Source organism: Ochotona princeps, chromosome 4, assembly GCF_030435755.1.
Source record: "Ochotona princeps isolate mOchPri1 chromosome 4, mOchPri1.hap1, whole genome shotgun sequence".
NCBI classification, from domain to species: Eukaryota; Metazoa; Chordata; class Mammalia; order Lagomorpha; family Ochotonidae; genus Ochotona; species Ochotona princeps.
Window position 1 is genome coordinate 10,210,122 of NC_080835.1, and position 72,089 is coordinate 10,282,210.

Here is a 72,089-nt window from a genome sequence, read left to right on the forward strand (position 1 = left end):
GATAAAATGGCTAGATGACCTTCAGGTGACAGTGCCAACCAAGTGGAAGAGCTTTGCAGATCTGAGTTTACACCCTGCAGTAGCTGTGTATGCTCTGCATACATAGTATGTACTATATCTTGCGCTTTTTCAAATAACCAGGATTCATGGGTCCATAATTCAGAGTGGCACTACTCTCTATTACCTGTAAGAGCCCACCAACTTTTTTCAACTTTATGTTCTCATGGTCTGTGCTCTAAGTGACTATCTTAGTATGAAAATGAACAATTCTTCATTCGGGAGCCATAGTGATTCCATTAATTTAGAAGTTCAGAATACTGAGTGATACTTTGGAATTCTCATGCGTGACTACAGAAGGGATTTATAGTGACGGTTGGTTCATAACTGCTAAGAGGGAACTGGAATGACACCAAACAGTGGAAATGAGGGTATGTCTGTAATACAGGAGATCTTCCAGAGCACCTCTTAGTATTCATATGTTTAGACAACTACAATAACATAATACAGGTAGAACTACTAATTTTACTAATTTTTGGTAATGACAGGTTGGGCCACTCTACCAGGTAAAGAATCATGTAATGGGCAGTACGAGAGATCACAATTAGCAGAATCAAGATAGTGGAATAGGGTAAGGACACGTTTAAGCGGATGGAGAGACATTTAATTGGGATGAAGCAGAGAGGACACATCCCAGGAAATAGGAGAAGACAGAACAACAGGAGAGGGGGTATCTGGAGACTGACAGACACAGGAAAGCAGCAGACACAATGATGTGGTGTTGCGGCATTCAGAGAATGGCGATCTGAACTCCACCAGCAGAACTTCCCACCAGGTGGGAAGGGACTTTCACTGGGAGCTTGGGAGGTGAACCCAGACAAAGTACTGTCCATTCTGCTGGTCAGTTTGATTTAACCAGGAGCAGAGACAGAGCAGCAGATCACAGTTGGCCAGTGCAGGAACAGGGTGGATTTCACAGCCCAGCCAGCCCCCTAGAGCCAAATTGGGTGCCATTTTGCTTAAGGAGACAAAGGCAAGGGAAAGGACTGAGCATATGCTGAGCTGGGAGTGAACTCTCTTCTGACTCAATGAACTGCATCAACGTGGCATCTGACAGGTTCCACCAAAGACAGGTCTGGGTAGCCCTCAGACCTGACAGCCAGCGGATCAAGAACTCTAGTAGTGGTATGTCAGGCACCATTTTGTACACTGTGGCAAAAGCTTTAGAACTGCAGGGGACAACAGTGAACTGCGCATGTGCTGAGCTCACGAGAACTCACTAAGTTCCGTGGATTGCACTGGTCCCGCAGGAAAACAATACCGACTGTAGCATCATATGGGTCAAAATAGATCCATGTGGCCCTCAGACCTACCAACCAACAGGTTCTGGCAAGATCAGCACCACCAGCAAACTAGCTATATAGGACACCTGGTGTCTCCCTAATCCTGGGACCTGCTCCAAACAGAACTGGGAGAAAGGTTGCAGAGACCATGGTGCAGCCTCAGCATGGTATCACAAGAGGTGGAGACTGGTGAGCCAGGAGTTGTGGCTACTTGTTGGGAGCACTGCACGAGTGCCCTGCCCTAAAATAATGACTGGTTCAAGGCCAGGAGGCAGCAGGAAGACAGGAGGTCACAGGTGAGGCGGATCTGCCTCCTTTCCAGGGCCTGGCCAGTCAGGTAGCACCCAGTGGACCCACGGGAATGCAAGTGATGGGAGTGAGAGCTGAAATTGCTATGGCAATAAGTATAGTTATTGTTATTTTATAGGCTAGCCTGTTTTTGCAATTTTTTGGAGCACAGAAAATGTAGCTGTTTTAGCCGCTTTTATAATTTTTAGCTAGAGGAATTAAGGATGCTTCTATTAAACAAAAGTGCTTTTGATTATTGTTTTATTGTTTATGGGGTTATAGGGTCTATAGTTGTAGAGGGATTTAATATTTGTAATTTTTGTTTTTAGAATTATATTTTTTCCCTTGTAAACTATTTTCCCATCGAATAATGGGCAAGTTGTAAAAATAGAAATGTGGTAGGAATGTACTACTGATTAGCAGGTAATCGCATGTGCCTTGGCCTTGGAGTCCTGGCTGCTGCTCCATGGCTACTGTTAAAGAATGAATAATGGCTTGCTTTGAAGAATATGAATACAGTGTTTTAAAGAATTATCTCTGGGGACACCTGCTTAGCCCTGAAGTGCAGACGGAATGACCGAATGTCTGTACATGCCCCCTTAGTCTTGAAGTAAAAAAAAATAGAACAATTAGTTGCTTGTGCAGAAGCTTGTGAGGTGTCTGAGTAAATAAAAAGGACAGCTTTTTCTTGGGCTGTTGTGAGAACGCATCAAGTGTCAGTGTCTGTGTTTTTTTTTATCGCCGACTCCACGCACCCTTCCCGAGCTCCGAACTCTCGGCTGGAGCTGGACTCCGGCAGCTACTGAGTTCTTTGTGGAAATCTAACATAAGAACCCACCCAGACCTGGAACTTGCTGGAGGGAGTGTTACAATTGGCTGCAAGCAAAGACTTGTGTACCAATTGCAATAAGTAAAGTCAAACTGCAGAGCTTTGGGTGACAGAGCTTAGAAACCTACCCCAAGGGGCCTGGTGGCGTGGCCTAGTGGCTAAAGTCCTCGCCTTGAATGCCCCGGGATCCCATATGGGCACTGGTTCTCATCCCGGCAGCTCCACTTCCCATCCGGCTCCCTGCTTGTGGCCTGGGAAAGCAGTCAAGGACGGTCCAAAGCTTTGGAACCCTGCACCCACGTGGGAGACCCGGAAAGAGGTTCCTGGTTCCCGGCTTCGGATCGGCGCTGCACCAGCCCGTTGCAGCTCACTTGGGGAGTGAATCATCAGACGGAAGATCTTCCTCTCTGTTTCTCCTCTCTGTAAATCTGACTTTGTAATAAAATAAATAAATCTTTAAAAAAAAAAGATAAAAAGAAGAAACCTACCCCAAGGAGAAGAGTCTGCTAAACTGAAGTACAATGACCAAGAGCAAAAGAAGAGACAAAGGCACAATGAATATTACCGAAAACTCCCCTGCAAAGGAGCAAAACCCTATGCCAACCTCAGAGTTAACTGAGAAAATGGGGGACACAGAATTCAGAAAACTCATTTTCAAGCTTCTGATCAATAATGAGAAGCACATATAAGAGTTCAAAGAATTTAAGGAACATTTTACACCAGCAACAGCAGCAACAAGGCTGATATATCAGAAATTAAGAACACAGTAGAGCAAATTAAAAGTACAGTGGAGAGTCTCCAAAATAGAATGAAGCAAGCAGAATAAAGAATCTCAGAATTGGCAGACAAAACCCACCTATTTATTGTCTAGAAGAGACACACTTCACCAACAAAGATCAGCAGAAACTATATCGCATGGGTTTTGATGTTTTCTGTTAGTTTCATCTCTTCAAAACACTTTCTTCTGATTAAATTCTTCAATGACTCATAGATCATACAGTAGCATCATTTTCTGCAAGAAGGTTCTTGATTTTCATTTCTTCAGCTACACGTTAGTCATTTAGTAGCATGTTATTAACTTCATGGTGTTGTTAATTTCTTTTTTCTCCCTGATACTGATTTTGTTTTGTGGCTTTCCATATAAGGGGATATATAGTAGCTGTGTGATGGAGACTGTCGTATCTAGTAACATGTTATTTAAATTCATGGCATTGTAAATTTCTATTTTTCTTTCTATTGTTGATTTTGTATTATGACTTTTCATTTGAGGGGATGTACAGAAGCTGTGAAATGGAGACTAACATATTCAGATATGAGGATACAATGTAGTACGCATTTCTACTTGCAGACAAAGATGGACTTACAATGAAGCTGTTTACTATGTCTTGACAATAGAATGCTGGACTCTCTGCCTTTGTCCACGCCCACAATGATGGACATATGACTGTGTATGAGGAGCTATACTTTAGTAATGATAAAGAGGAACTAGGTGTGTGGGGGGGATTGGGGTTGGGATAAGGGAAATATCAAGAGCCTGTGGAACTGTATCATAAAATAATAATAATAATAATAATAATAATAATAATAATAATAATAGATGTAAAATGTGAAAAAAAAGAGATCCCAATTATAACCACAAGATCATTTGCTGAAATGCTGGTTAGAAGCACATAGTTAAACTATAAATTATATACAATCGATTTTCTTAATCTCATGTCATGCAACTTGTGTATATCTTATTATATGTTACATGTTACATATAATGTGTAACACATGTGTTATATATGTTATTACATCAGTATTATTATATCAGTATTCATGTATTATTTTATATCATATAACCCAAGTTATGAGATACTAAGAGTAAACACCATCTGTCATCTCGAAAATTGATTAGTAAATTTTTTCTGCATGCATGATAGTTGCATGATGTTAGACTTGGTCTATCTCTAGTTAGAGGTTAAATATGGTTGAAGGATGTGCATATAGGTGCCAGGCTGGCACTTACAGCACGGGATCTTCTGATTCTTAGGTCTTTGGATTAGAAATGCACTGTGAGCGTTCCTCAGTCTCCAGCTTGTAGAACTTGGGAACTCTCAACCCTGTAATGCTATGAGCCAATTCCATATAAGTCTCTCTCTCTCTCTCTCTCTCTCTCTCTCTCTAATCATCTATCTATCTATCTATCTGTCTGTCTATCTATCTATCCATCCATCCATCCATCCATACATACATCCATCCATACATCCATGGTTCTGTTTTTCTGGAGAACAATAATATCTAACTAGAAAGAAATAACTACTCCCCTTACTCTTCTTACAGCATGAAATAGTAAAATAATAAGTGCTAAGTGTTTGACCTAGGAATTTATAAAACAATAGATTTCATAAAAGAGTAGACAATTTAGTAGTAAAATGCTCAGGGTAAGACAGGAACTAGAGGTGTAGCTACATAGCCAAAACATGTTAGGGATGTTGAAAATAAACTTTCTTGTCTAGCTTGAGATATCAGGTGATTTTGACAACCACTAGTCCACCAACTGAAACTGCATAGAGAAAACATGGTATGTATGCATGATGGAATATTACTAAGCATACAAGGAGTGAAATCTTGTCTGTTGCAGCAAAATGGATACAACTGGAATTCACTTTGCTTAGCTAAACAAGCCAGACCCAAAAGACAAATTTCACATTTTTCTCTGACTTGTGGTAGTTAATATATAGAGTCCAAACATGTGTGTGCATGGGGGGAGATGTGAGTGCATGTATGTGTGTGTATTTGAAATTTTGGGATATGATTATTGTTTTTTAGCCCCAGTTTATGTTCCTGTTGAAAAGTGGCCTTTCTACTTTTACCTTGTTGAAATGCTTGTTTGGTGGAGCTCTACGCCTATAATTATAAATTGAAAATATTGCAAAAGTTAAAAAAATGGGAAAGGTGTAGAGGAAGGTAAGTATTATTCTGAAAATTTTACCTATAAATTATTTGATTTTTTTCTTTTGATAGAAAATTAAAAAGAGAAAAGTTTGCAAGATTTGAACAATGAAACCATGTGCTAAGATTTTGAAAATCATTGGAGAGTTTGGGATTGGAAAGTATCACATAGGAAAAAGAAAAAAAAACAAGACAGAATTAGATAGGTGAGAAAAGAGGGTGGGGTGAGTGAAAACGCGTTTGAAAACAGAGAAAGGAGGGATTCTTGTAAATTGGAAAAGTGACAGTGGGCTCTCAGAATACTTCTGACTTCCGCCCTAGTATTTTTCCAAAGGAATGGAAAGACCTTAGAAGGGAAGATTTTTCTCATTCTCACCTTGTAATTCTAGGTTATAAATGTGGCCAATTGTGGGCAGCTAAATCCCCATATTGTATGTGTAGTGTAGAAGCACCAAGACCACAACATAAAGAGAGTGTATTTGAATTGTGCCCATTCTTTTCTTGTGGTTACTGGCATGGAATAATCACTGATGCCAGAAACTTTTTCTGTTGGCACTATTTTCACTCCCAGGATCCTTGGACATCTATGTGCATATGTATATATGTGTTGAGTATCTGTGTAATTAAGGAATGACAATGAATGTATGAATTGAATTTCCAGCTTTCTAACAGAGAAGACCCTGCTGCCTCTCAGAACCATCAGGTGGTCATGTCCCTGCCACCACCCACATGGGTCATCTGGATTTTTTCAGCAACCAGTTTTGGTGAGACCCACTGTTGGACACTGCAAGCGTTTAGAGAGTGAACCAGCAGATGGGAGGTCTGTCTGTCTCCACCTCACAAAAGGAAACAAGTGTACACATGAGTTATCCACCTCTCCAATTCCACCAAAGTTCTAAAAAAATATAGCATCAACATTTGGTTTGATGTCATTTATTTCAATTAAGGACAACCTCTTTGAGTGTTCTGCTTGTCCTTGATTTTCTGGTGAAGCAATCAGAGTTGTGCACACTCATTAGAGAAGGCAATTTTGGTTTTTGTTCATTCAGTTTAATTGTTGATGTTACGTGATACTTGGTGGACTCTGCATTTTAGTCAGATTCTTCTGATTGCTGTTGCTCTTTTGAATGACAAGAGGATGAAAGGAAATTCAGGTCTTCTTTGAATGAATCTGAGCAAACTGAAGTGTTCTGTTGCACATCTTGTTCAGAACCTATATTGGAAGAGCAAGCTAGACATGTGTCTTGTTCTAAGCTTTGGGAGGAAGAAGGATAGCAATCTGGCTTCATGTCTTCTGATTGCAAGTCCACTGGTTGTTGGTCTCTGTATTTCGTGTCTGTTGGTTGGTTATCTGTTGTTTGCATCCTGTCTGTTTGTGTATCTTCTTTCATTGTAAATCTGAACAGAAAGTTTTGCTGGTTCTTATCTTGATTTTGACTGTCTTGACATAGAAAATGCTGTGATTGCCGACCAAAGTAATATCTTTTCATGGTGTGCTGAGTCTGGTCTTCTTGTTGTAGAGCTTTCTGCTTCAGGGTTTCTTCCTCTAATTGAGTTTGGGTTTGCCTGGCTTGGGGTTCCCAGTTTAGGGAATGCTGCATTTCAAATTGCCACTCTTGTGTTTTCCAGTCTTTATTTTGCCAGTTGTTCTTTCTCCAGTCTTGACTCTGCTGATTAGAAGACCGCCAGTTCTGAGTTGTCCATTCTGGAGGTTGCTCTTCAGGAAATTGAGAGCCTGAGGGTGATCCCCACTGGTCTTCTTGGGTTTGCTTCTTAGCAGCTAATTGATCTTCACTTTGCCTGTCACTGAATCGTTCTTTTGGGACTTGCTCCCCTTTCGTATCTGAGGAGTGCCCCACCTTGGCCTGCTGATCCTCAGTTTGCTGCTCTAACAATTGATCTGACGTCTGAGTATACTGGGTTTTCTTATCTACGGAATGTCTCCTTGGGAATAGCCAACCTTTGATTTGTTGGTCTATAGATTTTCGTTTTGCAGGTGGTGAGCCTTTAGATTGTAATTCTAAGGAATGCCTCCTTGGGGACTGCTCCTCTTTGCTCTGCCAGTCTGAAGAATGCCGTCTTGAGGATTTCCTGCCATGAAGTTCCTCTAGAGATTTCCATCCTTGGGTTAGTTCCAACACTTCTGATTGAATGTCTTGATACAAAACTTGTGAAGATCGCTGCTTTTGAGCTTGTACGTTCTGTGGTTGATGCTCTGGGGATTGCTCAGACAGCTGTTGTGTGCTAGAAATCTGCACATGTGTTGAAAGAGTTTGAAATGTCATGTCTTGAGAAGGTGTATTTTGTGACAATGTGTCTTGGGATGTGCTTTTAGTTACATCTTGAAATGGCATGCTTTGGGATGCTGTGTTTTGGGGCAACTTGTCATGGGATGGTATGCTTTGGGATTTTGAATTTTGGGACCGTGTATCTTGTGATGGCACAATTCCATATTGCATTTCTTCAGATATTATGTGCTGCGATGGTGTATCTTGGGATTTCTTAGTTGTAGGTTGCGTGTCTTGGTATTTTGTGTCCTGGGATAGTTTGTCTATGGATGGTATATCTTGGAAGGGTAAGTCTTCAGATGTCAAGTCGTAAGATTGCATTATATGAGATGGTGGAGAGTTATTGGACAAGCCTTTTCCTGGTGTATGTTGTACTATCGGAGCTTGGGATGGCAAATCATTCGGTGGAAAAGTATGATCTTCATCCTTCAGCAACTGTAATTGCATTTGTGGGTGTTGTACTAAAGCATATTCAATATCTTTATCTTTTTGTTGCCTGGTTGTAAAATCTGGCTGGGCATATATCATATTATCTGAGCTCTTTTTCTCATCTGAGCTCTTTTTCTCTAATATGGGAGGCAATTGTTTTAGTTTATTTTCTTCCCCTAAAAACTTAAATGATAGGGGTATATCTGGCACAGAAGCAGAATTTGTCTCATAATCATCTCTATCTGTTGGATGTGGTTGTGACGTGGGTGGGGAGCTAGAAGTAATCCTTGAAACTTTTAACTTAAAAAAAGCATAGCTTCCAAAGAAAACAACCTCTGTTTTTGTTGCATCATCACTGGTAGAGTCATTTTGAAGCTCAAATTTTAGTTGTACATTTTCTTCTGGAGCAGCAGATTGTTCACTACTTTGAGCAATATCTGTAGGCGAGAAAAACACAACCTACAAAGCCAAGGGGTGGGAGAAAAATTAATATGACAGAATCATCCCCAGTGTTATTTATGTAGCCCCCCAAACAGGTTTATCTATGACTAAATACAGTACAAACACACACACACACACACACACACACACACACACACACACACACACTATAGGAAATAACATTTAGTTAAGGAATCAAAACACAAGTGTAAATCTTGCCTTTATTATTATTATTCATTGGTGTTATTTAAGGCAAGTTTTTATCCCTTATCTCAAATTTTGAACAGGTAATATAATTACTATTTCTTCAAATTATTGCTCATATTATAAAGCTTCTAAAATATTCGAAGTTGCTCAGTCAAAATTCATGTATTCAGATTTAATCTATATTGATATATTGACAGTTAGATGAAGCAACTATTAAGAATCAAAGCCAGCCCTCAAGCTATAGGCAACTGCCAAAGTAGCCTTGTACCTAGGCAGGTGTTACACTGTTAAGAGAAAAGCCAATAGCTAGCAGGCATTTGGGGCATGGTTAATGTCAACTCTGTGTTAACTATACCAGTACACCAGCATAGTTGACTATTCTATCTTTTTTAAAGATCTTGGGAGAAAGGAGGCAGAGTGCCCAGCATGCCACTGTGGGCCTACACCAGCCAAAAACATGAGTGGTAGTGGAGAGGTGTGCACTGGCAGGGCCTGGGGGAATGTGGATGGATCTGTATGTGGACCACTGAAATCTTGTTTGACATATATGAAAAGATTTCTGGGAGTTTACATGGACCAGGCCATTGCACTTGCAGGTAATTGAGGAGTCTGAGTCAGCTAATGCACATGCACAAAAGTAGGTAGACTGGACCAGGACAGGTTGCAGAACCAGGAGGTGCTCACAAGAGCCATATTTGCGGGACAGGTTTTGCAGAGATTCTTTGATAATACTCCAAATAGGCCACATACTCACTGGCAAGTGTCAGGGCTGGGGGCAGGTGAGTCCAGGCTGGGCCACAGCACTTGCCAGTACTTGAAAGAACTGGAGTTGGCAGTGGGTCTGGAAGGGAATTTTTAGGAATGCCCATGCTAAGACATAGTACCCACTGGTATATGCAAGAGCTTGGGCTCAAGGCAGGCTAGATTGGGTTAGGCTGTAGCACCTGTTGGCAAATGTGAGCCAAATCTGGAGACAAGCCATATAAGACTCCATTATGCGACATCACCCACTGGTGGTAAGAGAGCCAGGTCTAGGGGCAGGCCAGGATGAGCTAGGCTGTAATACCCTTTGGCACATGTTAGGGCCAAGTCTCGGGGTTGGACCTGCAAGAAGGTCTCAGGGATCTCCCCAGGTAGGCGGTAGCAGCTGCCAACACAAGAAATTATAGGGTCTGGTGGGTGTGTCAGGCTCCCAGGGCACATGAAATCCAGGGCTGATTGAGGGCTAGGCTAGGCTATAATACCTACTGGCACATATTAGAACTAGGTCAGGGAATCCACAAGGGCCTCACTGACTATGCTGTAGCACTCTTTGGTACAGATAGGAGGCAAGTATGGGTATAGGCTGAGCTGGGGCACAGCACCTGTTGGCACATGTGGGGCATGGGCCTGGTTGGAGTTCTAGGGGGCTGCCCCAAGCAGGTCACAGTACCCACTAACATACATAAACAAGGACTGGTGACCAGTTCAGTAGGGGCTCTGAGGAGTAGGCCCAATGGGTCCATTTTACCTGATCCCCAGTTTGGGGGAATACAACATGGACATTTGGTTTGGCCTTTGGCAGGGTTCAAAAATGCAAGTAGAGAAAACAGTGAGTATAGAAACACAAAGGTGTTTTTAAAGTTGTTTTATTATACCATTATTATATTATCTTGCTTTTATAGATTGCATTTTTTACACTCTGTGCATCACCTACCATAGATCATGAAAAATGTGATACTTGTCTTCTGGGGACAGGTTTATTTCACTAAGCAAAATAGTTGCAAAAGATAGGATTTTATTCTATTTTACGGCTAAGTGACATTCCATGGACATACAGTAGACAAGTTGATCAATGGAACAGAAAGGAAACGCCAGAAATACATCCGTCCAACTACAATTGGCTGACTTTTGACAAATGAGCTAAAAGCAGTCCATGGAAAGAGAATGGTCTATGCAAAAATGATGCTGAAAAAATTGAATCTCCACATGCAGAAGTATGAAGAAAGATCTCTACCTTACTCTTCATATAAAAATTAATTCAAAATGGATCAGGATGCCAAATATGAGACCAGATACAGCCAATTATTAAGGGACGATATTGGGGAAACTCTCCAATACATTGGCATGGGTACAGACTTCTTGGAAAATACCCCCAAAGCTCAAGAAATCAAGGCCAAGAAAAATGGGATTATATAGAGCTGAAAACTTTTGCACTGCCATGATGTCCTCATTAAAGTGAAACAGCAACTAACAGAATGGGAGAGAACATTGCAACTGATACACAATTAATATACAGAATCTGTAAATGGCTCAAGAAAGTCAACCATAACAACCAAATATAATGCAGCTAAGATATGGACAATATGAACAGGCATTTTCCAGAGGCTGAAATTCAAGTGTCCAACAGACATGAAAAATGCTCAAGATCACTAGTCATTAGGGAAATGCAGATAAAAACCACATTGTGGTTTTACCTCACCCCATTTGGAGTGGCTCTCAAACAGAATCAGAAAACAGTCATTGCTGGTGAGAATGTGGGGGAAGTGTTGATGGAAATGTGAATTAGTGTCACCAAATGGAGAAATCTGAAAACACATCTACCATGTGACTCACACATCCCACTCCTGGGAATTTGTCTGAATGAAGTGATAGCAACATATGAGAGGGTTATCCGTACTTGCTTATTTATAGCAGCTCAATCCACAATAGCTAGGATATGGAAGCAACTGACGACTGGTATTGTGGTATGAATATATACCATGGGATACTTTGTTAGGCATCATATCCAATGGTGAAAGAAGAAAATCTTTCTCGCTAAAATAAAAAAGGAAATAGAATGCCTACTTTCAACACTGGAATTCAGGATTACCAAGAAGTTCTAGGTAGTTTCACTGACTAGAAACAAAAAATAAACTCTAATAAATTTAGACATGATGAAACTATTTGCAGACAACATGACCCTCCCAAATGCTCAAAATCTACAAGAAGGCTACTAGAGCTGGCAAAATAATCCATGTAGGTTCAAGGTACAGAATAAAACCATAGATGCCATTGATATTATTTATATTTGTTAGAACTCACTAAAACAGATGTATAGTAATGTTAATAAATCACACTTCTTTAAAGTTGATTTAAAGGGAAGAAAGAAAAAACAAAAAACACCTAATAGAGGGTCTGGGTTGATTTTTGGGACTCTGGAGATATGCTAGCCCAGTCAGAGCTGTGATGATGTGTGATGCTGTAGATTATTTAACCTATTTGTAACTTAGTTCCTTCACATCTGAGAATTCTGTAGTCATGCTAAGGTTAAATAAGCTGATGCTCGCAGACTGTAACATTGACTGGTGTAGTATTCAGTACTACATATTCAGTAAGTATAAACTAGTATTATAAATAATCAATAAGCATCAATGTTATTTCCTCTACTTCCTCAATGGTGAGGAAATTGTCCCAAGCTTTTTTTATGACCTGAGTAGAAACCTCCATTTGTGTCACACCTGAGTCACATTAAAGCTCCATTGTGTCACAGTACTATAAACTCTCATTGCATCTGATGACTCATATATTTTGACAAAAAAAATCCTATGACTGAACAGACATGGCTAGGGACCGAGAAACTGAGCCAGAAAGGAAAGCACAATTGTTTTAAAAGACAAGGTGAGTTTCAACTTTTGAACTTGCCTCCGTCGCAACCTTCTTCAATTTTACAGCTTTATTTAAGCATCCAAGCACACCTTCCTCTGAAGTAGTATGTAACTTTTGAATGTGACAGAAGGAAGATCTTCTTATACCAACATTACACTCACCTCATTTGATCTCATCCAGCACTTGGCTCTAAGGGATGCGACAGTCACAGAGATGCTGAGCTCTACTATGCTAATGATGAGTAAAATTGACAGAATTCCCTGAAAATAAAAGAAAAAAATGGCATTTTAGAATGAAGCTATATTCATTTGAAGATGTATTTCCCAGACCTCTTATACTCAAATACCAACTTTGGATGCTTTTGCCATTGGATATTGCATAATGTTCACCTTTGTTTTTCTTTATTTCCTTCTCTCTCTTTCTCCCTTCCTCCCTTCCTTACTTTTATCCTCCTACTTCCCTCCTTCCTTCCTTCCTTCCCTCCCTCCTTCCTTCATTCCTTCCCTCTTTTGTTTCTTCTTTCTTTATTTTTTGCAATGGGGGGAAAGAAGGAGAGACCCATTGGTTCACTTGTCATCAAAAGACTGTATTGGCTGGGGCTGGAGATGGAACTACGAGGTGGGAAAACAATCCAAGTTTCCCATGGGGATACTATTTGACTATTTGAGCTATCATCTACAATCTCTCGGTGTCTGTATTTGGAAGAATTTGTAATTGGAAGCTAGAGCGGAGAATCTAACTTGGGCATTCTGATGCAAGATGGGTCTTCACTGCTAGGTCTAATATTTGACTCTTTGTTTTCATAAGGTAGGGGCAAACAACTCCAAAGCCTATGGATCCAGAAAACCATCGAGCAAATCCAGGAGACAATGGATAGTGACAAAATTAATAGTATACAATGAACAGTCAATTCCAGTACACTGTTACCATGCAGGACTATGATCCCATGTTGAATATTCATTTTTTCCTAATGATGCTGGATATCAATGAATACTGAGGTTATTTATAATGTTATTTATTCTCTTTTGTAAGTCAAATAACGTATCTTCAGTTCAAATACAGTTTGCAGTTTGACATTTTGCTCACTCTGCTTTATGGTAATGTTTGTAGTGAGAAGCAACATGGCTTATAGTATGATATGCAAAGAACATAAATTTTGGAGACAAAAATTTGGGTGCAACTGCGTTCAAGATCACACTTGACCTGGATATTTAGCATTTCTTGGTAAGACTGAAACAGAAAAAAGATCTTACTCTATGCAGTTTACTGGCTTCCATCACTGAATAAAATACACTTATTCTATCCTTTGTGTAATTTGCATGACAGTAGGGAAAACAGTAACAAATAGTTAGATACTAATTTATTTTATTTTACAAAGTGATATCAAGTGTGGGGCATTGGTGGTTCAGTGGTAGAATTCTTGCCTCCCAAAGTGCTATCTAGAAACATTGGGGAGAGAATCAAGATGGCAGAATAGGGTAAGGACAAGTTTAAACGAATGGAGAAACATTTAATCAGGATGAAGAAGAGAGGACACATTCCAGGAAATAGGAGAGGACTGAACAACAGAAGGGTACCCGGAGAGTGACAGACACAGGAAAGCAATGAAAACAACGGTGTGGTGTTGCAGTGACTGACACCTCAGCAGAATTCAGCAAGTGGTGATCTAAACTCTACCGGCAGCCAGAACTCCACCAGCAACCAGGTGGGAAGGGACGTTCACTGGGAGCTTGGGAGGTGAACCCAAACAAAGAACTGCCTGTCCTTGCTGGTTTGTTTGATTTGACCAGGAGCAGAGACAGAGCAGCAGATCACAGTTGGGCAGTGCAGGAACAGGGTGGATTTCACAGCCCAGTCTGCCAACTAGAGCCGTATTGGGCGCCAATTTGTTTAAGGAGTGAAGGGCTAAGGACAGTATTGCATGTGCACTGAGCTGGGAGTGAACTCATTTCTGGCCCAGCGAACTGCAACAACGTGGCATCTGACAGGTTCCTCCCAAAATAGGTCCGGGTAGCCCTCAGACCTGATGGCCAACAGATCAAATAGTGGCACATCAAGCGCCATTTCTTAAAGTGTGGCAAAGAATTTAAGACTGCAGGGGACAACAGTGAACTGCGCATGTGCTGAGCTTGATGAGAACTCACTGAGCTCAGTGCGTTGCACTGGTCCCACAGGAAAATAATACTGACTATGGCATCTTATGGGTCAAAATAGGTCCATGTGGCCCTCAGACCTAACAGCCAAAAGGTTCCAGCAAGATTATCACCAACAACATTCTAGCTATATAGGAACCTGGTTTCTCCCTAATCCTGGGAACTTCTGTTTTCATGGTAACATATTATTTTAATGTAACAATCCTCACAATGGCACTATCTGTCAGGTAGGTGCTCATATTTTCTTCATTTCCCAGTTAAGTAAAACTGAGGCTCATAATGCATAAATCTTAGGCCAATGTCACAAGCTTATTCCTGGCAAAACTAGGGTTAAAATCCAGGCTGGATGGCCTCTGAGCCATCTTAACCACCGTCTCACAATTGGCTTCACAACCACAAGTTCAGATACTGATACAGTATTAATGACTGGAGTAAAAAATAACCTATCAGGCTCTGGAATTTGGCCTAGATTTTAAGAGGATACTTGGAACACCTGCTGGGAATTATCTGGTGTTGGGTTCCTACTGCTCCTAATTCCAGCCTCCTATCAATGTGGATCCTGGGAGACACCAACTGATGACCGCATTAGTGTTAGCTGGCCATGCGCAAGATCCAGACTGAGGTTCCCATTTGCAGCTTCAGCCTGTCCACGCCAAGCATTTGCAGAAATTTAGAGAGTAAATCAATGCATGGGAACTATTACACTGTTGCTGGGAATGGAAAACTATATAGCTATTGTGGAAGACAGTAGGGATTCCTTATATCTAAAAATAGATTTACGCTATGATCTAGTCATTTCACTCCTGAGAATATACCCAACAGAAATAAAATCAGCATATGATAATTGAAAGAGTTATCTGTATTCCTATGTCTATAGCAGTTAAATGCACCATAGCTCATTTGATCAACCTAAATGTTTTTTTAACTAATGACTGAATGAAATGAAGTATCTATATACTACAGAGGACTACTCAGCTCTAAAAATAATGAAATTCTATTTTTTGCAACCAAATAGATGCCACTGGGGGCCATTAAGCTTAGTGAAACAAGTCAGACCCCAAAAGAACCATGTCACATGTTTTCTTGCATTTGTGATAATTAATGTAGAAAGTATGAAAACTTTAAGGTATACAAGTAAAACTGACATTTTGGTATTTCGTTCCTGTTTATAGCCCTTGTCTGCGTTCATCCTGAACAATGAGCTTTCGCCTTTTTATTTGTCGAAGTCTTTACTTAGTGGAGCATTAAGTTGTGTCTAGAAAGTAAGTTAATAATGTTATGGCAAAAAGGGTAGAATACATAAAGAAGAAAGGAAGAAGGGAAGAGAGGCTAGAAGGATGGAGCGAAGTGGTTTCATTAGAGCATCAGAATTGTGTCTATGAGTTATATGAAATCTTGTCTGTATATTAATAAACATAAATGGTTAAAAATAAGTTTATGAATCATTATGTCACAGAGACATTTCAGATGAGAATACTCACACTTGTGAATACAGAATAAAGACCACTTACCATGAGCATTATTCTACCTAAGGCACATACACCTTCAAAGGAAGGCTGGTAGTTTTGGCAGAATCTGTGTTGCTTTGGATAGCTTAGAATAGTGAGAGCAATCCCAGCTACTGCAACCAGGCAGCTGATAACATGTACAGTTGTGATACCAAGTCCCTGGAAAACAGTTTGAACAAGCAATATCATCAATGAAACATAAAACAAATTTCTAAGAAATTCTTTGTGCCTGTATTTTCCCAGATACCTCCCAGGATGAAGTGCTCCATCAGGTCCGTATGATGGCAAAGCTCGTTATTTCGTCTTGATTGGTCAAAATTAGAAGACAAACCAAATATTTAAAATGGCCCAAGGAAACTCTAAGGTTAATGTTAAAGATAAATGTTCATTTTATCTCAGTGCACTGTTGTGCATGATCAAGAAACGCGATGGTGAGTTGGAAAATATTTTGATTTGGAAATTAGACCTGAGTCTGAGTCCTGTTTTCCCTAGGGTCTTGTTCAAACTTCTTAATCTTGTTAGATTTCAATATATGCCTCTAAATAATGAGTGACATCACTGAACTTTGGAGATTTTATTTATTTGTTTATTTGTTTGTTAATAAAAATTGAATGGGCCCAGTACAGTGGCCTAGTGGCTAAAGTCCTTGCCTTGAACGCGCCAGGATCCCACAGGGGCACCGTTTCTAATGCCAGCAGCTCCACTTCCCATCCAGCTCCCTGCTTGTGGCCTGGGAAAGCAGTCGAGGATGGCCCAAAGATTTGGGACCCTGCACCTGCGTGGGAGACCCGGAAGAGGCTCTGGGCTCCTGACTTCGGATAGGCTCAGCTCCAGCTGTTGCGGTCACTTGAGGAGTAAATCATCGGATGGAAGATCTTCCTCTCTGTCTCTCCTCCTCTCTGTATATCTGACTTTGCAATAAAAATAAATAAATCTTAATAAAAAATAAAGGTTGAGTGATCACCACATATGTGTTGGACACCACATTAGGTCCTGTAGATACAAAGGTGGAAAAGAAGCAATAATAGCCTGTGTTGTGTGGCTTGGATTCATTCCCCAAGAAGACTCACACAGTATGTCCTCTCTTGAACTCACTGTCCCCACGAGAAAGGTGAGGAAATCTCAGATCAACCCAACAATTTCCTTTATTCATATCTATTGATTGCGGAGGATGTAGATACTACTGAGTTTCTTCAAATGCGAGGAGGAGCATAATCTTCATTTTTACTCTCAGCACTGGTATTGGTTTTAAAAAAAAGACCTTATGTCTCAATCAGTCACTTATACATTGTACTTTTTACTGTGTCATGTCTGTTGTGGAAGGAAGGAAACAAACTGATTGATACATTATGCAGCCTGTGGCACTAGCCTTCCTGTAGCAATGGGAGGCGATGCGTGGCAGGACCTCATGTTTACCTTAAACCCAGATCTTCATTGAAATTGAGAATTTTGACAGAAAGTGCAGAGAACCATACAGAAAAGACTTTCTTCTCAATTTTAAATTTTTGCTGTCCAAAGGTACTGCTTTGAGTCCCATTGGGACACTTGTTAAACTAACTTCTTCATGGAGATGTTGCCTTACAAAGAAGCATGCCTGGCCTTAGGCTTGCTTACTGTCATCACAGGTTTCAAATGTGGACTTGACATTTGTTGTTATCCCTCCTCTACAAAGGTACAGGGTTCAGTGACAAAGTGAGTGTGAATACTCCTGCGGCTATTGGGAGAGCGATGATAGGAGCCTGGTCATGGGGTGTTCAGTTTAGTGCTTTTGCATGTTTGACTCTCTCTCTTTCTCCATTGGTCCAATTCTCAGTGGTCCAAGGTAGAGCAGTCTTAATCTTAATGTGTTTCTCAGTCCTGAGAGCAAATTAGTACAGAGCAAGCAGCTGCGTCTCTACTGCTCCATCTCCATAGGTAGAGATGAGGACATCCCCCTGGCACTACTCTCTAGCTTGTAACTATCTCTATAGCATATTGGTAGAGGACTCTTAGAACCATAGAATTAAGTGACTTGGAGAAACAAGTTAAACTTCCAGAACTTTAAACAATATCAGAGCATACAAAAACAATTAAGTGTTAGCATAGTTCACAGGCACCATCTGGTTAAATCCACAAACTAACAGAAGTGGGTGTTTTTCTCATCAGGTTGACACAGCAGCAAGTGGCAGCATTGGTTAAAAGGGTTCAGCTCTGACTACAACAGTATTCCTCAACCTTGGTCCTGCAGCCCATTTTTGATCAGAGGATTTGTTTTTTCTGTTTGTTTGTTTTATTTTGTTTTCGTTTGGTTTTTTTATGACAATGCAGAATGATGTTGTATGCATGTTAGGCTGCTTAGAAAAAGCCCTGGGACCCATTTGATGTCAACAGAACTCCACCTCCACCCCACTCAATTGTGACCAGGCAAAGTATCTTCAAAAACTGTTAAATCTTCCCTGGGTGGAAACAGAGGTACAAAATCACGCCTTAGCTAAGAATCAATGAGTTAGAGAGATGTGAAAATGGCTTAAATTGAGTAACTTCTTGAGTATTCTTGATAGAAAAATAGAAGTCAATGTCAACGTGTCAGAGAAACTGACAAACAAGAATGATCCGAACTGCAAGTTGGAGATTTTCCTGAGTTCATTCCTTTCTGAAGGCTTTATATGTAATGAGATATGAAGAAAATAGAAGAGTTTTGTTCATCTAGAAATTGCAAAGGTACTTACCAGAAATTTTTTTGATTTATCAGTTACTGTGAGGCATCCTGCAAGAATAAACTGAAAAGACAAAACAGAAATTAACACAGGATGTGTTTAGCTAATTTAAAATATAATCACCTTTGGATTAACAAACTGTGGATCTCCCAGACCTCCCAGTCTCTTTGTGTGAACATTCAGGAAGGTTCTGTACTGTCATGTTATGTGCTAACAATATAAAAAGAAATACTCTGCTACACTTGCTCAAAAATCAGACAATTCTGATAGGGCCATCTGAGGAAATAAATCCTATTTTTAAGGTTCTTAAAATACCATCTGGATGTTTGGCCCAGCAGGGCTCCAAAGAGAGATGCCTGGTATATAGCCCTGGAGAAGAAAACGTCGTACCCTCCTGAAGCCTGACATGGTGATGGAATTTGGTGTAGCCATCCCAGTCATTTCTTTTCTGGCACCTTAATGAGCATAGTACCACCCATGGGGAAGGAGGACTATGACATTCAATGTGCAGCCCATTTGTTCTGGGAATAGGAAACTCCTCTGTGGAAACTGATTTTGCACTTTGGGGACGTTGAAGTCATGGAATCTTTGTTTCACTTTCTCCACCCCACCCCCATTGTATTCCATGTCTACTGTTACCTTACATATCAATGCACATATATGTAACTCCACCATTTTTAAAATATTATTTTCCATATACTTTTTTCATGATACAGTTCTATAGATACAGAAATTCCCTCTCTTCTCCTCCCCTTTCTCCTTCCCTCTTCTCCACCCCAGTGTTTCCCCCCATACTACCACAATAGTATAATCCTTGAGGAACAGTCACAGGTCCAAAATTCCGCTATTTAAATTCATTATGACATTGTAGGTACAAGCAATGGAAGAAAATCTAATATCATATTGTTGAGGTATATTTAGGTTCCATTGAGGGTCCTCTTGTTCGGGATTAGAGATACATACTGCTGTGTATCTTCACTTCCCAGTATGCTACTCTCCATTATATAGTTCATTTTGATGATGTTAATCCTGCGGATCCAGAACATGGTAAATTTCTCCATTTGTTAATGCCTTTTTCTATTTCTGTTTTTAATTCTTTGTAATTTTAATCAGAGAGGTCTTCCATATCTTCCTTAGGTTTATTCCCAGATATTTAAGATTCTTTTCTGCTATTTCAAGAAGGACTGTAGTTGCAAGTTCTTTCTCAGCCACGGAGTTGTTTTTATGTACTAGGGCCATCGATTCATGTGCAATGATTTTGTCCTCTGATACACTGCCAAACTCTCTTATGAATTCCAATAGTTTCTTGATGTATTTCTTTTGGTTTTCCTATGCATAGAGTAATGTCATCTGCCAACAGGGATTAGTTTAAATCTTATTTCTAATTTTAATTCCTTCAACTTCTTTTTCTTGGCTAATAGTGCTAGTGAAGATGTCCAACAGCATGCTGAAGAGCAGTGGTGAAAGTTGACATCCTTGTTCTGATCCAGAGCTTAAAAAAAAATCCAGTGTTTTCCCCAATCAGTATGCATTTGACAATTGGTTTTTCATATATTGCTTCAATAGTGTTATAGAATGCTCCTTCTATGCCTGTCTTGCTTAAGATTTTTAGCATGAAGTGATGTTTGATTTTGTAAAATAACTTCTCTGCATCTATTAAGATGATTATATGGCCTTATTCTTCATTTTGTTGATGCAGTGAATTACATTGGTAGATTTGAGTATATTAAATCATGTCTGTATTCCAGGAATATATCCACCTAGTGTGAGTTAATGGTCTGTCTGATGTGTTAGATTTTGTTGGCTAATATTTTGCTGAAACTTTTTGCATCAATGTTCATCAGACATAAGGGTTTGTAGTTCTCTTTCTCTGTTATGTCTCTATTGGGTTTTGGTATTAAGGTGATGTTGGCTTCATAAAAATCAGTTTGAATGGGTTTTCTCCCTTTCTATTTTTTGAATAGCTTGTGGAGGATTGGGGTAACTTCTTGAAACATTTGGTAGAATTCAGGAGTGAAGACATCTGGTCTTGGGCTCTTCTTTGTTAGAAAGGATTTGATAACTGATTCAATTTCCATCCTGGTTATAGGTCTATTGAGATTTTTAATTACCTCATGATTCAAATTTGGTAAATTGTGTGTCCAGAAATATATCCATTTCTTCTAGGTCTTCTTATTTGTTGGCTTGCAATAGTTGCTGATTTTTTAAAAATTTATGTCTGAGGTATCCATTGTTATATTCCTTTTTTTAAATCTCTAATTCCATTGATTCATACCTTTCCCCTCTCTTTTTTTATTTAGTTGGGCTAGTGGAGAATCTATTTCAAGAATTTTTTTCAATTCCTCTTTGATTCCTTCTATAACCCATTGTTCAGTTAACAGCATGTTCTTAAGCCTCCAAGTATTTGCATGTCTTCTGGGGTATTTTGACATGTTGGTCTCCAGTTTCACTTCATGATGGTCTGAGAAGATGCACACTATAATTTTGATTTTTAAATTTGCTGAGGCTTATTTTGTAGCTTACAATGCAATCAGTCCTGAAGATGAGCCCATGTACTGATGAAAGATAAAATGGTGTATTCTGTATCTGTAGGTTAAAAGGTTGTATGGATACCAATTAAGTTCATTTGCTCTATTTTCTGAGGGAGCTCTGTTGTTCCCTTGCTGAGCTGAGTTTCTTTCTCATTGATCTGGCCATTGAGGTTAGTGGGCTATTAATGGACAACACACACACACACACACTCATACAATTATTGTATTGGGGTCTATTTCTCTATTTAATTCCATCAACATTTGTTTCACATAGATAGGTGCTCTGGCATTTGATGCATATGCATTTATAATAGTGATTTTTTTCTTGCTGAATGGATTCCTGAATAATTGTGTGGCATGTTTCTTCATTTCTTTTAATGCTTTTCACATCAAAGCCCATATTACCTGATATTAGAAAACATACACCCATTTTTTTCCTTTCCATTACCTTGGAATATCTTTGTTATCTTTGTCATCTGTGTAATTTGATTGATGAGTTTAATCCATTTACATTCAAGGATAGTATCACTAGGTCATGATAGGTTCCTGTCAATTTAACATTGGATTTCTCTTTTAATTTGGTAGGTGCTATTTTTTTCTCTATCTGCAGCAAACCTTTAGGCCACATTTGTAAGGCAATTCTGGTAGAGAAAAGTTTTTCATCTTTTGTTTGCTTTGAAAGTATTCTATTTTATTTTAAAATACAAAAGAAAGCTTTGTTGGGTATGTTATTCTGGGCTGAAAATGTTTTTCTTTTAGGATCTGAAACATGTCACTTCATTCTCTTCCGGGCTGAAGTTTCTTCTGAGTGGTCAGTTGTGAATCTGATTTGGGTTCCTTTATAAGTTAAGTGACTTTTCTTACAAGCATATTCTTATCTTTCCTTTATTTTCAACCAGAGGGAGCTTGATTATGAGGTGCTGTGGTGAGGATTGCTTTTGGTCAATTTTTTTCCGAGTTTGTATTTTGTTTCCCAATTCTTGTACCACAGTAGGGAAGTTCTCAGTTACTTTACTGAGAACATCTTTTAACCGGTTTCCCTTTCCATGCCTTCAGGAACTCCCATAACTCTAATGTTGGGCCTTCTGATCGTGTCAATTCTTGGATATTTTTCTTTGCTTGATTCAGTTCTTCTTTCAGCTTTTTGACTGTTTCAGTATGATTGCAGAAGGTGTCTTCCAGTTCTGAAATTCTTTCTCCTACCTCATTCATTCTATTATTGAGGTTTTCCATTGAGTTTTTTTGTTGTTGTTGTTCAAAAGTCATCTTTATTATATTACTTTTACTTTGCAGAGACATGTCAATTTTTTTCTTTTTTAGGTATAGTTTTTTAATTTTTAAATTTTAAAATTATGATGATTATTATTTTATGATACAGTTCCATAGGCTCCAGGTATTTCCCTTATCCCAGCCCCAATTCCCCTCCCCCCACCTAATTCCTCTATATCATTACTAAAGTACAGTTCTTCATACACAGTCATATGTCCATCATTGCGGGCATGGACAATGGCAGAAAGTTCAACATCCTATTGTCAAGATATAGTAAACAGTTTCATTGTAAGTCCATCTTTGATCTGGAAGTAGAAATGCATACTACATTGCATCCGCACATCTGGATATGTTAGTCTCCATTTCACAGCTACAGTACATCCACTCAAATGAAAAGTCATAATACAAAATCAACAATAGAAAGAAAAATAGAAATTTACAATGCAATGAATTTAAATAACATGCTACTAGATATGACAGTCTCCATTGAGTTTTTAAATTGCTTTGTTGTATTATTGCTCTCTAATAATTCAGCTTGATTTTGTTTTAATGTTGCTCTTTCCTATGTCATGTATTCCTTTAATTCCTTGAATTCCTGTATGTGTTTCTGGTTGTCTTTAAAGGAGTTTTATAATGATTTTTGAAAATTGTTTATCTGGCCGTGCCTTGATGTCTTTCTCAGTTAACTCTGAGGTTAGCATAATCTGTTACTCCCTTTCTGGAACTTCTCAGCTAATCTGTCTCTGTCCATTTTAATGCATCTGTACCCTGTTTCATCATCTTGCTTTCCCAACTCCAAGGTCTAAGGACCTCATATTTACAGTTAGAAGTTGGGAAGTTATCTTTGATACCTGCTTCTGCCTCATTCACAACATCAGATCTCCAAATCCTAACAGTTCTATGCCTAGCTATTCCTCAATGGTGTACTATTCTCTCTACCTCTGTATTCATTACTTAACTTATTGATTGATTCTGTCATTCACTGAATCACCCATTAATTTAGGCATAGAATGCTTTTGTGTTCTGAGGATATTAAATCAGGTAAAACAGGCAATATAGTCACCCTTTTGTGAATGCATGTTCTAGTAGAGGGAGGGCTAAGAAATAATCCCTTAAGTGTTAGTAAGTAACATTAGAAGCCAAAGCTTGAAGGATTGGATGGAAATAGTCCTGGACTGAGTATTATATTTATGACTCTATTATTACTTAACTAACTGACACTCATTAAATTGTTTCTGGTAACAAAAATGGAATTGTTTGTAAAAGAAATCAGAGTCCTCCTTAAGCTATGAAAATATATGACTTTATTAGTGCTAACTAGACATACTTAAATCAGTGTCTAATCCCAAACTTACTCTTTCTATTGGCAAAGGAGAAAGCAGGAGAGTTATCCATTTAGTCTCCCACAAAGGCAGAAAGGAGCAGAGAATTTGCTGCACATACCAGAGCTTCAGGGACTTTGAAGTACAGCAAACCTTGGAACACTTTCTACTATGAATACAGAACTGCAATGACCAACAGAATTGTATATTTTGCTGTGGGGGGACCTTTATGTGATTTCTTGGGAGGAAGGGCCATATTTGTGGAATTTATTATTCTAAGACATGTGGCAATTCAAAGCAGGTTTTGCAGCAGTTTCTCAAGAGCTAATCAAGAGTACTCACGATAAATGCTCCCCAGAATGGGTATCCTGTGAGGAAGACGACAGGGAATTGGATGGAGAAACTGATATAACTAAGCAGAAATATAATCCCAATGCCCAAGATGCTCAGAGCAAGCAGGATCTGGACAGCCTGTGGGAGAGATAGCAGCACACAAGGTTAGACATGCCCCAGTCCCAGGGATGCTCTGGGCTCATGACGCACTCTCCCCTCAACCCAAGTGCCTTCCTCTTCCACCTGCCATCCGTGACTGTCAAGAAGCTCAGGTCAAGTGTGCTTTTCCCCTTCATCACTTTCCTGAGTCTATTAGGCTCGAATCCCTCATTTCTTACCTTAATTGTTTTCTATATTCCCTAGTATTACCAATTTGCCTTATATCAGACAAAATGCAGTAATAGTCTAATTACCTATCAATTGTAAGTTTCTAAGGATAGGAACTACACTGTATTATCTAGCATACATTGCTATTCTCTACAACAAGCATCATAGCTCATTGGAGATACACCCTTGAGCATTTACTCTCATGAGGGAGTCGGTTGTAAAAGCTTTCAGTTACTAGTTAGGACAACCATTTCCCGTCTACCTATTCAATGTCTGCCTCCAGGTCCCAGTTTCAGATCCGTGCTGATGTAGATCTTGTGAGGCAACAGTGATGGTTCGAGTACTCGGAAATCTGCCATCACGTGGGAGACCTGGACTGCACTTCCAACTTCAGTTGTTGTGAGCATTTGAGGAGTGAACCAGTGGATAGAAAAACTCATAGTGTGTCTTCCTCTCTATTTTCCTGCCTATCACATTTAAAAAATTGAGTTGGGCCCAACCAGTCACTGTTTCTCTGCATCCTGGGCCCCATGGGAGACTGCATCAGCATATCCGCCTTTTCACTGTGAGATGTTCAGTACAATATCCTTACTTTGCCAGCAAGTACAACACTATCAGATGCTCAAATAAGTGGAACCACCTGGTCTTGGATTGTAAACTTAGAAAAACATGAACCAAAATAAATCGCCTTCTTTCATAAATTGCTTAAGTAATTGTTCATCATAATAATAAAAATCCAGATAGTACACCCACCTCTCCTATTTTCCTCATTCGAAAGTCATCCCTCCAGACCTACATGGATTGTGGTGGTAGTTCAAGGATGCCCAAATTCTTTGCATGCAAATCGCATTGAAAATGTCACGACATTTCTGTATAGTTTGTGCACAATGTCCTGTATAGTTAATATTTTTAGATTACTTATAATACCTAATACAATGTAAATGCTCTGTAGCTCATGATCAGCTTATACTGTTTAGGATATAATGGCAAGAAAAGAGGTCTGCATATATTCTGTACAAAGGCAGTATTTTTTTTTTAAAAAAGGTTTTTTATTATTGTTATTTATTTTTAGTGCAAAGTCAGATATACAGAGAGGAAGAGAGACAGAGAGGAAGAGCTTTCATCCGATGCTTCAATCCCCAAGTGACCACAATGGCTGGTGCTGCGCCGATCCAAAGGCAAGAGCCAGGAACCTCTTCCAGGTCTCCCAGGCAGGTGCAGGGTCCCAAGGCTTGGGCCGTCCTCGACTGCTTTCCCAGGCCACAAACAGAGCTGGATGGGAAGTGCAGCTGCCGGGATTAGAAACGCCACCCAAATGGGATTCAGGGTGTTCAAGGTGAGGACTTTAGCCGCTAGGCCATCGCGCTGGGCCCCAAAGGTAGTGTTTTAACATCATCCACCAAGGAATGATTGGTTGAATCTGTGTATGTGTGTGTGTGTGTGTGTGTGTGTGTGTGTGTGTGTGTTGAACACACATGGAGGGGCAACCGTAGCAGCTTTTAGAATCAAGTGTGGAGAAACTGAGGTGAGGTTTAATCTATCTCTGCTTTATCCAAAGGCCTGCCTCAAGATGCAAATAACCCCAGGGGGCTTTCCTCCTCTTTCTACAGGCGTGCAGGGTCAGTGACTCTGCTCTGTGTGTCCCTGAGCCACACCTTTGTGGCACCATACCACAGGAGTGATATTATTGTGATGTCAAGGCTGGGAATTGTTTATGTAACTCTTTCCTACATATTTAAAATAATGGATAATGCCTACTATCTCCTCACTATGTAAGCTTAAATAGAGTTTTCAAAGAACCATTGGCTGAAATATCACAAAGGAAAAGTTAAACATCTCTAATGTCTTTTTTTTTACTTTTTTTTTATTAATTATTATGCATTATGTGACAGTTTCATAGGCTCTGGGAATCCCCCCACCCCTCCCCACGCCCCTCCCCCCTGGTGGATTCCTCCACCTTGGTGCAGTATTACAGTTCAAATTCAATCAAGATTCTTTCCTTGCAAACATATACCAAACATAGAGTCCAGCTACTTATTGTCCAGATGGGTTGAACAGTTTCTTGGGGAGACCATTTCTGGTCCAAAGTTAGAGCTGATAGAATATCATCCCAGTCAATTAAGAGTCCCAATATAACATTAACAGCATTTTGTAACATTATGGAATTGACATGGTTTTGCATAACCAGTATGTTAAAAAAAAAAAAACAAAAAACAAGTTCTTAACCACAACCTATGATTTGCTCATTGACATTTCAATTTTAGTTTGTATACAGGACTGGCTGCTATATACCTTAAAAAGGCTATAAGGTACCATTCAGCTGTCTTGTGTCTATTTCATTTTAGTATTTAGCCATTTGTTGTGTTGAAGTATAATTTTACTGATCTTGGCAGATTTTAGGATAATCTAGACTGGCTTGTAACTCTAACAAGACATTTGTCAACAATTAAGGTGCAGAACATTTTTTTTTGGGGGGGGTGTGCAGGAAAGTCCCCAACACCATGGTGAAGAGTGACTAATCTTCGTGTCCCACCCAGCGAGGCATGAGCAAATCCATGCCAGCTCTTTCCTGTCAGATTCCAAGCTCTACTCTTTGTTGTTTGTCTATTTATTTTAGGTTTTTTTAGTTTGTATGATTGTTTGTTTGCTATGAGGGGTTTTCGGAGCGATCCTGATGGTCATTGCAAGGGAGGGTGGGGGTCCAGAGGTGGAGCCAGGCTCGGACCAGAGAAAGCTCTCCTCCCTGGTCCCGAAGGACGTTTATTGTTCTTCTGTTTCTGCGGACCGCTCAGGGTTTCTGGTTGTCTTTCCGATGACGTTGGTTTCTGTACGGTAGTGTTTGGACTTCTTCCATCCCCAGCGGAAGCTCCGGTTGGGGGTGGGTGACCTCAGAGTACTCGGCCTCCGAGGGCATCCAATTCCCTGTGGCCTCCTTGGCAGTTGGGATATAGTCCTTGTTGCTCGTATTAATAGTTTGTGGTGAAGGTCTAGGAGTCTTCATGGTTGGGATCCAGGCTTTCTCCTTGCCACCTGCTCCACCCTGGAGTGCCCCTCTGCTCCACGCACATGACCTCCTGTTAAGAGGTTGTCCGGATCACACCCGATTCCCCCCTCATGCATCTAATGTCTTTTAAGTCTAAAGGAGTTTCTAGCAGACACTGAAGTCACCTCCTCAATAAGATGTCTAGAGTTTTATGCCAGTTTCATGTTTCTCCTCTCCCGGATACAAAGGTAACTACTAATGCTGATGTAATGGCCTTAGAGCTTCCTCAGAGTTAGAGGAGACTAGAGTTACATATTATAGTTCTCATAGTTAAATATGCCCTCATACTCATGTCTGAGATACAAAACAAAGGGCACATATATGCTTTTAAAGAGAACTTTCAGTTCTCATCAAAATCTAGAGAAATGCTATTATTGAGTATATATTGGCTTTTCTGCTCATGGTCTAATGCTTTGTACAAACAACAGACTTAAAAGTACTTATGATTAATCAAGAAGGATATATCATTAGTGAATGGTGAAGGAGTAAAAAATGTTCAAGCAGCTCCTTTTCCAAATGATATTTCTTCTGAAATGCATGGAGAAATAACTAGTTTTCTTCCTTCCAGGAACACTTGTAACAGGAAAGTACTTACCCCCAAAACTTTGGGCTCTCCCCTCAACAGGTCCAACAGAGCACTGTGAGGTCTGTAGGGAAACGCAGTCAGTACAGTTTGCGATGGTTTTAAGGCAATGGCTCTTTTCGCCTCGGATGATAACTCCATGACTCAGTGGTAGAACTCCATTAAGAGAATCAGCGTGTGAAGATAGTAGTGAAAATCATGGTCTGTTTCTCCACCAGTGTTACATGGAGCCCTTAGTGATTCCTGCACTCAGCTCTAGAACCACAGAACCACAGTCATGAGTCATAGAATCATAGAATTCTAGAGCCCACCCAGCTGCCTGGTGAAAGGCGAAGTCATCTAGAAGACTAATGCTCCTCTTGATCCATTTATCAACTCACGATGAAGTCAAAATCAAAAGATGGTGTATACAAAACAAAGTCCCTGCATCTGTGCTTACCAGACCTTAAGGAATTCAAAACTATAGAATAATGACTATAATCATGGCACTGTAGAAGTGGCTTATTTTGACATGAAGGAGTATTCGTCCTTTTAACAATTCAATAGAGCTGAAACAGAGAGCATAAATGTTAGATGGCAGGGAAAAGAAGCAAACTCCGCTAGCCTGTCCCCAAATATGGTTATTCTTACTGGAACATGCTTCCACTCTCTTTCCAAAAGAGTTTTCCACTTTGAGCTGAGGACTTGTCTGACATTGTTTAATCATATGTCTTTATAGCAGAAAAAATCAGTAGTTAGTTTTTCATTTTATTTCATTTCAGGATAGTATCAATTATATCTTAATAAATTATTAAATTCTTTATTGACTGTATAGGTCTCATTATGGTATACGTCTATGGAATATAATGTGCTGTTTTGATAAATGTTACTTGATTTCACAACCAACCTCATTAACATATAATATGTGTGTGTAAGAGAAAGATGAGAAAATTTAGAATTTTAGTACACCAAAGATAGCTTCACTTAAACAGAGGATGTTTTAGATTGCAATCAGATAAGCAAAACTAATTCTTGGTGAAATAAATATTAATTAAAGCAACATCTTCAAGTTAGTCCTTTATGTTCCTATAAAAATTATTACTTTAACCACTAAATTATGAAGGTACATGAGTACACAAAGCCGCAAAGAGTGTTTATAAATATTTCCTTTGGAATTTTGTAGTTTTTGACAATCATGATCTTTTAACTGTTGGCACTACTGGCATTTTGGGCCCAATTATTCTCTGGAGAATCTTTCTATTGTAAAAACACGTAAGCAGCACCTCTGGCCTCTACCGCTAGTTGCCAGCAGAACTTCCAGAATTGTATTGAATAGCAGTGGTTAGAGTGGGTATACTGGTCTGGTTCTGGACCTTAATGGAAACGCTCCCATCTTTTCTTCATTTGTTCATCATCTAGTCTGCATCTTTCAGTAGGAGAATTTAGGTCATTTACCTCCAAAGCTATAATTGATAAGTAATGACGTTGGCCCTGCCAATTCCCACAAACGTTTGATTTGGATTTACTTCATATGTTTATTGGGAGATTTTATGCCTTCACACTCTTTAATAATAATAATTATCATTCTGTGTTTCTGGGTGCGGCACATACTTAAGTATCATTTGTAAGGCTGGACTAAGGGTGACAAATTCTAATATCTTTTGAGAGGTCCTATTTCACCTTTTTAAATAAAAGCTTGCTGAGCACAGTATTGTGAGTTAACAGTTTGTTTCTTTAAGTGCTTGGACTACTTCTCCCCCATTCTATAGGATTTCTAATGAGAATCAGCTTTGTCTAATTGGAGAGACATTAGGATCTGGCATTCCTCTTGTGCAGACTTTAGGATCTTTACAGTTTACTGTTGAAAGTCTGACAGTATTGTATTGTGTTGAAGTAATGTATTATGGTGAAGGTCTTTTCTGGTTATTTGTATCAGGAGTGCTATGTTCTTCCTGTACCTGGATGTTCTTATTTTTGTCAAAATTAGGGAAGTTTTCTGCTAAGTTTTCACATGCAAGGCCTTCTAATCCCTGTATCTCTTTTCACACACTGAGGATCGCCTAAGACCATGTATGTTAGATCACTTAACCATATTCCATAAGTCTTGAACACTATTTTTGGTGTTTCTGATTTTTCTTCTCTGTTTCATCTGATGTATTTCCAAAGATTTGTTCTAGCTCAAATATTCTTTCTTCTGCCTCAGAAGTTGCTGTTAAGGATTTCCACTGTATTTTTATTTGACATATTAAGTTATTTATTTCTAATATTTTGGTTTTATTTCTTTATATTATCTTGGCAGAATTTTTTGTATTAACTTGAGAAAGAGCACAATAAATCAGGGGAGGAAAGGGAAGGTGAATGGAGGGGAGAGAAGACAGAAGAGAGGCAGATCTCTCCTGTTTGCTGGTCTGCTTCCCAGGATCCACAACAACCAAGCCAGGGACAGGCTGACACAAGGTCTGGAATCTAATCTGGGTTTCTCATGTGGGCTTCAGGAAGCCACCACCCATCCTTCCAGCAGGATGTTAGGACTGGCTGCAGAGACTGGACTTAAAACCAGGCGTATAATATAAAATGTGGGCATCCCAGTTGGAGGCTTGCCTGCTGTACCAAATGCTCAGCCACCTTCATAAGACATTTAAGAATTATTTTGTTAACATTTTGACAGATATGAAAAAGTTCTCTCTGTGTGTGTGTGATAGAGAGGGAGAGAGAGAGAGAGAGGGAGAGAGAGAGAGAGAGAGGGAGAGAGAGAGAGAGAGGGAGAGAGAGAGAGAGAGAGGGAGAGAGAGAGAGAGGGAGAGAGAGAGAGAGAGAGGGAGAGAGAGAGAGAGAGAGAGAGAGAGTGTGAGAGAGTGTTAGGGGCACTTTGATGCTAGTAACAGGCAAAAATGAGTACAGTTTGGTCTCCAGTTTTGACACTGCCTGTGAAGAGTGCATTGATCACTTTCCCTCAGGGTTCTCTGCTACCATCTGCTGGACAATTGTGATAGTACATAAATCCAGGATTGCACAGGTCAGTGTGGTGTCCCCTCTGCACACTCATATGCAGTGATACAGTAAGTCAGAGAGCAGATAGGAACTAACGCACAAAAGATCTGTGATACATCACTTTCCATTTTGTTTGGTGTGGCAGGTGTGATGCTAGCAAGCCATGCGACTGAGTTTGAGCCTTTACGTATAGCCGAGTGTGAATGTGAAGAGGGGGGGCTCAGGCTACGAAAGAGCTTTATCTCCTAGGAAAGCACAACAGTAAAAATAATAATAATAGTAACAAGGGAAGAGGAACACAAGAGAACTCCCATTGCTGATGAAGTTACTTTCTGGCATCATGCTAAGAGGTTAGCATGTATTTCTCACCTGCTGGCCTACTGTTATATATTTAACGATATATTTATATATGTTTATATTTAGTATTATATTTATATATTTAAATATATTTATAGATAAGTATATATTTGTGTTTATATATTTATATATATTTTTATATATTTAACTACATATTTTAACTATATATTTAACAGAACTCTGTTCTGCAGAGAGAAAAATACAAAAGTTTAGGAAATTGTCCAAGGTCAATTTCGTGTGTGTGTTTGAGGATGTCATTGGGGGAGGCTTCTGGAGAAAAGGTGCTTTCCCGTCTGCTCTCATGGGCCCGCACTGACTCTGACACCAGGAGCAGTTGTTACGTCCAAGACTGGATTTGCTCATGCCAGCAGCCTTCCTGCTGTGGTGCCTGAGAGGTGTGACGGAAATAAATATGGCTGAGCAATTTCTATTTTCAGCAAGTAGACATAGGGGTTTCCTCTGCTTCTGTACTTAAAAATAGCTCTGAACAAGGAAGGTATGCTTTACTTTTAAAAACTCAGTTTCTCTTAAGGAATTCAGTCAATGCAAGAGGGTTTATAAAAAAAATTACAGCACTATTATGTTTCAGTTAATGCATTACCAGAACATTTATTCCCAACTTGTGGATTTACTGTGTGTCATCTAATGAATGACAATCAGAAAATATAATTTTAAACAATATGAAGCGAGAGACCAAAGAGATTTTCAGAATTTTAAAATAAATTTTATTTTATGTTAAAAAAAAAACTTTGGAATTTTCTGAAAAGTTGTGAAGAGAGAGAAGAACTTTGTGCCCTACACCTGGTTTCTCCAATTATGAAAATCTTAATTTGTGTGGTACACAGTTAATGAACCAATATTGACCCACTATTGTCAGTTGCTATCAAAGAAATCCATTGTTCATTCAGATTTCCTTGATTTTTACCTAGTGTAAAAATAACTCCTGGATTTAATCCAGGGATCCCTTTACGCTCTTCTATATAGGAACAAAACTATAATTACATTGAACTTTAATTTTCAGAAATTAAGCAGGCTGAAAGACAGTGGAATGAAATGCATAAAACAATGAAGAATAAAGGCTCAAGTGCTTTCCACCCTCCGTTGTTGCTGGAGATGCTAATTGGGATATTGTTATTTCAGCCTGGAGTTCAAGCTATGTGTGCTGTCAAGTTCGCTCAACTCAACCTCTCCCTACTCAGGAGCGCCAGCATAGTCCATTGAGTCCATTTATTTCAAGGACACAGATTCGTCAGTGAAAAAAACCCCTCAGGTTGGCAGAAAGAATATTCAGGATATATGGTGATCTTGAAATATGCATGATGTTAGGTTTGGAGATACTGGGACTCACTTGATAGAGAGAGGCTTTTAGTCCAAGCAAAGGTTTTTTATTAAAAAGAGAAAAAGTTTGACAGATCACTTCCTGGCAGGACATGACCCAGGACCACTTCCACACAAGGGTGACTGTGTGAGGAAAATGGTCCCTCAGGGTATACAGCACTGGGCTTTCATACATCCTACATGCCAGGGTGGGGGAGAAAAGGAGGTAGGATGGCAGCTCTTGCTCTACTCATGCACGGGAGGTGTAGCATATATTACTCATCACGGGTTTAGTGACCGATCCTGCATTCCAGACACTCCTGAATGGGAGCTATGGTCTGACTGAGCAGGCTGGTGGTGTCATTTCTGCTCTGCCAAGCCTAACAACGTCACGGGAGTGGAGGTGTTCCCGTGAATGGGCTCATGAGAAGGATCCATGGAATCACTGGAAAGAAGGTTGTTGGATCAGTAGAGCTTGCTTCGTCCAAATTTTCACTCAGAGGATAAAGAAGAGAACCTTATATTTGTCACATTGAGCTTAGTCGCTGAGTTTAAAACTTGGATCATGCCACCTTTCCCCATGCGCTGTCTTCCTAGCAGAGGTCTTACAAATGTGGTGAGAGTTTATGGATTCTCTTTGTCCTGGTTTTCTATTGCTAGTATCAACCAGTCATTCTTACTCTTAGCTCTTAATATTATAGCTTTAATATCTTTCTTCCATAATCTACATGAAGAACTATAACCTTGTGGGATCAAAATCCGTTGGCCTATCAAAATGCTGGTGCAGAGTTTTAACTCTTTTTCATTATTTTACTAAGACAAATTTTAATGGATGGTGTTGACAAACAACACCCCATACTTGCAGGAGGCATTGTAGAACCTGCAAACTGGATCCATTAACCCTATACACAGGAAGCCAATCACAGACATCAGGGTGGTGGAAGAAAGTCGGCATTTATGGGCCCGGCTCGATGGCATAGTGACTAAAGTCCTCACCTTGCACACACCCTTATCCTATATGGGCACCGGTTCTACTCCCGGCAGCCCTGCTTCCCATACAGCTCCCTGCCTGTGGCCTGGGAAAGCAGTCGAGGAGGGCCCAAAGCTTTGGGACCCTGCACCCATGTGGGAGACCCAGAAAAGCTCCTGGCTCCTGGCTGCGGATTGGCTCAGCTCTAGCCGTTGTGCTCACTTGGGGAGTGAACCATTGGACAGAAGATCTTCCTCTCTGTCTCTCCACCTCTCTGTATATCCCCCTTTCCAGTAAAAAAAAAAAAAAAAAAAAAAAAAAAATTAAAAATCTTCAAAAAAAAAAAGAGAGAGAGAAAGTAGGCATTTATTACAAAGCACAGAGCAAGGTGCCAGGCTTAATTCCCAAGCGCCCTGAGGAGTTAGGGGTGAGTGTCCTTGTAGACGGAACAGTGGGGCTGAGAGGTACCTGAGGAAAGATTCCTGACTGGTCAGCAATGCCCTAATGTTTAGGGAATTTACCATGGTCAGGTGAACTCCAGCCCACCTGTGGATTCCTTTAATCTAGTTACACTTTCTCCAGGACTTCCTTCTGGACAATACCGGCCATTGAAGTTCTCACTTGCTGGAGAAGCACATGATTTCTGAACTCTAGTGATTCGAAGCCTGTAAGGCCTCTGTGAGTGAGTGAATCGCTTTCTGATAAAAGACGGGCAAGGACACCCTGTGCTAAGGGAGACAGACGGGAAGCTGGGCTCTGCTTTCACATTATGGGGCTTCAGTCTCAATGACTCCTAGAAAATAGCATTTATTTGGATTACGGAAACTGCTTCAGGAAACTTCAGCTGGCTAATGATTATGTGTTTAGAATTCAGAGGAAATGTGGCTCTGAAAAACATATCAAACCATTACAGCTGATTGAAGATTTGTCTGTTTTATTTAACTTTTTATGAAATTTATTTTTCCTAAACCAGAAGCGAAAGATGAAACGCAGTGTACCACAAGTGTGACTTGATAAAAATGAACATTTTGGGGGAAATTACTTGCCAGGGAGAGTTCAAGATAGCCATTCTATCTATTTAACCTAATGCACAAAGCAAATGAAATTATATTACTATGAAGTTATGGGCATTTAAAATGCATACGGTGGCAAGTCCTCGCCTTGAATGCCTTGGGATCCCATTTGGTCGCCAGTTCTAATCCTGGCAGCTGCACTTCCATCCAGCTCCCTGCCTGTGGCCTTGGAAAGCAGTTGAGGATGGCCCAAAACCTTGGGATCCTGCACCCCCGTGGGAGACCCAGAAGAAGCTCCTGGCTCCTGACTTTGGATCAGTGCAGCACCAACCATTGCGGTCACTTGGGGAGTGAATCATTGGATGGAAGATCTTCCTCTCTGTCTCTCCTCCTCTGTATATCTGCCTTTGTAATAAAAATAAACTTTTTTAAAATGCACATAGTAACTACAAAAGCAGGAAACATTTTTTTCCTTGAAAAGTATTTATTCAATTTAAGATACATGGCTGGGCAAAAGGCATTTTCTAAATTTCAGATAAAAATAAATTTCCCAACCCAGGTACTCTGCTATGGGGTGTAAGCATCGGAACAGGTGTTTTAGCTAAACCATACATATATCATGCATATACCTACCCCTTATTCTACATGTCTATCAATGAAGCCCTTCTCTGAAGTTAAGGATTCAGAATTTTTTAACAGTACTCTTTGAAGCATAATACTTTTTGTAGCCATGAATTTTCTTTTTGCATAACCACATTTTTTAAAGCACAGAGAAAATTCCCACAAGGAAATAATATACCACATATGCACACAATTTTCTAGTTTTACTTTGGAATTATATAGTCACTGAAAAAAAATTTTATTTTTAAAAAGCAACGTAATATCGTTCCTGGATTCCAAAGCAGGAGGAGCGATGCTTCCATGTGTCACTTCTGTACGGCCCTCAGGTCCTAACCGCTTTGTTCCCACATTTCCCCCGTGTTTCATCCTTCAACCTCAGGCATCTCTGAGGGCTCTTTAGCCAAGAGAGGAATATATTTTTCTGTGGCGACACATCCTGCCGTGGAGCTGCCGTCTCTCTGGGTTCTTCCCATTTGATGCTGGTTTGCTCCCCATATACCACTCAGCAGACCGCACATAGCACTGGAATCTCCAAGACAGCCAACAGAATACATGGCCTGAATTCAGAGATAAATACACTTGTAAGAAAAAAAAAGTAAGAATGTGTTTTTTGAATTCGTGCTAACCTTCGTGCGTTCTTTTACTCGGGAAACTCAGCTCCAAGGTTCTGGGAAAAAGCCATCAATCAAAAAGCTCAAAAAGGAACCGGAGAAAAAATCGTTACTGGCAAAGCCCTGGAGGTTCTTTCATCAGCTTATTATGGAGTAAAAAGCCAGGAGTCAAGTTGGGGTAGAAGAGACATTTTATTTGAGAAGTGAAAGCACCTCCTGAGAGGGAACTGAGAGGTGGGTGCCTCCTGAAAGCAGAGAGACACACACCTGAATCAGAAAGTGTTAAGGATCCTTTGACCTCTCGTGTCACTCAGTTGTGCAGGGGTCACTCTGTTGGACGCCCACCTGGGTGGGCCTGTGGAAGAGCTTCCCCACCGAGGGCCCCTGTACTCATGTAGGAGACCCAGAAGGAACTGCTAGCTCCTGACCTCAGAGGGCTCATTGGGGAATGAATCAGAGGATGGAAGATCTCTGTCTTTCTCTCTCTGTAACTATGACTTTCCAAGTGAAATAAATGAATCTTAAAAAACAAATAAATAAACAGGGCCCAGCACAGTGGCCTAGTGGCAAAAGCCTTCGCCTTGCACTTGCTGGCATACAGTATGGGCATTGGTTCATGATATAGCAGTCCCACTTCCCATCCAGCTCCCTGCTTGTGGCCTGGGAGGGCAGTAGAGGATGGCCCAAGGCCTTGGGACCCTGTACCTACATGGGAGACCCGGAGGAAGCTCCTGGCTCCTGCCTTTGGATCAGTGTAGCTCAGGCCCTTACAGCCACTTGGGGAGTGAATCATTGGACGAAAGATCTTCCTGTCTGTCTCTCCTCTTCTCTGCATATCTGCCTTTCCTAAAAATAAATAAATCTTGAAAAAAAATAAATCGATTACCCTCTGAATTTGTAGACACTTGGAGATTTACATCTGTGATGTAGGAAACAAGCATATCGAAGAAACACGGCAATTATTAACTCAAGGAGAAATGGAGGATCAAAAAGGAAGCTCATCAGAACACTTACAATGAACTAATCAAAATTAGATAAACACTGTATGTTGATCTACCTACAAATTTGGATAAAACTATGCTGGGACATTGAGGACAAAAGAAAATATTCTGGTGGGCTAAAAGTGCTGGTTGTAGGACTTAGTCTAGTGTCTTCAATAGTAGGAGGTTAGTAGACAATATATATAAAACCAGAAATTAATGCCAATATAAAAATATTTCATTCATGGATATGTAAATACGCACAAAAGTAAAAATTAACCACTTACTTTTGGAGAAAGGATATTGATGAAACCAACCACATCTTTCTGTGTAAAATCAATGAACATGTCTAGTTCTTGGGATCTTGTTTTTCTGAATTATTCAGTGAGAAGTCTATGCTCAGCCAAAAATGTTGAGCAATCTGTATATACGAGGTAGTGATCAGTCATTACCGTGCTATGGTTTGAAGGCTTAAGCGTGACCGCCCCTCCTCATTGCATAACCCTGCTCTAGCCCTGCCACCAAGAATATGAATGTTGGCACTTAACCCCCCCCCTACTTTGAGATGTTACAAGAGTGAAACTTGTATGATACTAGGAGGTAGGGGCCTTCGGAACTGGTTATGATTTGGCAAACTGAGCTCTGGTGGCTTTTCAAGAAAAGAGAGAGATCAAAAGGAATGTTCTCATTTAACCTCCATCTTGTGCCACAGTATGACCTGGGCTGCCCTACTAGCAGATCACTCTCATCTGTTGACTTCTGGCCTTGGATCAGAATGGTGAGCTAAAACAAACCTCCTGGTTACAGCTGCTCCAGTCTGTGCTATTGTAGTATTGGTGATAGACTAACACATAGACAGACTAACACATAAGGTTGGGACTGAGTCTTGATCATGTCACCAGTAACAAGCACCTGAAAATGTGGAAATGGCTTTGGAACTGGGATATGGGTATGGGTTATGAGAATTTGGAGAAGGAAGCCAGAAAATACCAATTATGCTATAAAAAAAAGAGCATTGTGGGAGATTCTGGGAAGGGCTCAGAAGATGAGATGAGGGAGAGCATACAGAGGGCCAAAATTAAGAACAATGAGCTAGTTTACTTGGCAACAGAAGTCTCAAAACAAAGTATCAGTACCATTACCACCATTGCATTTGGAAACAGGTAACATGATTGTCCAGGGGCTCAGAGCTGAAAGAATTTGCCTTGAATCTCAGTGGCACATTCACTAAGTTGCGACTTTCATAAATTCCCATAACTCATGAAGTTCTGAGTCCTTAATTTCTGAATACTTAATTTTTGTGTGTTCCAGTTTCCAGTATGGAAGTCCTAACCTCCAAAGTGATGACATTAGGAGGTGCACTTTCTGTCATCAGGGTGGGCACCCTTGCAACTGGAATTAGTGTCCTTCAAACAAGAGACATGAGGGCTTGCTTCCTGCCTCCCCTCGCCCACGTGAGGACACAATGAGAAAGCTGCTGTCTCTAAAGGAAGATCTCATGAGAATTTTGGATGCCTTATCTTAGACATCCCAATCTCTAGATCTGTGAGGAATAAATTTCGGTTCTAACAGATGACTGAGGCAACTTGCAGATAGACTGGGACCCTGAATGACCTATTATTTTTCTCTACTCCTTTTCTGTTCTAACTCATAAACTCTTAAGTTGTTTTTTTTTTTTTTTTACTTCCTATGATCTCCCTACTTCTATGGATTTTCTTCTTTCTGCTAATTTTGGAGTTTTTGCTGTACTTGAACATGCCTTCCATTTATGTGTCTCTTGTTCATTCGTAATCTCCAGTTAGATGTGCCTGACCAGGCTCACTGATCTCCCTGTGAGCTCCTCTTGAATTTATCCTCAGAGAACCATCTATCTTCGGTTAGAATATCCTCACTTTCCTGTGCTTCACAAGAGTCTAGTAACTCCTTATGGGCAGAGAACGAGTTGGCTGCCTTTATCTGCAGTGCATAGAATGTTGCTATATTCATAGCAGGTTTTTTTTTTTCCAAGAAAATACTGAAGAAGTCAAAATCGATCAATGCTGTGGTTGACATGTGCTTTGTCTCTTGTGGTAATTTTTTTATTGTAGGCTTGGTCTTCAGTGTGACTGTGTTGAATTGGTGAAAACTTCTAGACGTGGTTGTGCAGCAGGAGACAACTAGGACACACGGGAATTAAGATGGGGATTAAGATGGTTCTTGTGAGACTCCAATTAGTTCCCTCAAGATTGGGTTGTTATAAAAGGAACAAGATGCTTCCCTCTCTGCACACTGATTCTGGTCTTGCCATGTGAAAGGAAGTCTTTCTTTCACGTGCCCCCACCATAGTGTCACCAGCCATGCTATGATTTTGTCAGCAAGCACTCCTTGAAGCCAGCAGATGCTGGCAACATGCTCTTGGTTCTCCAACGTATGTGTTAAATAATCCCTTTTCATTTGGAAGTCATACAGCCTCAGGCATCTTGTCACTGAAATAGAAAATGGACTGAGAAGACTACTCCATCTAAGGTGTATATTGTTTTGATTTTACAAATGAGGAATCTGAGGCTCAAGGGATTTTGTCTTAGTTGAAGGCCAGGTTCTTCCCATTATAGTAAGTGTTTCTTTGCATGCACAAGGTGATGTGCTAGTTGTTACTATGCATTCACTGCGAATTTCCATTGATGAAATTTTTAGGTTGTGTGTAAAATGCTAAGACATACATGTCTAGGAGGAAAAGGATGACCTGAAAATGCACAAAACTGAGAAAAGGGGCTTTTTATAAGGCTTCTTAGATGCTATTAAATTAGCTTGTGTATATAAAGGCTTTTGATCAGAGTTTGGCACAGAAATCACCACTATTATTTTCCTATGAAAGACTGCAGGAGGCAGTCACTACTTTATCAGCAATTTTCACAATAGAAATTCACAGCCGTACTAGAGACAGAAAATTAGTTAGCACTTTCTGACACACACAAAAAAGGAACTAATTTCACTTCGCAGCACAGCAGCTGGAACGTGAAAACGCCACTAGCAGAAGCATGCAGAAAAGTGTGGATTGAGGGGAGCTGATTGTATCTGGACAAAGAGCCTGGAACACTCTCCTAGACCCAGGAACTCATCGGACACACAGTGGACATTGCAGGCTGGAAGAAAGGTAGGTCCAACAACTTGCCTTCCTGGACTTTGGGACTGCCGGCTTTTCATTTCCTAGTTCTGGAACCGGTGAGAGTGGAATGAGGAAAGGAGAAGCCACGTCCTCTGGGACCAGCTAGTATGCTGGCTGTGGTGTTTGAGCTTCATTTTACGTGTCTGTGGAAGTGCTGACATGCTCGAGGGCAGGCAGAGGCTCCGAAGGTCCATGGCTGAGCATAAGGTTACTCAGTGACCTCTGTGTAATAAATCCCAGGGGCAAAACACAAATGCAGAAAGCAGTACTTCAAACTTTTGACTACTTCAAACTCTTAAGACCCGCTTTATTCTGGTGTCTTTCTTTTCTCTCTCCAATATACTATTTTTTTTTTAATTCAACATTCAAGGCAGGATTTGCCTCATGAAATATTTGATGCAGATGGTGTAGGGTAAAGACCTCCAGGTCTCATACAGTGAGACTGGTTTCAGGGTAGACTGAGGCCTGACCTAGTTCTGCAACAATCTTAAGCATTCACAGCAAACCCAAACCATAAACTGAAGCTGCTCATGGGGAAGCACTCACATGAAAAACACCCAAAGAAGCATCTTAGGGTCAGAAAGAACTTTGGAGATAGTTGTTCCCTACCGGGTCTCTATTCTAATTTATAAACTTTCCCAAGAAGGAGGTACTGACCTCTTGGGTCACTCTATTTTCAGTCCTTGGTGACTGACCCATGAAGGTTAAGAGGGAGACAGAAGACAATGATGCTGATCCATCGGAAGGTTGGAGCCCAGTAGGCAGAGGGAGACTCTTGCAAAGCTCTTAGGACATCTGGGGACTTGAGGTGCAGGTTCACTCACTGTGGTGTGATTAGATGAAGATTCTGCACAAAGATGGGATGTGACACTCTTAAGGCAACCCAGAAGCTTGGGCTCACGAGGGAGGGAGCCGTGACTTCTTGACCATGCCGGGGTAGTGAGAAATGGGGTATGGAGGAGAGGTGCCTAGCATCAGTATGACTGGGGAAAAAGTGGTCTTCTGGAGGTTTAGACTTTGGGGAACAGTTATCAGCTATAATTTGGGTCCTAAAAGTAACAGGCTATGATGGTACCTGGGCTTTGTGGAATGGGATACCACACACTGGTGAGCCTGACATGGTGGGGTATCTCTATATTCCAGGCTCTTTGAGGCCAGACACGATAGCAGCAAGTCTCCAGGAGTTTCAGGCTCATGCTGTTGTCCGGGCCAGGGAGCATGGTGCAGTGTAGCATGAGTCCACTGGCTGAAAAAGGCACTGCAAGATGATGGCCATATCCAAAATTATTGGTCATGTAAAGCTGAATTGCCTTCTGATTGCCATCAGTTTTATGATGAATAGTTAATAATGTAGTTCTCATCAATTAAAGACAAACATGAGATCAAATCCTCTCTGGAGAAACCTGAATTTTTTCCCCTTGGCATACATTTTGAGCAGAGAAAGTGGCTCAAAAGTATTAAAGTCTCAGAAAAAATAATATTTTATGGATTTTTGCTGGGCTTTGGAAAGTTTAAAGTTCTCTAACAGGATAGGAGATACAGATTAGGGATGCTGTGTTTAAAGCATCACTAATGCCTCTTTGTAGCAGAGAATATAAAAGTAAGTTGTATTCAGTGAGGTTAAAAATGGGAGTTTGTCGCTCTGACAAAGTACCCCGGTTAAGAAGGGGAAACTACAAAATACATTGCAATCGGTAGTGATGCAGATGTTCTGACCGGTTGATTGCTGGTTTTGTTTGTTTCCCTATGAGGAAAGGCTGTAACAAGGGTATGTGCAGTAAAAGGGATCGAGATAAAATCTGTGCAGACCAGAACGTGAATTTGAAGAAACTTCGCTAATCTGAGGGTCCAGCACTTATTCTCAGTTCTGTTCACATTTCCCTCATATCAAAACTTTCTAGCACCTTAGAATCACATGGCACTTAATCTACTTCTCTGTCATGCCTGGTCTTTAAAAGCTACAGTGATATAAGAAGAAAACATAAATCATAGTGTGACCTGAGGAAGAAGCCCACCTCAAAATCGCACGGACTCTCATCATCTCCAGAGCCTCATCCTCAATTACATTTCCTATTCTAGGAACAGATCTACTGCCGTGGCAGTTACACAAGGAATGGAGCAAACCGTAGCAGAGACTGGCCCTGCTGTGCCCCAGCCAGGACACAAAACCACTCTAAGTTCATATATGTGGAATGGGATGCCAGAAAAGTTCCTGAAGGGGGAACCCAAAATCCTTGGGGTAAGTCATTTCGGGATCTGGGAGATTGGTGGTGGTATAAACCTGGAACTGATCTAAAGTAGTGCTACACGTCCCACTAGCCCACAGTACATCCATTAACTACATCTAGGATCATCACAATTTGGTTTTTTTCAGATCCTATCATTTCTTAAATGAATTAATTTTTCCGTGTTACAAATGTACAAGCATAGGCGTTCATCCTTCACCCTCCCCCTTTTCCCTTCATATAATCCCCTTGTATTATTTGTCCCCAAGTGATTATAATACCATAGTCATTCATTTCATGTTATAAGCTTAACTTTCTGAAGTATAGATGTATCATGACATGGTAAACATAGGAAAAAGAAAGTATAGTAAAAATTTTTAAAAATCACAATATTTGATGACATCTTGCTCCAATTTAGCTGTATTTCAAAATAATAAAATGTGATTCAGGCAAAATAATTGCATTTAATAAGGTATAGAAGAAAATGATATGAATTTATTAGCTTATGTCCTCCTAACAGATCTTCCTAATGGCTGATGGGCCTATATTGTCACTATCCTTTTTGATACCTTTTTAAAGGCAGATAGTTTGAGGATTGAAAAAGTATATATGCTCTGAGTACCTCCAACTGGCAGTCCTTTGTGTGCCTTTTCCAGAAAATCACACCACTGGATATTATGCAACCTGTATCCCTTTCAGATAAACTACTTTAATACACATCAAATTTACTCCGTTATTCTCCATGGCTTGATAGCTCATTTATTTATCACAAATAGTGCTCTATTGCCTGAAGGTATGACCGTTTATTTGTGTGACCAGCTACAAAGCAATATCTTCCAAACCTTGGCAGTCTTAATAAAGTCACTGCATGTAGCCATGTCCAGGTTTTGGGTGGACTAAAGTTTTCAACTCATTGAGTTAACACAACTGATGGGACCGTAGCATTTGGTTTTGCTACATTCAAATACCCAAGGATTATTTAATTTCCTGATTCATGTGTCTGGAGAATCCAAATGGTATGGTGCCTGTGTACCAGTGATGGGATCTGGGGCTGTGTCACAATACAGCAGAGAAGTGGAAACAACACTGGGCACAGAAAGGTGACCCGGAACATCAAGGCAAATCTGCGCAGCCCTGATGTATAACAAGCTGTTTTCAAAAACTCAGATCCAATTTGCAGAAGCAGCAGGCAGTGCTCTCCTGACACAGTTGCCAACTGCTAAGCACCGACTGTAAACAGCCACTACCTCAGCACACTCAGTGCCAAGCTCTAGCACATGAACCTCTGAAGATCAAATCAACCCTAAACGGAAGCCTCCAGCTCTGGCCTCTAAGGTTCACGTCCTCACACTACAAAGCGCACTTGCTCCTTACTTGTCAGGCCAAGTTTCTTCCCTTTTAGTCAACATCACTCACAAGCCCATGAACAGGATTTCATCTCAGACACAAAGCAAGCACTATGTACTACATTGTAAAATACACACATGCCCATGCTCACACTACATGCTCCTCCAGATACAATGGCAGGACAGTGAGGGGCTATGCACTTCCAGGCATAAGCTGAAAGAAAGTGGCCACAGTCCTCCAGCAATTTCAAAACCCGGGAGGACAGATGATTCTGTCTTAAAGCATTTGCTGTTGCAGGAGGTAAGGGAAGCAAGGCTTTGGCCAGGCTTGCCCTTACAGTTTTGGTGAGCTGTACCGGTTGTGGCTGGGCTCACAGGTGGCACTGATGCCTGACTTTTCCAGGGTTGGGCTGCATGCTGCTGCTGTTAGCTTGCTTTTGGGGTCTCCAGTGGCCCCTCTGGTGTTGCTTCAGTGGAGTCCTAGTGGAGGATCTGCAGCTGCCCCATCACTGTACCAGAGTTCAACATAACCTCTCAAGCTCCCATCTGCAAGCTTGGTGGTGGCTGCCATGACCCCACAGCTCTTGTATTCTCTGCAGCTGAAACATTAACACCATGTGGATGCCATGGAGGCCTGCTGCTTGCTCCTTAAAGAGTGGAAACATCAACCTACCTGAGCACGCTTGCATCATGGCTTCAGTGACCTCAGGACACTAACAGAAAGGAGAAGAAACATGCTTTAGCCCTGGGCAGGGAGCCCATGAGCTCACTAGCTGAAGTCTTCTGTCTTTAGCTAGTCTTAAGGTCTCTGGGCCTGTGAAGGCAAGAAAACCCTGAAATGTTTGCATTTGCTTTTCATTGGATCATTCTTCAACCATGGGAAAATTGTATTCCAACTCCCCTGTCTTAAGATTGCTCTGTTAGCCCATGTGTCCAAAGGTCTCAGGTCCCAAGAAAATGACATATTTACTTTTTTTTCTCATATACCCAATTTATTTGGATTATTTCTCATGCCTATAATAATTACATTCTAATTCTTAGGTCTTTCCAGTCTGAGCATTGACAGAGGAGAGAAGTGCTTGGGCATCACAGTTGTCAGAAAGGCTCCTGAGCCAGTTTCTGGCATACTCTGTATCCTTGGAGTTACTGAGGCAATCAGAGTTACCCAAACAGATACCTTCAATGTTAGTATGTCAAGAGTTCTTAACAAGAAAAACAAAAATACTTGGGAGGAGAATATCACAAAAGTGTTCTGATTGTATAGAAGATGGAGAATTGGGCATGCTTAGTGACTGGAAGGGGGTAGCTTGGGCCTCATTTTGGTGGAGGCTAATCACTCTGTGTTTTTGTCACCATTTCTAGGTTGTGCAGATCATGATTGCTGTGATGAATTTGAGCATTGGAATAACAATGATGAGTGTCACATTTCCCTTGTGGCAACCACGTCCCCTGTCAACATACCTGTGTTACCCACTTTGGGGGTCAGTGATGGTGAGTAGAATATTTTCTGATACAGTTGGAAACAGTGCAAAGAGTTGCTAATAGTCTGAACTTTGGAACCCAATCCTAACTCTGTCCGGGCTGGTTCCTTCCAAGGTTAGTTAATTTGTTAGTATAAGAAACTCACCAAGAATTACTGGCAAATCATATTTAAGGCACATTTCATTGTTCATAGATGTCCTTTATGCACAATGTCAAAGCAACTGTTTATGAGGCTAACCAACATGACTGGGAAGGGTTCACCTTTGAAGTTTATGAAATGAGGGTGCTATTAGCAAGGTGTGTGACTAGGCTGCTATATAGGTGGTATACAGTGTGTACCACATCAAATGTCAGCAAATGGTTATCCTAGAAAATTGAATTACCATTAGATAAATTCCACTTAAGAAGATCAATAACAGATTAAACTAGGTTTAATTAAATTAATGGATATTAGTGTTAGGATTGAAATGTAAATAAAGTTTTAAAAAATCTTCCCTCAAAATAAAACACAGGAGTTTCTCAACAAATTTAAAATGTCAGTTGCCTAGAAAAATGCCAATTTTGATCTGCTGATGGGGAATATAAAATTTGCACACTGTTAGAATCAAGGAACTGAGTGAAGGATTGTGGGATTTCCATCTGTACAGAAAACAGAATGTGATAGTTCAGAGTTCATTATAAAGCTGACTTTTTGCACTCGCTCTCTGGTTTCAGCAGAAGTACAAAATTTGAGGAACAGCAAATCTTGTACTCTTCTGGGAAGTTACACAATTTATATGTCTAGTGTCATGAGCAACAATAATGAATTTTATTAAAATCCTGCTATGATTTAGGGCATACTACCGCATGTTTTAAATGTGCATTTACGCTTCCAACTCCCCACAGACTTCTGAGGGAAGATTTATTATTATCTTCACTTTATGGATGAATAAATTGGAATATATGAAGTTATGTAATTTGCTCTACATCTGTTTTTTGTATAGGAATCAGAACACAACAAACAGTGAACATAGTATCAGAACTACACACAGCTAGCCATTCCTGTTTTCTGCTTCTATCTTCCTTTTTTCCAAGAGCACATAGCAAATAAAACTTTGCAGTTCATTTTGTAAGGCCTATTCAACAGTTTACCAAAACTGCAGGGGCTGTGCTTCCCAACTGAATAGCCATTCAGATTGTTGTAGCTGTCCCACTTTATGAAATGTGAATTAATTGTTTAAATACTTTATTGTTGCTCTCCTTTATCTTTCTTTTCAGTCTTATATCCTGATCTTCCCTGTAAAGTGCCTCTTTTTTCTTATGCAGTGCTAATATTTATACTAAGAACCAATCAGATTGCCCATATTTTTGGCCCCTTTAGTCTCTAGGACAGTCACATGGCTTTTAGCAGAATTCCACAATATTATCCTTTCATTAGCTTGGACATACCACAACTATAGTCTCAAGTACACTCTTGTGATCATGGAACAGTAACTACAGAGATACCTGAATAATAAAATTTCCTACATTTCTTTCAGGTGAAATTCCTTTAGGGATTGTCTTAATCCTTAGCTTATCTCATTACTTTGAGGATCACCCACTCCTCTCAGTGACTTCTTTTTTTGTGTGTGCTTTTGGAACATTCTGAAGCCTTATTGCTACATTTCTTTTCCATTCCTTTTATGTTTATTGTTGTAAGATACCTACTACATATGAGAGCACTTCAATAAGTTCCATAGAAAATCGACATTAAAGAGATAAGTTCATTCTGACGCAAAAAATTTTTAGTCCATACATAGCCTTTTCAGGATATGTGTTTTCCATGAGCTACTTTGACCTGCCAACTATAGCAATATGTTTATTTATTTAAAACTCTATAGAAGATTTTACCTATATTCTCAGATTTTTATAATATAATTTATCCATTCTTAAATGTCAGTAATTTATCTATGTAAGTATTTATCTTGTGGAGTTTATTAATATATCCAGACTAGTACATAACAGCATATAAACTCATCTTGATTTTTCTTTTAAAATTTATTTAGATATTTATTTTTGAGAAGGAGAGTTACAGAGAGAGGGAGAGAGACAGAGATCTTCCTTCTGCTATTTCACTCCCCAGACGGCCGTGAGAGTGAGAGTCGGGCCAGGCAACGTCAGGAGCCTAGGACTCCAGACAGGTCTCCCACGTGACAGTTTCCTTTTAAGACAATTGGTTTGTGAAACGTATCTATCTAATTTAGGAATACATTTTAATAAGTTGTAACTTCTAATATTTGTTTAAAGTTTGAAACCTGAATTTTTTTTTTCATCATGACTAGTTTATTTTCTCAGGATCCTTCTCAGTTGCAGCAGGAACTAGAACTACCAAAGGTCTGGTGAGTGATAATTCCTTTTGTTTTCATTTCATACCAAAAAAGGAAGGGTTTGGTCAAATATATATCCTGAGAAATTACAAAATCTTAAATCTTTGATTTAAAAAAAATGAAGAAAAGACTGTCTTATTTAGTAAGATATGTCTTTCAAAAACTGTGATCAACAATTAGCTATTGGTGGAATTTCTGATGTGAAACTGAACATTTTGACAAGATAGTTGCTAAGGACATCTTTAATGAAGACACAGAAAATACCTGAGAAACAATGCTAAGTGAATCAGTTAGACAAACCTTGAAATATGGGGTCTAGCCTGTGGCAACAACTCCTAGTTGGTGTGGCACAGGATTTTACTGATAGTTACGTTTAATATCAAAAATGAAGCATGAGTTTGCAATTAATGAACAATGAGTTATGACTTAAGTAGGCAAATTTTGAATATTGGCTCTTAAGCCAATTATTTTTTTTTAAGATTTATTTTATTTTTTATTGGAAAGGAGAGAAGCAGTAGAGAGAGAAAGATCTTCCATCTGCTGTTTCACTCTCCAAGTAGCCACAATGACTAGAGCTGAGCTGATCCAAATCCAGGAGCCAGCAGCTTCTTCGGGGTCTCCCACAGGGTTACAGGGTCCCAAGACTTTGGGCCATCCCCTACTGCCTTCCTAGGTAATAAGCAGGGAGCTGGATGGAAAATGGAGCACTAATTAGTGCTCATATGGGATCCCGGCAGATGCATGGCAAAGATTTATCTACTAAACTATCATGCCAGGCTCTCATACTTAGAATTTTAAACACATTATATATTCCATTGTCCTTCTTTTCTTTAGTTTTTGTGATAATCTCCATTTATATACAAAGACTTAATCTTCCAGGGAATAAAATACAGAATCCAACAAGTAGAAAATATTCAATAAAAAACAACCTACAGATGGGCCCGGCGGCGTGGCCTAGCGGCTGAAGTCCTCGCCTTAAACGCGCCGGGATCCCATATGGGCGCCGGTTCTAATCCCGGCAGCTCCACTTCCCATCCAGCTCCCTGCTTGTTGCCTGGGAAAGCAGTCGAGGACTGCCCAAGGATTTGGGACACTGCACCCGCATGGGAGACCTGGAAGACCTGGAAGAGGTTCCAGGCTCCTGGCTTCGGATCGGTGCTGCATCGGGCCGTTGCGGCTCACTTGGGGAGTGAATCATCGGGTGGAAGATCTTCCTCTCTGTCTCTCCTCCTCTCTGTATATCTGACTTTGTAATAAAAATAATTCTTTAAAAAAAAAACCTACAGAATGGGAGATTTTTGCACATTACATAGGAGATAGAGGGCTGATCTCCAGAATATACAAAGATCTCCAGAGAAACCAAAACACCAGAACAAACAAACTGCTCAAGAAATGGGCACGGGAAATGGGCAGACATTTCACAAAAAAACAAACCCAAATGGCAAACAAGCATATGAAAAAATGCTCAAGTTCCCTGGCAATAAGGGAAATCCAAATGAAGACAACAATGAGGTACCACCTAACTCCAGTAAGGATGGCACACATACATAATACCACCAACACTTGCTGGTGAGGATGTGGGGAAAAGGGAACCCTTCTCCACTGCTGGTGGGACTGCAGACTTGTACAGCCTCTATGGGAATCAGTTTGGCGAATACTCAAACAGCTGAAAATCAACACACCATATGATCCAGCAATAGCACTCCTAGGGATATATCCAAAACATCTCCTACACAAGGAACCAACATGCACGCCTATGTTCATAGCAGCACAATCTACAATCGCAAAAACCTGGAAGCAACCAAAATGCCCATCAATAGAAGACTGGATAAGAAAGCTATGGTTCATCTACTCTATGGAATACTACTCAGCTATTAAAAAAATGAAATGCAGTTCTTTGTGGCCAAATGGGCCTGACTGGAATCCATCATGCTAAGAGAAATGAACCAATCCCAAAAGGTTAAATACCACATGTTTGCCTTAATCTGAGATGAAAAGATGACAATTTGTAAGATAGTACCTGTATATTGTAATATTAGTGCAATCTCTAACAACCTGTATCCAATGCAATAAGATAATGCGATATAATCTATAAACCAACAATTAATGTCTAAGCCAATTATTTTTGCATAAAACTGATACAAGACAAAACACCAGATTTCTGCCAGTCTGGGTTAGGCAGGAGTACCCACCAGCATGAGCTGGAACTGGAGGCAGATGGGGCCAGGCCAGGCTACAGCACCCACCGGCATATGCCAAGGTGTCACAGACAATGCCAGACCAGGCCGCAGTACCCGCCAGCATACATGTGACCTGGGGGTGGGTGTAAGCCCAAGAAGGAAGATGTGAGGACACCCCTGCTGGGCCACTGCTCCTGCTGGTGAGCATAAGAGATGAGACGGGGGGCAGACCAGGCAGGGCAGGGCTACAACACCTACTGGGTTGCCTGTGAACTGGGTTAGAGGGAGAACCAGGCTGAGCTATGCTACCATATCCACTAGTGCATGCATGAGTCAGAGTAAGAGTAGGCTGGTTGGGCTTTGCTGCAGCATCAGCTGGCAAGTGCTGGGACCGGCGGCAATTCCTGTTGAAATAGAACCACCTGGAGAGTGTAAGATCCAGAGTAGGAAGTGGATCCAGTAGGTCAACTGTAGGCACATCTCTGATGGACTGCAACTCCCACTGGTGAGCATGAGCACCAAGACTGGGGGCAGGCCTGCCTAGTCAGGTGGTAGCATGCACTGGCATGAGTGAGGGCTGGAGGGTGGAGTTGGTTGGGTTGAGTTAGGCTTCAACACCCAGTGATGTATATGAGAGCTGAAAAGGATGTAGCACAGACCAAACCAGTCCACTGTACATGTTGGCAGACACAGAAACCAGGCTGGGCACCAGCCCAGTGGGGTTGTTGGAGGTTGCTCTGACTAGGTTGCAGCTTCAAATGGGGTATTTGGGGCCAGGCTGTGTTGGGCAGGGCTGTAGCACCCACTAGTTTGAGTAAGAGATGGGGCTGAAGATAGATCTGACCTAGCAATTGCAACTGTCACTGTGTGTGTAGGCTCATGTGGGTGGCAGAATGAGCTGAGTTCTGTACTGGCAGGAACACATGAAAGTCAAGTCTGGGATCACTTCAGATAAGTTTTCTGGACTCAGAAATCCAACTACGGAGAGAGTGGCAAGACTGTGATCTGACCAGGGAGTGCATGTGTCTGAACGGGGCCACCTCAGTTGCTAAAGATGATGCATTGGACAGCATACGCAGATGCCATGGAGGGTTAGGCAGTCCCTTAGAGCCCGAGGAGGACATCTGGTACCTTAGCAGAGGAAGGAAGGCAGAACAAATTGGTCAACTACCCCAGTAAAGCTTGACAGCAAATTTCTGCGTGAATGGAAAAATTCTCTGGGGTGGACCATGTCAGCCAATGGATCTTGGAAGGATTTGCTCTTCAGATTTGCAAGCTAGACAGCATGTCAGAACTATTAAAACCACTTTAACAGAACCTTCAGAACATGCTCCACAATGGGAAGCCTGGGATGACATCAGGTGGCTATTCCCCATCCCTGGGTATTGGGGCAGTTGGGAGGCTGAGTGTGGCTTCTCCTCTTGTCTCTCCCCTGCCCCCACCCCAGATATAGAGTAACATAAAGAAGGTGTGGAAATAGTGGTTTTACCTGCTTTCCCATAGTCTTTGACCCTTCCTACCTTAAACCACTATGTAAACATTATCAAAAATAATTTTTAAAAAGATTTCAACAAATATTTTTCTGATTAGAGATCATATCTGAGCTTTGTTTGCTCATAATGTAAGCATCAAACTCTGGAGAATGGTTAGTAAGGCCTTCCTAGATCTCCCGCAGCCTTTTTCTCTGGAATCTGCTCCAGCTTCACCACCCCTCAAAAATCTTTGTGCTATAGTAACACAATGAACATCTCATACTTTCTTGAGCTATCTGAGATTTTATCAAAAGCTACCTTTACTTCACACATGAAATCAGAATGTGTATTCAGCAGAGAGGGGATATGTAATAGGTATACGGGCAAGAGGGACAGAGAACATTTTGAAAATCATGAGAGAGCAAGCAGGGTCTTGCAAAAAGTGGACACCAACAGAGCCGTGCAGTCAATGTGTAACTGGTAGCCTTGTAAGCATACCTGAAACTTGTCATATGTGCCCAGGGGAGTCATCTGCAAAATTTAAGCTAAGGAGCAAGAGAATCATGTTTGTGTTTTGACAAAAGATGAGAATTGAATCTACTGTAAGGAAAGAGACAAGTTAGGACTTCCACAGTAATCAAGATTCTGATTTAGTGGACGTAATGTGCTAGGAAACAAAAGGTGGGTGTAAAGCAGTTGATGGAGATCTATCTGGCCTTATGACTGGATTTCTTAATTAATTTGCATTTCCTCACAGGTACAAAGTAGCCTGGGGCTGAACATCAGCAGCTCTGTCCTGGCTGCAATAGGAATCATAATCAGCGCCCTGAGCTTGGCTTTTTATTCATTCCGATATAATTATTGTGTCTTTAATGGGAAAGATGATACTTGCCTCATGAGCTTTTACATTTTAATGGTGAGTATTTCTTACCTCTATTGGATACTACCAGGGAAATCAAGTGTAGGGAGGGCTTGCTCTAGCAAAAAAAAAAAAAAGCAACAATCAACCTTGCCTTACTGTTGAATTGCCTTGAGCAATTGGAAGAGATTGAGAAATAGAGTCTGGTTAGGAGTCAGGTTCACATCTCCTACCTCTTTCAGTTCCTCTGCTGTGTGTGCAGAGGTAACATGGGAAAGCACTCACAGTTAACGGGACAGCTACTGGTTAACTGTTACTGTGCTGCACATTTTATTTCTTTTTTCCTGTTTAATTTTAAGACACTGATCACTACGTACAGTTACCCACTCTAAAAGTGGAGTACACAGATCAACCCTTAAATATCCATCAGGGCTTCCTGGTGGAGCCTCATGGAGTTACTTGATTCCCTAAGAACAAAGGACTATTATTTTGATTATTATCTTACCACAGTGGTAGGTAACCCACCGTGCTTTCAAGGATGTTCTATCCATACCAATTGTTTTTATCTTCAATATTCAGGCACCGGAAAATTTCCAACCTCCATTCCGTATTTTGGCACTCTGTTAAAATACAAATTGCCCTCAAGTAGATATGTTTTAGTCTGCAAGCTAAGGCTTAGTATTTTCAAGCAGTAAAACCTCTTGAAGTTTTAGGTCTTAGTGTAAATGCAAGAAGGAAGCTTTATCAGCACATCATGGTTTGACTAAAATGCACAACTGAATGTTTACTGTTGGGCCAGCATTTTGGTGCAATGGGTTTGGCTACCACTTGCAATCCTGATATTCCATATTGGAGCATGGGTTCAAGTCCTGGCTTCTCTGTTTCCAATCGCCCTTCCTGCTACTGTACTTGGGAAGACAGCAGAAGGTGGCCCCTTCTACTCATACGGGAGACCCGAATGGAGTTTCTGGCTCCTGGGTTTGACCTGACCCAGATTTGGCCATTGGCACCATCTGGAGACAGAAAAAAAATCTTTCTCTCATTCTGTCTATGTCTCTCTGGTTTTCTCTCCTCTGTCTCTCTGCCTTTCAAATGAATAATTTTTAAAAATATTTTCTATTAAAAACCATATTGGCCCTTCTTAAAAAAAACACTGTTTCCTTTTATTTTCTCCATTTTTAGTCTCTTTCCTACACCTAAATATGAAAATTCAATACTGTCACTAACGTATTATGCAGAATCAAACACATTTCGCTTAACTCATTCCCAGATAACCCTACACAGATTTTGAGTGCTTTATTTGTGTAATCACATAAAAATAATCCCTTCAGAGTCTTTGCTAAACTAATTTACTCCCCTTAAGATCTCTAATAATTCTTATAGTACATAGTTATAATTTTTCTATCCACCAAAAACAAATAAAGCTCCTACATATAATTTAGCAAGCTTAAAAGATCATTCAGAAATCAACAAAAGAAAGGTTAGATTCTAGAATTTCATACCCCTAACACCCCTATTATTTACTGGTTTTCTAAATATTTGTCCTGAACAAGTACCTTACTTTCCATTTCTAAACTCATTTAGATTTCATTTAAGACTACAATAATCAGGACTACATCTGGAGCTGGTTTATGGGCATGTAAAATGCATTGTCAGTAGCTCTCCCCTGGAATGAAATGCTGTACCGCTGTCCTCCTAGGATTAATCATTGTTTTCAATAAGAGGCTCTGAGAATTATATAGCTTGTACTTCATTTACCTCAATCACCTTCTCTCAGAGGGCATCATGCATTTCTATCAGTTATGCGGGTTTTTCCCTGGCTCTGCTCATCACAACATGCCTTTTTAAAGACTTCCCGGGATCTGCAGCAGTTCGTCTGTCCGTTCCTACTTGGGCACCTCTCCAATCAGTGCACAGATCTCCAGCTCCTTACTTTATGCCCAATCCAGGAATAGGCATACTGGGAGACATAAAAGGGACAGACGTTCCCTATCTTCAAGAAGCTCCAGTTATTTTTGGAGGAAAAGCTTAAAACATTACAAAGCATAAAATTGTAAACAGGAAAAAACAGGAGTTCTTTATAGAAAGGAATGGTTAGAAAACAAGCTACCAGAGTCCTTAGCCAGAACCATATAAAATTGCCAGTGAACAGCTGCACTTGAATTAGAAAGATTGATTCATTTAACTCTAAAGAATAATACTATGTTTATATGTATACATGTTAGTATGAACATAAACACAATAGTATGCATATATATGTATATAGCTATAAATATAAACCTGGTCCCTTGGTAGAACTCTAGCCTGTTTCTGACATTTTATTGAAATATGCCCTAGCCCAGTTGTTCCCATATCACGTGTGGCTGTTTTTGTGATACAGTGGCAGAGTTGAATATTTATGTCAGAGACCTTACACTCTGCTAAACCGAACATACACATGATCTGGCACATTACAGAAAGCTTTACAACTCTTGGTCTACCCCTCTAGATGGTAATATCCCTGAAGATATGTAGATTATCTTTTTTACCCACTGCTCTGTGTCTGAATCTGTTGAAGGTATGAGTAGACTTTGAATATTGAATGTAAATATTATCAAGATTCACTGAGTCTGTGCCTCTTGTGTCTTGAGATCTTCATTTTTCAAAAGATTTATATATTTATTTGAAAATCAGAGCTGCACAGAGAGAGGAGGATACAGAAAAAAAAAAAAGAGATATCTTCAATGCACTGCTTGACTCCTCAGACAGATGCAATGGCTAACGCTAGGCTAGGCCAAAGCCATGTGGGTGGCAGGGACCCAAGTACTTGGACTGTCTTCCCTGCTTTTCGCAGTGCAATAGCAGGGAGCTGGATTTGAAGTGGAGTAACCAGGACCTGAACTGGTACCCATTTGAGATGCCGGTACTATAGGCAGTGAGTTTACCTACTGTGACACTCACTGACTCAGAGCTCTTACCGATCTATACTATGATAGAGTAACTATCTCTAATTACAGAGAGAAAGAGGGAATATTTATACTAAAGCATCCAAAGTGGGGCCAACCCTGTCCTCCTGAGGCATCAGCTGCACTCATGTAGGGCACCAGAAAGGATCTCTTATCTCTTGGCATCCAGCCGGCCCAACTCTAGTTGTTGTGGCCATTTGGGAAGTAAACTAGTGAGTGGAAATATTTTCTTTCTGTGTTCCTCCTTTTCTCTTTAACTCTGCCTTTCAAATAAAAATAAATCTTTAGGGGAAAAAGAATCCAAGGCAATAATAGAGGAGACTATTAGAAACAATTATGTTGCCCAGTGTTTTTCAAATTTCTGCACATGTTTTGACCAATAGCTAGACCTAAAGCCAGTTTTTTTTTGTTAGATTTATTTTTATTGAAAGGCAGGTCCACAGAAAGGAGAGACAGAAAGATCTTCCAAGTGGCTGCAATGCCCAAGCTGAGCCAATCTTAACCCAAGGAGCCCAGAGCCTATTTTGGGTCTCCCACCTTGGCTATAGGGTCCCAAGGATTTGGGCCATCTTTTACTGCTTTTCCAGGCCACAAGCAGGGAGATGGGTGGGAGGCAGAGCAGCTGGGACATGAACCAGCACCCACATGGATTCCAGAGCACACAAGATAAGGATTTAGCCACTAGGCCATTGTTCTGGGCCGAAACCAGTTCTCTTGTGAGATGAGTTAGTGTTTAACTAAGGAAGTGTTCATTGTTGCATGAGTTTCTTCCTACTGGTTTAAATTGCCTTGAAATAATGCTTATTAATTATCTTTTCTTCCTGGAGATTAGAAGTTTGAGATGAAGGTATTATCAGCCATGCATGCCTTTCTGGGACTGTACACAAAAACCAGTCTTTTACTTATCCTGACTTGTAGGGATCTATGTGCTTTGGGTTCTAGCTCAGAAGGAAATAGTGTAGCACGTTCAGGTTTCTCTGTAAGTGTGACTCTTCTACCTCCTGTCTCCACTTACAAAGATGCTGACCTTATACTGGGCCCAGCAAGTAACCTGGGATAATTGGTCCGTATCAGCTAATATGCATCTGTAATCCTATCTGCAAACTTAATCTTCATTGCCTTGTAACTGGACACAGTCACAGGTTCTAGGGATTAGAATGTATGTCTTCACAGAAGACCATTTTAATATAACCATTTACTATGTCAGTATGTTAATACATATGGAAATTTTTAGCACTCATCTAGGGTTATGATGGTGATTAACTTTGCAATTACACCTCCACTACTTTCATATTTTTAAGAGAATTATTGTATTTGCTCATTTGTTCATTTAAAAGACACACACACATACCTGCTATCTGCTGGTTCACTCTTCAAATATCCACAGCAGCCAGTCCAGAGCTAGGCTGAAGCCAGGATCCCAGAAGCCAGTCTGGGATCTCACTACTTGGGACATCACCTTCTGCCTTTTAGGGTGCATATTTATGAAGAAACTGGCATCAGGAGTGGAGCTGGGACTTGAACCAGGCACTGTGGTATGAGGCGTGAATGTCTCAAGTGGTGTTTTCACCACTGTGCCAGCTGCCTGCTCCTGCCTCCACTGTGCCAGCTGCCTGCTCCTGCCTCCACTGTGCCAGCTGCCTGCTCCTGCCTCCACCGTTTTCAAGAACATCCATATTCTCTGTCTACTGTAACACTTGAAGTAGTGGGCCTGGGGCAAAAAAAATTAGTTTTGCTGCATTTAAGTTTTCTGACAGTGCTTGTTTCCTATTTTCATCTTACTAATCAGTTGTCAGCATTTAGAACTGGTCTTCTGTGTTGTTTATGTAACTTTTTAAATTTGTTCCAAGGGAATGGATGGTATGGCACTCGTTCTAAATGTTCTCGAGTTATGCATTGCAGTGTCCCTCTCTGCCTTTGGATGCAAAGTAACCTGCTGTAATCCTGGTGGGGTGAGTACGGCTCTTCATTAGAACGTGTGTAGTAATTTTCTGTTGACATGCAATCAATTGTACAATATTAAAGGCTTAAAAACCAGCTTGTTAATTACCTCTGGCTCCTTACTCTTAGGGTCTGAGTACTGCCTTTTTTAGGTCCTCTATTACATGCCTTACCAGACTTGAGCTAAGGAATTCGCTGGGGCTGTGGTCTCATCCGACACTTCTGATCTTCTCCCAGTTAACGTAGTGGAACTACTTTCCCTCAGTTCTAGAATGCCGGACAGCACACTTCCTCTTAGAGGACAGCAGGACAATGAACATCTCAGCTCTTTGAAAGAGTTCACTTGGTTGAGCTGGATCCATGCACAGTAACATTCCCTTCGATAAATTCAAATTCCAGTGACAGGTATCTGATGTCGTGAGAACAACATTCCATCACAGTTCCCACTCAGACTCAACTGGAGGAAGTCACAATAGTGTGCCTTCACTGTCTACCATACAGCTAATGGAAGCTTCTTCCGTATTCCTGTTCCCTTAAAGAGCACACTCAATATAAATCAGAGTATTCTTCATCAATGGCTAAGTCTAAAACAGTGCCAAATATTGCTCCATCATTCTACTGTGGCCATCTTCCCAAGGCTACTGAAGAAATGCTAGGGTTGTAATTGTCTCTTTTACTTTGAGCAAAACCCACTCATTCTCTGAGTGTACTAACACCACATCCATAGACAGGGAAGTGTGAGACTGAAGCAGAGAAGAGATAAGGAACAACAGGACATGTGTACATTCTGAGGATTCTAGAGTGAGGACATAGCTAGGAAAATCCCAGCATCTGCTCACCCAGAAACAGACAAAATCTGCAGCTAAATATTAAGCAAATATTTGCTTGGTACAATTGTGTTTTATGGTGCTTTTTCTCCATCCTTCTGGGCCTCTTTGTTTTCTTTTAGGATTTCCAGGCAAAAATCACATGCCATACCCCCAGGGCCCTTCCATGTGTAATAGAAATGGAGAATAAATTGCATTAACTTGAATAATGGGTTTTGTCTTATAAAATCCTAAAAGTTTTTTTTAACATTTTGTAGTTCTTAGAATGATTTTATAATTACATTGAGTGAAGCATTTTATTTCCATGATGTGAAGGATTTGAGCATAGTAGAAAATTCCTTAGTAACCTTGAATCTGTAACATTTAGGTCTGGAGTCCCTTCTCTTTCAAGAGCCATTAGAGGTGGGAAATTTTGCTCCCGTTGAACTCCTGATGTGAATTCAGAACATGGGTGGCTTTGTGACATATATAAGTTTCTATCTTTCTTGTGTCTTTATCACCCCACCTCCTCCCTCCATTTCATTCCACACTACAGTTGTGATTCAAGGTTCAGTATTTTGTTAATTGCATGATGATACCTGCCATTCTGAGATGGTATGGTTTCTGCAAAGTTTATTCATGGTTATAAAAAATCCTGATTTGGATATGCCATTGTCGTCAGCCTAAGCAACCTTGTTTGGAAGAACTCTGTGTTTTGTATAATATGTCCACTTACCCAACTTCTTGGGTAACTTCCGCATGTCAGATTAGTCTACTTTCAAAAGTCAGCAGTAACCATATATCATTGCAAAGAGCTATTATTCAAATGTATTTAGTAGTTCTGGCTTGATATAAAGAATTCCTGAGGAATACCACCATCTTCATCTTTAAGTTTGAATTAAAAAAATGAAAAAAAAATCAACTCTTAACAATGACATCAGGTGGGCAAAAATGGGAAATTCTGAGGTTTCCTGGGTGACTCACCTATGGAATTCTGCTTGATTTCACAGGTTGTATTCATTATGCCGGCAAACTCTAACATGGCAGAGATGGCATCCCCTGCACCACTTAAAGATTTGGTGCCACCGACAGCTCAACAGAGAAATATTTCAGAGTACCTACCCCGATTGTAATGAAAGAATTCCACTTGGAAAAGTGCTAGAATCCAGCTTGGACACACATGTCAACTACGTTCAGAACCACTATCATTTTGCCCCCTAGAATTCACTGATTCAATTTTCTGGCTCTTTATCACATTATCAAAAATTAAATAAATGGATCAAACTCTAAATGAGTCCTCAGAAATTGAAAAAAAAATCCATGTTTAAGTCATTATGTAAAGATGTTTTCAAAGAGGATTTGGAAGGGGAAATGCGAAAGCTATCATTGAGATGCAGCTGTGCAGACTAGCTTTTGTTATTTTTAATATTCATAAATACAATTCATTTAGCATACTGACCTTCTGTTCCAAACTTACACTAGAGTCATTTGTTCCAGTATTTTTAAATTGTTAGGAGTTACACACATTTTTCATCAGATATTGTCTTTCTTTAACCTGAAGAACTCTGTTTAACATTCATTGCTGTGAAATTTTTTGGCATTACATAGTTGGAGATTATTTGTTTATTGTCTACAACCATTTTATTTTTGCACTGATTCTTGATGGATATTTCACAGCATATGGATTTTTCATTAACTTTTTTTCCTTTCATGATGTCTTTTAATTGTCTTCTGGCTTATGTAATGTTTAATTGAAGTGTGTTGTTATTATTTTTGTTCAGTACTTAAAGTTTACTTTTTCTCACTTTAACCATCATTTGTTTGTAATTTCTTTCTTTTCTCTCTCTTTTTTAAAGATACATCTATTTTTATTGGAAAGGCAGATCTACAGAGAGAGGAAACACAGAAAGATCCTCTGTTCACTTCCCAAGTGACCACAATGGCTGGAGCTGAGCCAATCCGATGCCAGGAGACAGGAGTCTTCTCTAAGTCTCCCACACTGGCATAGGATCCCAAGGTCTTAGGCGATCCTCCACTGCCTATCCCAGGTCACAAGCAGGGAAATGGGTAGGAAGTAAATCAAATAGGACACAAACTGGCACCCACATGGGATCCTGGGCATTCAAGGTTAGGACTCTAGCCACTGAAGCATACATCAAGCCAAATATCTTTATTATTATTTTTAAAGATTTATTTATTTTTATTGGAGAGGCAGATTTACAGAGAGAAGGAGAAATAGAAAGATCTTCCATCTGCTGGTTCACTCCCCAAGTGGACACAATTAATTGGAGCTGAGCCAATCTAAAGCCAGGAGCCAGAAGCTTCTTCCAGGACTTTCATGTAGTAGGCGCAGGGTTGCAAGGCTTGGGGCCATCCTCTACTGTTTTCCCAGGCCATAAGCAGGGAACTGGATGGGAAGTGGATCAAGCGGGAATCAAACTGGTGTCCAAATGGGATCCTGGTGCTTGCAAGGCGAGAATTCAGCTACTAATCCATTGCACCAGGACCTGCAATTTCTTTGTGACATTGTTTAGAGCACTTTTTAAAATTTTCATCCAACTTGAAGTTAACTGAGACAGTTTTATTTGTAAGTTTACAATTCTCATCAGTTTTGGAAATTTCAACTAATTTTTATATACTTTCCACCCATAGCTTTTTGTTTTTCTTGGACTTTAATTACACATAGTTAGTCCACTTTATGTCACCCAACTGATGCTGTGTTACTCTTTCCAGGATTTTCTTCCCCCTCTATTTCGCTTTGCTCTTCAGCTTCCATAACCTTTTCCTTTGCAAAGATGAATGTGTTGACACTCCCTGCAACTTATTTATTCGTATCAAATATTGCTTCTTTTATTCTCTATAAATTCTATTTCACTCTTCTGTATGTATTTCTATTTTGAAGTTTCATTTTATTTTTAAAGGCATAGTGAGAGAGAAAAAGAGAGAGGGGGCAAAAGAGAGAAATATCTTTCGTGTTCTGTTTCATTCTGTAATTCTATAAGTGCCTGTAACAACTAGGCATGGAACAAGATTAAGCCAGCAACCCAAAGCTAGGTTCAGGCCTCCTACGAGCGCACCCAGGTACTTGAGCCATTGTATGCTGCACCCCAGGGTGAATATCAAACGGATACAGAAACTAGAAATGAAACTGAGACTCGAATCCAGACTGTGTCAAATGGGACGTAGTTATCCCAGGCAACTTCATAACTGCACAAAATGCACACCTCTGCATTTCAGTTTTATCCCTGTTTTATTGACAGTGTCTCTGCAATTTGAGTACACACGTATTATAGATTTTTTAACGTCACCTACCTGGGACTTGTATTTCATCTGTAATTTATGCGTTAGTTTTGTTGACTGATTTTCTTCTCCTGGTTTTTGATTGTTGTCATTTTTCTGCTTCTTGGCAAGCATAATATTTTGGACGGGATGATAGACATCATAATTTCTGTATAAATGAGTGTTCAATATTTTTCAGAATGTATTACATAAAGAGTGAATAAAGTATATGGGACTTATAGGGCACAGGAGTATTGCGGAAAGAAATCGTTACATTATGAGTTTTTAGCAGAAGACAGAAGGAAAGGGAGTTCAATTAAATGATTGCTGGAAACTTCCAAGTCTTGGAAGCATTCAGGGCTTTCAGATCTGTGAAGCTCAAACACTCTGTCTCAATCCAGAAACAATGGGATTTGTTTTTTTTTTTTAACAATGTAAAAGTGACATGTTATATACATGAGATCTCCATTAGGTGATTAGCGTTGTCAGCAGCAGCATTGTGATCCAATACAGAATGAACTGGAAAAAGCCTGTTAGCTGACAATACTCTCTCTAGTAAAGCTGTCCTTCAGAAACGGAGGAGAAAGAAACTCCTAGGCAAAGTCTGAGGGAACGCCAGGGAGACCTGTCCTGCAAGAAATGCTTAAGGAAGTTATCCAAGCAGCAAATCAATGTGGCGACTGGCAACATGAAAATATAAGAAAATAGAAAAATTTCTGTTAATTATTACATCTAGAGTATTGTGATACCATAATGGGTAGTGTGCAAACCATTTGTGTAAGAAGGTTAAAAACCAAAGCATTAAAAATTAACATAAATATAGTAAGTTGTGACAAATGCAGAATATAAAAAGGCATAAGTTGTAACATCAAACATAAAAACTGTTAAATAGTGAAGCTGATGTTTCAGAATTTGGGTGCACAACCACAATTAAATTGTTGCCAGCTTGAATGAGATTACCCCATCTAGAAGATATTTTGGATAAACTAAGGTAGTCCTGAAGCAAATCACTACTCTAGATATACAAATAAGAAAAAGAAAAAAAGGAAAAAGAAGAGTGTGCACAGAAAATAACCAAATCACAAAGGCAGATAGAGAAGAAAGAAAAACCGTTAGAAATAGACGGCAGCAAGTCTTTGCCTGTCAATAGTGACCTTGAATGTAAATGAATTAAATTCACCAATCAAAAGAACTAGTCAACTATGTTCTGCCTACTTTACTATTAAAGACACAGAGGTTGACAATGAAGAACTGGAAACAGGTGTTCTATGTAAATGGAAGCCAAAGGTAAGGAATGGTGGTGATGTCTGTATTAGATAAAATAGATTCTAAGGAAGCAATTAGTCACAAAATGTCATTAATTAGCGATAAAGGAAATATAAAAATAATGCATAGACATTATCCAATATTGAAGTACCTGCTATGTAAAGCAAATGCTGATGGGCATGAAGGGAGAAACAGATGATAATACAGTAAAGATAAGGACTTCAGTAACCCACATCCCAAAATGGATAGATCAGCTAGACAGAAAAGCAATAATGGAATTCTGAACTTGAACCACACTTCAGATCAAATGGACCTGACGTGTGTGTGTCTGTGTGTGTGTGTTGAAAGTTCTCCATTAAACACCATATGTTTCAGCATAAAAAACTCTTCAATCAGGCCTGATATGGTAGCCTAGTGGCTAAATCCCTCACTTAGCATGCTCAGCATCTCACATGGGTGCTGGTTCATGTCCTGGTAGCTGCACTTCCCATCCAGATTCCTGCTTGTGGCCTGGGAAAGCAGTTGAGAACGGCCGAGAGGCTTGGGAACCTGCACCTGTGTGGGAGATCTGGAAGAAACTCCTGGCCTCAGACTGGCTCAGCTCTGGCCATTGAGGCCACTTTGGGAGTGAATCATCACACGGAAGATCTTCATCTCTGTCTCTCCTCCTCTCCGTATGTCTGACTTTCCAATAAAAAACTCTTAAATTTATAAATATTGAGTTAATATTTACTATCGTTTATGTTCTCAGGGGTATGAACCTGTAACTCAATAATACAAGGAATCATATATAATTCAAAGTACATGGAGAGTAAATAATATGCTGTTGAATAATGGATCAAAACGCATTTTAAAATGGAAATTAATAAAATCTGGGAAGCAAATAACAATAGCAACACAATCTAGCAAAGCCTATGAAATGCAACTAAAGTATTTTTGAGGAAACAATTTCTATCAGCAAATATGAATAATTTTTTTAAGATTTATTATTATTGGAAAGCCAGAAATACAGAGAGGAGGAGAGACAGAGAGGAAGATCTTCCATCCGATGATTTACTCCCCAAGTGAGCCGCAACGGCCGGTGCTGCGCCGATCCGAAGCTGGGAACCAGGAACCTCTTCTGGGTCTCCCACGCGGGTGCAGGGTCCCAAAGTTTTGGGCCGTCCTCAACTGCTTTCTCAGGCCACAAGCAGGGAGCTGGATGGGAAGTGGAGCTGCCGGGATTAGAACCGGCGCCCATATGGGATCCCGGGGCTTTCAAGGCGAGGACTTTAGCCGCTAGGCCACGCCGCCGGGCCCAGCAAATATGAATCATAAAAGGAACTATCTCCAATAAATACTCAAACACTGTGGGAAAAAAGGAGCCAAAACAGAAAAGCAAACAAAATCTAATGTTAGCAGAAAGAAGGGTGTAATAATGACCAGAGAATAAATTTTTAAAATAACTATATGGAAAAGTCAACAAAATCAAGAGTCAGAAAATTCTAATACACTTTTAGTTAGACTAAGAGAAAAAGAGAAGCTTGAAATAATAAAAGTATAAATGACAGTGGAGATATTTCAACAGTTTCCTAGGCAACACAGCTGAGTGTAAGACATTATCACGGGATCCAGCTCAGTAGCCTATCAGCTAAAAGCCTCACCTTGCACACACCAGAATCCCATATGTGTTCCGGTTCTAATCTCCACAGTCCTGCTTCCCATCCAGCTCCCTGCTTGTGGCCTGAGAAAGCATTCAAGGCTGGCCCAAAGCCTTTGGACCGTGCACTTGCGTGGGAGACCCAGAAGAGGCTCCGGCTCCTGGCTTCAGATTGGGTCAGCTCCAGCCGTTATGGCCACCTGGGGAGTGAATCATCAGACAGAAGGTCTTCCTCTCTGTCTCTCCTCCTCTCTGTATATATCTAACTTTCCAATAAAATAAAATAAATCTTTTTAATAAAGATACTATTATGAAGAACTACATCATTTTGAATGAATGGATTTGATAATCTGGAGGTACTGGATAAATGTCTACAAAAATATTACCTTAAATTGAATCATAAAGAAATAGATATCCCAAATGGACCAGTAACTAATACAAGGTTGGAAAAATAATGTAAGCCTTCCAAGGACAAAACTGTTCCAGTTCAGATGAATTCACAGCTAATCACCACAAAACATTTAAGGATTTTTACCAACACTTCTTAAACTCTAAAAAAGAAAAAGCTGCAGGGAATTCTTCCAAATATATTTACAGAATCAACATTGTCATGAACTCTAAACCAAACAGAATGAGAGTGGTGTTTCATATGTCTGAAGAACATTTATGTAAAAATCTTTATTAAAATATTAACAAACTAAATCCAAGAACACATCAAAAGATTATGCAATATGACCAACTTGAGCTTAACCCTTTTTGCAAGGTTCGTTTGATGCATAGATCAATCAATGTGATATTTTACATTAGCAAAGATCACTAGAGAATGAGAGAAGGAAAACAGATAAAGTGAGTGCATGAGCATGAATTTGTTATAAAATTATGCTGAATGTTAAAAATTCAATAATACAAAACAAAAATCTACATGATCTTCTCCGTAGAGGCAGAAAAGGCATTTGACCAAATTTAACATCCTTTCTTGTTGAGTCTGAACAGATCAGTTACAGAATAAATGTTCCTCAACAATACCAAGGGCCACTTCTGAAAATCGCACAGTTACCATCATAGTCATCATGTACAGTGTGAAGGCTTTATGCTGTTATCTCATACAAGGCAAGGTTCCTTTGTTTCTGTCATTTTCATTCAGCATCATGCCAGAAGTTCCAACAGACACTGATTCATTTAGAAAGCCATAAAAGTTGTCAAAACCATAAATGCCATATTTAATAGCTTAAGCAGAAACATTCCCCGCATTTTAATTTTTTGTTACATTTTAAAATATTTTAAGGTTCTATTAACGCACGACTGTGTCTATGTACAAGGTATAGTGTGGTGTTTTTATTCATGTATGCATTATATAATGATCAAACTTGAGTAGCATATCAATCACCTAATTTATCATTTGTGAGCTAAAACTTTCAAAATTCTCTCTTCTAGCCAATTTGCAACATGCAATATTGCAGTTCACTATAATCTCTTGGCTGTGTAAGAACTTGGTGTCTAAAACTATATCTTCATCTTCTCCATTTCCCCTCTTTCCAAATAAAGAAATTCAGATTTTAAGTTATTTTTTAAATAAATGTTCTTATTATTTTTCTTGATACATTTTTGTAGCTAGAGGGATTCCACAATTGCCCTCCCTTTTCCATCTCCACATTTCTCCCTCACCCCATTTCCACCCATATTATTACAGTAGTATAATCCTTCAATAAGTTAAAAATTTTACATTCTGGAACTGAAGGTATAGACAAAAACAGTTTGTTATAATGTCAAGGTATATTTAGCTTTTCTCACTGCAAGTCTTCCTTTGATTTGACAGTAGAAATGCTTGCTGCAGCGTATCTTCATTTCCTGGTATGCTAGTCTTTATTTTACTGCTCATCTAGGAGAATTCACCTGTACAGCTGTATAGCTATTTATTTTTTTAATTTTGCGTGAATGTTGGCTTATACCAGAGATAATATATGATATTTGTCCTTTGGGGGTTGGATTATTTTACTGAGCATAATAGTCTTTAGTTGGAACCATTTTGTTGCAAATGGTAGGATTTAATTCTTTTTAATAGCTGTATAACACTCCGCAGGATAGATGTATCACAGTTTCTTTATGCATTCCTGTTTTGATGGGCATCTGTGTTGTTTCCAAATCTTTGCTATCATGGATTGTGCTGTGATAAATATAGGGCTGCATGTTACTTTCTCATTTGCTGATTTTACTTCATTTGGAAGTATTCCCAGGAGTGGGATAACTGGGTCATATGGCGGATAAATTTTTAGTTTTCTGAGTTGTTCTGAGACATTGTGGCTTTATTGCACGAGGGTTAAGAAAATCTTCTCAAGGTCTGTTGGCTTAGTGCCAACCCTTAGTGCATCCACAGGCCCAGAAGCATGCTGCAAAGTGTTCCAACCTGTTCTGACAATGCACTTGACTTCTTCTGCTGGCTTAGATCCAGTCTGCTTCCAGCCCTAGTCAAATTGCTGCTGATAGCTCTTGCCAGCCCATAGCCAGGCAAATCACATTTTGACAACCTCAGTGGTTGTGTTATGCTTTCATCTGGCCTGGTCCACATGATAAGTTTCCTCTGTATGCCATTCAAACTCCCTTCCCTTTCTGCATACTGTGCAAGTCCACTCCCCATGCACCAGGAAGTCACAGCCCCTCCCAGTAGTGGAAGCCACAAGTTCCACAGTATCATGAACTTGTGACCAACTTTAACTGGAAACACTCAATGTGGCTGCAGGGTGAATTCCTCCCAGTTTCCCCCATGGACCTTTAGATCATGATAATGTCATAATAACACTTGTCGTGAGGGGCAAGCCCACTCCCATCATGCACTTGATACTGAGACACTTCTGAGATTTCTCATAAAGGGCATATAATCAGATAGTGTACAAACCCTGTCCCAGGCTTGGCCTCCTTTTGGAAGTTCAGCCAGGCTGCATTCCTGGAACTTGTACACTTCTGGAACCTTGTTGAAAGGACTTTTCCCTTGCTTAGGGTTTTTTCCTTTGTTGCACTTTTTTCCCTTATGGAGGGATTTTTCTCACTAAGTTTCCTTAGGGTCTCTTCCTCTCTCTCTCTCTCTCTCTCTCTCTCTCTCTCTCTCTCTCTGTGTGTGTGTGTGTGTGTGTCTCATTCTCTCTCTCTCAGGCCTTTTGGCATGTACGTTTGTGTGTCGATGCCTGACTTGGTTCTTGTTTTTCTCTTCTGTACACCTTTGAATTCTGTCACACAGGGGATGAAGAATCTGCAGTTATCCTAGTCAAGATCACCCCCTCCCCTGCCCAACACACTGGAGGATATTGATTCAAGGAGAGAGGTAATCATGATAACGAAAGGGAGAACAGATGTCGCTGGGAACCAAAGGAGATTCCTCTAGTCCTGTAAAAGAGGTAATGGAGCGTGGATAATGGAAGCAAGTAGGATTTTGACCATCGGCACTTTCTAAAAGACATAATCTTAAAATGTTGTGTGGGGCCCAAAGAGTTAGGACCTTCTTGTTTTACAAGTAAGTACTTGTAAAAACCAAAGGACCAAAGAGAAAAAACTCCAGAGATAGATAATAACTAGGGTATTTTATAGAGAATGTACAGATAATTGTGTGCGATGTTAGAAGACCACCAACATTTCTCACAAGCACCATCACTGTCACATATAAATCTTTGTTTGTGGGCTCTGTCACACATAGGTGGGAGACTTTTCTAGCAAAACAAGACTGAATAGCAGGAAATTAACTTGAGTGTCAGCAGCAAAATGGGGAAATAGGAAGCCTGTAGACACGAAATGAACAATACATGGACACCTGACATCTGTGAACACTCTGAAAGCTAGTGAGGTTGATGTTGGGTAGTCATCTACCACTGCTTTCCCAAATTATCAGTGAGCTGGATTACAAGAGGAGCATCTGCGACTCCAGCCAGCGATCCAAAATGAGATGCTGGTGTCACCAGTGGTTGATTAACACAATGTGCCATAATGTTGGCTCCAATGCTTTTTCCAATGTCTAAATCTCAGACAAAACTTACAAGGCAGACAGAAAAACAACAAAACATGACATAACCAAAGGAGCAAAGAAAACTGCCAAAATTTAATTCTAAGGAAATAAGTATGTATCAGTCACATGATCCATATTCATCATATCACAGTTCACAACAACAAAGATGCAAAAGCAACCCAAATGTCCAAACATGAATGCATAAAGGAAATGGTATAGACAACCAACGGAACATTAATCAGTCTTACAAGGTACATGTAAATGGGCGCATCCTGGTCAGTGAAATAAGGCAGTAATTAAAAGACAAATGTTGTATGATTCCAACTCATCTAGCATATCTAATGAACTCCTAGGAAGCAAGTGGAAGGGCAATTACTAGACATTGATTCCAACTCGTCTAAGATATCTAATGAACTCACAGAAAGCGAGCAGGGGGTGGTTACTAGGCATTGAGGGTTCCAGAAACATGAGAGTTATTGCTTGATGGGTGTGAGGTTTTATAAGTTGAAAACAATTCTACGTAACTGCTCTATCATATATAAACACAATCAGTGCTGATGAACTGATTGGAAAAAGATGACATGAAAACCACAATGTATAGATTAGAAGTCATAAAATAGAGTTAAGTTCTATAAGCCCTTTCCACAGACGTCACGGGAAACCTTTCTTGCTCCTAGATCAGTGGTTCTCAGCACAATGAGAAGAGAATTTGTTCTTGCTCTATCAGAAGACATTGGCAATAGCTGGTGACATTTTTGTTTTCATACCTATGTGGGTTTGTGACAAGGGTCTAATTAATAGAGGCCAAAGAATCTGGTAAATGTTTTATAATAAACTTACTTCAAAACATTTGTGGAAAATGGGATAAAAATATCACTTTACCTAAAAAAAAATACTGAAATTTGTGCCTATAAATGGTTTCTGAAAGTTAATGGCAAATGTATATTTTAAAAAATATGCATTTATACGTGTTTATTTTTAGAAGCTATACTAAAATAAACTTAGCTATATATTCCCTTATTTCCACACATTTTTTGAGTGTTTTTTTTCAAACAAGATGATTGCTCACAGCAAAGAATCATTGTGTCCAAAATAACCTTTGCATTTTCTGGGGAAATGTCGTCATACTATAGAGATCACATATGTTATTGTTATATTAAGCTTTTGCCTTCCTAGTTAGTCTGGTGGCATTCAGACTGAGAATACAAAGGAGATGAGATGAGACCAAGATGAAAGTCAGACAGGGCAGGTCATTAGATATTAGTGCTTAATAATGTAACTATAGTTAATTGTATTTTGTGAATGCTCCTGCGAAAGTGTAGGTAGGCCTTTTATAAACCTTTTCCCTTGTTTTGGTGAGGATTCTGAATGGTTGGCATTGGCCACCTTTCACATGGCTTGGAAACGGAGGCTCTGAAAACAACCAATCTGGGAAATGTTGAGGTGACCTAAGCTCTAGGACTGCCCAATCATGTGTTTTGTTTGTGATTTTTTTCTGAAGATGCTAGGAGGAACAAAAAAAGAAAAAAAGAAAAAGGAAGCTAGGCACATTTCACAAATCCACATTCTGCAATTTGTCACATCCTGTGTAGTGGTAACATTGGCTCAGGAAGATGAAGACAAATAGGAACTATTGACAAGGCTGCCTGAAAACCAAGAACTGACACCGTGCTGGAGTTTCTGAGTGTTCAGCTGGAACCAAGGGCCCACTCCTCGGAGACAGGTGAGTGATGCTGAAAGATGTCTCAGTTCACTCCATGTGGGGACCCCATTAGAGGCAGAATCTGCCTTGAAGTCCTTTAGAAAGACTCAGAAGCACTAAACGTTTTTAAAAATAGAATTGGCCAAGGGAGAAACAGTTTCTGCTGTTTTCTGCAGTGTGCTATCTCAGGGAACCACTTCTCTGAGGCCACCATGTTGTGAATGGAAACATCACTCTTGTCGCTTGTCAGGCTCTTTGCAAACTGGAAAACCCATGGGCTGACGAGGAGGCAGTGAGATCAACCTCAGATTATCAATTCAGTATAAAAGGCAGCTTGGCCTTGCCTGTTCATACGTGCATGGGCCAGGCCTCAAACCCAGGTGTGATGACCCCAAGTTTTGTTTACATACCGCTGCATGCAGCTGCTTTTCCAGATGAAGCCAACTCAGCCAGATGGCTGTCGTCAGGCAGGGGGTAGGAAGAGGGAGCCTGAGCTACACAGATGCACAAGTGCTTTAAGTCTCCAAAACTGCTGGGGCCCAATGGTGGTTCTGCAGCTTTCCAGCTGTGTTCACACAGCTGAACAAAATGATAATTGTGGAATAGTCCTTCATTATTAACTTGGTGTCATTAAATGCATGAATCAACGGATTCTATTCATAATCAATGCTTTAGATTTTGAATTTCCTAAACTGCTCTGTGCTTTTACCAAGTAACTAACATGCAGATATGTAAAGATAAAAAACATTACAGGATAATATTTGGTAAAATATGATTAAGGTGTCTTGGATTCAGACAAATAATTGCTGTTACTAGACAAAATCTGAGACAATCTAAATAGAGAAATGTTGACAAATGTAACTTTAGTTCTATCTCATAATTAGTAATTTGTGGTCATAATTCATCCAATATATGCCAGTGTATTTGTAGCAACACCAGGGGAAGGAAGCTTGCAACAAGTGATTGTGTGTTCATTTAGCTCTGAACATCAAGGCCTCTCAGGATTAGTGACAAGTGAGTCCTTCCTGTGTGTAATCAATACAATATGCCAAACATTATGAAATCATGGATTTCCAGTTTTGTTGCAGCAGATTCCCAGTTTCTTTTCCTAAAGGACAAGTCAGTTCTGGACTAGGCAGCAGCTTGGGATCATTGAGCCTGGGAGTCCTTTGCAACTGGAGGAGACACGTTGTTTCTCTTGCAGTGTTGGCAGCATCATCATGATATCAAAACCCATGGCAGGGGAGACCATTGCTGTGCTCACAACAAGGGGCATCAACCTACACCAGTCAGAGAAACCCCTGAACCATGGACAAGACACCCTGAAGAAATATCTAAAAGCAGAAATCAAAGTTACTGGGGTAAATACAATTCAGACCCTGTTGGAATGCGATGGAGGATGGAGTTTGTCTTGGGATAGGATATCCCTTAAAGTGTGGGGGCATCTGGGTTAGCCAAAGAGTGTCTAGCGTGATTGTCAGCCCCAAGAGCCGTTGAAACTCTTCGCAGAACTTTTTCGCAAGAAGGTAAATGAAAAATTTTTTTTGTATTCTAAACATGAGTAATGGAGTATTTTTTGCTTTGGTACATTTGCACGAACAGTGCCTCTTCATACTTTCACAAAAGTACTTGTGGAAAATAATTACATATTTTTATATATAATGAGCTGATAATCTGTATAGATTCTTCAAATAAAATTTCCCCTTCCTGTAGAGGAAAAACACTCCCATCACATTGGCTTTTGGCAGAAAAACCACATCCTCTCTAGATCATCTTTTCACTCAGCACTTTAATAATGCATGTGTCCTCACTGAGGTCTTGCCCGAGACAGTAATGCATGACCATTGTGGGAGAAGTGAGAAGCTCCAATCTTAATACATATTGGTTTTAATCTCAGTTCTCCTTTCCTTTTTCAACAGACTCTCCAGATCCTGGGCGGTGTGATGGTGTTGAGCTTGGGCATCATTTTAGCCTCAGCACCCTTCACTCAACATTTTTCCTCAGCGTTTTCTATCCTGCTGAAATCTGGCTACCCATTCATAGGAGCCTTATTTGTGAGTAGAGCCCATGAGCAGGGCAGAGTTGGGTGGGGAGGGTTGCAAGGTGCCAGTGGCTCACATTCTACACTTGCCACCTTCCTGCCAATTTTAGTAGTTCTCCTGTGTGTGTAGTCCAGGAAGCACTGAGTAGAAGGTAACAGTGGCCTGGCTGTAGATTCATTTCTTGCCCAGCTCAGAATCATTTTTTTATGTGAAAATGACAAAGGTATAGCGACAGTCTGACTAGGTCTTAGGAAGGGCAGACATTGTCACCGTGGCTTGCCATTCATGAACTTAACTTTGATCATGCGACTGAGGTAGTGTTTCTAACACTGCATCAAATTTGAAATGACTTTTTTCTCTCCTCATTTACCACATCAGGTCACTAACTGGAGCCAACATTTGGAGGGGCTTATAGTGCTTTAAAAAAATTCAGCAGT

General features: G+C 40.2%; 3 protein-coding genes across 3 annotated transcripts in view; 2 read left to right on the forward strand and 1 right to left on the reverse strand.

The window, feature by feature from the left end:
- Window positions 1-6,308: 6,308 nt before the first annotated feature.
- On the reverse strand, window positions 6,309-28,752 carry MS4A14 (membrane spanning 4-domains A14). Its single transcript, XM_004585470.3, has 6 exons — window positions 28,161-28,752; window positions 24,205-24,333; window positions 18,753-18,803; window positions 16,048-16,203; window positions 12,545-12,643; window positions 6,309-8,567 (listed from the first exon to the last, which is right to left on the reverse strand). Exons 1-6 carry the CDS (start codon window positions 28,287-28,289, stop codon window positions 6,483-6,485), a joined length of 2,649 nt encoding a protein of 882 aa, XP_004585527.2. The 5' UTR covers window positions 28,290-28,752; the 3' UTR covers window positions 6,309-6,482.
- A 9,186-nt stretch (window positions 28,753-37,938) lies between these two features.
- Window positions 37,939-59,017, forward strand: MS4A4A (membrane spanning 4-domains A4A). The gene is made up of 8 exons (XM_058662241.1): window positions 37,939-38,150; window positions 40,052-40,120; window positions 42,212-42,371; window positions 45,066-45,194; window positions 47,486-47,542; window positions 51,940-52,098; window positions 56,837-56,938; window positions 58,744-59,017. The coding sequence occupies exons 1-8, from the start codon at window positions 37,939-37,941 to the stop codon at window positions 58,864-58,866; spliced, it is 1,011 nt and encodes a 336-aa protein (XP_058518224.1). The 3' UTR covers window positions 58,867-59,017.
- A 10,452-nt stretch (window positions 59,018-69,469) lies between these two features.
- LOC101516110 (membrane-spanning 4-domains subfamily A member 6A) overlaps window positions 69,470-72,089 on the forward strand; it is a 9,590-nt gene continuing 6,970 nt past the window's right edge. The window contains exons 1-3 of the mRNA XM_004585472.3: window positions 69,470-69,631; window positions 70,815-70,971; window positions 71,530-71,664. Of these exons, the coding sequence (XP_004585529.2) occupies window positions 70,831-70,971; window positions 71,530-71,664 (276 nt within the window). The 5' untranslated portion in view covers window positions 69,470-69,631; window positions 70,815-70,830. The remainder of the gene's footprint in view (window positions 69,632-70,814; window positions 70,972-71,529; window positions 71,665-72,089) is intronic.

What these genes read in the sequence shown, in the direction of transcription:
- MS4A4A (XM_058662241.1), top strand. Translation starts at nt 37,939, where the DNA reads ATGGGTTATGAGAATTTGGAGAAGGAAGCCAGAAAATACCAATTATGC. An exon ending in CACTTTGGGGGTCAGTGATG is followed by an intron (nt 45,195 to 47,485) that starts GTGAGTAGAATA and finishes CATCATGACTAG; the next exon opens with TTTATTTTCTCAGGATCCTT. An exon ending in CCTGCTGTAATCCTGGTGGG is followed by an intron (nt 56,939 to 58,743) that starts GTGAGTACGGCT and finishes TTGATTTCACAG; the next exon opens with GTTGTATTCATTATGCCGGC.
- MS4A14 (XM_004585470.3), bottom strand. Translation starts at nt 28,289, where the DNA reads ATGGAGTTATCATCCGAGGCGAAAAGAGCCATTGCCTTAAAACCATCG. An exon ending in TAGGTAGAATAATGCTCATG is followed by an intron (nt 12,644 to 16,047) that starts GTAAGTGGTCTT and finishes TTTTATTTTCAG; the next exon opens with GGAATTCTGTCAATTTTACT. An exon ending in GCTGGATGAGATCAAATGAG is followed by an intron (nt 8,568 to 12,544) that starts GTGAGTGTAATG and finishes TTGGCTTTGTAG; the next exon opens with GTTGTGTTTTTCTCGCCTAC.